The sequence below is a fragment of the Panthera leo genome, chromosome A2 (assembly GCF_018350215.1).
Source record: "Panthera leo isolate Ple1 chromosome A2, P.leo_Ple1_pat1.1, whole genome shotgun sequence".
Taxonomy (NCBI): domain Eukaryota; kingdom Metazoa; phylum Chordata; class Mammalia; order Carnivora; family Felidae; genus Panthera; species Panthera leo.
The window spans coordinates 98,597,187-98,653,096 of NC_056680.1; the positions used below are offsets into that span (position 1 = coordinate 98,597,187).

The window sequence follows — 55,910 nt, forward strand, 5'->3', positions numbered from 1 at the left end:
CCTCATTTTAAAGATGAAGAAACTGAGGCACAGAGAGGTTATATAAGTTTACACAACCGGTAAATGGCAGGATTCAAACCCAGGCAGTCCAGTGCCAGATTCCATACTCTTAGCCCCTATTCTTTGCTACGTCTCTAAAGACATGTGAGATTTTTCTGGGAAATCCATAAAGCTCAATTGAAAGATACTCATACGTAATAAATCAATGACATATACATTTCTGGCTAGAAGGACCCCAAATCATTAAGGTATCAGTTCTCTCCAAAATCACTCTCTAAATTCAGTGCAATTTCAATCAAAATCTCAACATGTTACTTCTAGGAATTCAATAAAATAATGCTAAAATTTATATTGAAAGAGCAAATGGTCAATAATGCTAAGACATTCCTGGAGAAGAAGAATGGCTTGCCCACTAGACTTATGATATACTGTGCTAGAGTAATGTGGTGTTGGCACAGCAACAGATAAATTTGATCAAAGGAACTAAACCTAATTTCTGCTACTACCTTGCTGCTACCACCTATTCTAGCTATAAAGAGCTTTTCAACTTGTGGAACAGTTGCTCCCTCAAAACATAAAAAAAAATTTGCTGAATAATTTTCACCTTTCTCCTCACAGGTGGTCAGACATGAATTTCTGCAATTTGGATTAAGTCTATTGCTATAGTTATTGTAGCCAGTTCCAATTTAGAAGAATATGGAATTCCACGATCATGATACAGAGGGGGCCACATAATTTTGGGGGCTAAATCAGGACATCTTTGAGAATGAGGAGTCCTATTTAGAACTAAATTACACATGTAAAACCAGGATGAATAGCCACCTGGCTTTCACTCCATTCTGTGCTCTTTTAACAACCAGTTTCTTCTATCAGTTATGCCAACTATTTCTAGGCCGATTGATAGCTGTTAAAAAGTACTGGTCATAGAATTATTTAAGGACCATGATATATCTTTTTATGATGAGCCCACCTTGACCATGAAACCAGCCCAACACCCACAGTTGAGCAGTAGATACACAGTGGTACTTGAGACAATCATTTTGCAACCTCTTTAACTTGTTTTCAACCTGCTTCTGATTCAACCCAGTTCCCATTCAGTTCTCCCTCATTTACAAACCCACACCTACTCAGCACAGTCAGCATTTGCCTCTGGGCTCTCAGTTCTAAACTCTCAGTGCTCCTGCAGCCATCCGCTTCTAAACTTCCCACCTGCTGTCCCCACTATCTTCTACCCCAGAAAGGCATCTCTACTCTAGCCTCCCCCTAGAAGCCAGCCCATGACCCACCTTCAGGTCAGGCTGCCCCCTGGCCTGCCAAACCCCAGAGATAGGTTTTAGACATAACTTAGTTACAGACCCCCTCACCACCATCCAACAACCCCTACCACCCTCCAAAAAGTGGGGTCAGTGGGGAGGAATGTGTGTATGCTTGTGCGGTATGAAAGTAAGGGAGAGATAGACGATGATCTATTTTGAGGTATATACCTATCCTTAAGAACATGCCCTTGGTTACTCATTCTTGCTCATTGTCTAAATTAATAGTTAAACTGGAAACCCAATAAAATAAGGGAAATGTAGCAACTTTGAACATCTGTGTGAGTAAACATGGAAAGTTAGTTCTCTACTTATGAATAAGAAGATACCCTTTTATGGTTAAGATTTAGCCATAGTTACTTTCACTCAGGAATTTTGTCCATTCTTTTAGACTGAGAAATAAAACTACTTTTCACCTCAACAAGAGAAAAATATTATTATATTGGTGCCCAACCTTTGCTGTACTTCATAATTGTATAGGGAGCTTTGAAACAAAACACTGATATCTGGTCCCACGCCTAGAGATTCTGACTTCAGTGATCTGGAATGTATCTAGCCATCAGAGGTTGATAGCCCACCAGGTGCCTAAGTACAGCTGAGATTGAGGCCTGCTGACAACCTCTCACAGCTTACTCACAGGCTACTCGGGCTACTCACTGACTCTTCCCAACAATCCTGTGAGATGCCAGCCTTGCAGATGAAGAAACGAGGGCTCAGAGAGGTTAAGTAAGTTACCCCTGACCACACAGCTAGTAAGGGTCTGAAACAAGATTTGAAATCAAATCTGTATGACTTCAAAGACCATGTACTAAAGTACTAATAAGTGAGGAAGAGCTGTCATTATAGGGAAGAACAGTTAAATATGGATAAGGACCTGCATAGCAACTTTACTCTAAAGCCATTTCATTCCTACTTTGAAGACTCAGCCAAAGCCTAACCTCTAGGACCAATCTTGTTCTTAAAAGAAATATGAAGAGTTCACCCAGTACATCTGTCAGCCTTGCCCCTGGATCTGGTAGTTGGGTTCTTGCCTTATGGACCAATGTAGTGACATGTCCCCTATTTTCTTTTTATAAAAATGTTTTATTTATTTATTTGGAGAGAGAGAAAAAGAGAGAGAGAGAGGAGGGACAGAAAGAGGGAGAGAGAATCCCACACTGTCAGCAAGGAGCCTGACACAGGGCTTGATCTCACAAACCCTGAGATTATAACCTGCGCAGAACTCAAGAGTCGGTCGCTTAACCAACTGAGCCACCCATGCACCCCAACATGTCCCCTGTTTCTATTACGGATGAGTATAAAGCATGCGCAGGGGGATCAGAGTCTTGAGTTCAAATCTCTTCCCTCTCCCATGTATTCTTGTGACTTTGGGCAAGTCAATTAAATTCTCCAAGTTTCAATTTCTACCTTTATAAAATGTAAACAATAAAACCTATGTTTCAGGGGCACCTGAGTGGCTCAGTCAGTTGAGCATCTGACTTTGGCTCAAATCATGATTGCACAGTTCATGAGTTCAAGCCCCACATTGGGCTTGCTGCTGTCAGCACAGAGCCTACTTCAGATCTTTGGTTCCCCTATCTCTCCCCCTCCCCCACATGTGCTCTCCCCAAAATAAATAAATATTTAAAACAAACAAACATCTATATTTCAGGGCTATAGAGAGGAATGAACAGGATAACAAATATAAAAAGCTACCATAACACTCAACCCATAGTAGGTGCTCAATAAAGAGTTAGTATAGTTACTATTGATACAAATATAATGATCCCTATAATAATGGAGTAAGAGTGTTGTTTTACTCTTTCAAAAATAGCTTTAATATTGTCATTGAAACCCATTCTTTGAGCCTTAACCCAAAGATATATAGCCCAAACCCTATGATGCCTGAACCTTGCCCTCCAGAACATTAGCCTGGTACCCACGGTCAGAACTCACTTCTGCTATGCTCTGTCTTCTGGAGATACTGAAGGCATCTAAATGCAAAGACTATGCCCATTCAGATCCCTGCAGATCACCCACCTCAAGAACACTTTGTGGCCCCAAGAAGTAGGCTCTCTCAGTCTCCAAGTCAATCCTCTTCTCTCTGGCTCATCTTGCTGTATCCACAGCAACTCATCTTACAACTTCTGTCAAATAAAAAGCATAGTTTTAACACATTGATTTGTGCATCATAAACTCAACACAATTGGTTTAAAAATGTGGGCTTAAGGGTGAGGCAAACTTTCCCAGTTTCCTAAGAGGGACCCCAGTCTAACCCAAAGCCACAAACCTGGTGGGGCCAGAATCCTCATTTATTCCAATCATTGCATAATCAACATAAAGAGACATAATTCCCTTGAGAGATTTTTCAAGGTCCTCCTTAAAGTGTGTTTCCCTCACTATTGTGGTTCTAAACTATAGCCACGGCCTCAAGACCAAATTACAGCCTTTGGCGGCTGGTTTCAGTCTGGTGGTTACAGCAATGAATTTGGAGTCAGGAATCCTGGAGTCTCAGCCAACTATTCCCTGGGTAACCACAAGCAAGTTAGCTGCCCTTGTCTCAGTTTTTCTATCAGTCAAATGGGGTAATTTTTCTTTTCTTCCAGCTACTTCAAAGGCATATGTTATGACAATTAATTAACCCATAGTAAACTTGGAACTTTGCGTGCAGTAACAAAGCTATTGTCAGCTTTTTCCTTCAAAGTATAATAACTTAATCTTAGGATACTTTAGAATTGGGATGTCTGAACATTACAGCTGGAGGTCCATTCAGGGGTATTTTTCTCTAGGGTTACTAAGCCACATACCCAAATGCTTTAGTGCTGGCTGATAGAGGCAGTAGCATCTTCCAAAATATTAGACCAAAAAGCCTGGATTCAGCTCAAGAGAATAGCGCTGCTAAGTCACACTGGTAGCTCTCTTTAAAATGCCCAGGCTTCCCCATAATATAAAAATCTGGTACCATTTGAAAGATTTCCTAAAGAATATTTGTTTGATATTCACAAGTAAACAAAACCTAGTGAAAAGCTTCCCATCTCTGCTTCCAGTCCTAGTGTAATACCAATATATGTCTTTTTTCCCCGTGTTTCTATTACTTTTGGTCCTACAGGGATCTTATTTCCTACACTACATATTTTAGTGATCTTATAATGCTGAGAAATTCTACTAGCTCCTTGCATACAACCATTAACAGAGTTATGGAAGTAAGAATACACCTACAAATACTACTTTTAGAATAGCTTTGAGAAAGACATTACTTTAAGCTTGAGTTGTTATAGTTGATAAACGTGATGGCCATTGGGAAAAGAAAAATTATGTAGTTAGCAGATACATTATTACTAACAGAACTTAAATTATTATTTATATTACTGATTTTCCTTCTTTAATATTGTTTTGTATGCATGTCACTTTTGAATAAGGGTATAAACTTTGACAGGCTAGCAGAATATTAAAGTGTTACCACATAATGTAGGTTAAGAATACAATCTTTTCTGTTTTCTAGAATGGCTAGCTGACAACTGAAATAGAAAAAAAAAAAATCTCATAATACTCATCTCTCTTGGTATAAATAAATAAAACTTAAAATACTGTCAATTTTAGCCAATTACAGTCCACAACTTTAAATGGAGTGTTTCATTATTAATGCTTAAATATATATGTCCTAAAAGACTCAAAACCATTCTGTATTGCATATACATTAGATATGGGAGATTAATTCACTTTGAACCCATTATGGTATTTCAATTAGAAATTCAGCTTCCCAGGTTCTGGTTAAAGTCTATATGACTTTAAAGCCTTATCTTGGTTCTATCACTAATTGTCTTTGTGACTTTGGGTGAATCCCTTCACATTTTCAGGATCCAATTTCCCAATAGTTATGGCTTCAGTTGTGTACTTCTCAACCCTGTATAAGTGAGATATATTGAAATCCTAACCCTCACTACGTAAGAACATAATATTATTTGGAAGTAGGGTCCTTGAAAACGTATTTAGTTAAGTTGAGGTCATATTGGAGTAGGATGAGCATCTGAACCAATATAACTAGTGTCCTTTTATAAGAAGACAGTCATTGAAGACAAACACACAGGTGGGGTGCCTGGGTGGCTCAGTAGGTTAAGCATCTGACTTCAGCTCAGGTCATGATCTCATGGTTCATGAATTCGAGCCCCGCATCCGGCTCTGTGCTGACGGCTCAGAGCCTGGAGCCTGCTTTGGTTTCTGTGTCTCCCTTTCTCTCTGCCCCTCCCCCGCATGCTCTCTGTCTCTCTGTCTGTCTCTCTCTCAAAAGTAAATAAGTGTTAAAAAATTTTTTTAAATAATAAAAAATGAAGACAAACACAGGGAGAATACCATGTGACGATAAAGGCAGAGGTTGGACTTATGTAGTCTCAAGCCAAGAAATGTCAAAGATTGCCAGCAAACGACTAAGAGCTAGGGATAGGCAAGGAAGGATTTCCCTACAAGTTTCAGGGGAGCATGGCCCTGTCCACCTTGATCTGAGACTTCTAGCCACTAGAACTGTAAGACAATAAATTTCTGTTGCCTTGAGCTATCTAGTTTGTGATACTTTGTATGACAGCCCTAGGAAACTAAAACACAATCTTTAAAAAGAGAGGGCTGGACTCTGCAAGCCTCATCCATAAATATATTTTTATTATTTGAAGTCAAGGGTCAACAAACTTTTTCTGTAAAGGGCCAAATAATAAATATTTTAAGGTTTGCAGGTCATGTGGTTCCTGCCACAAATACTCAACTCTGTTGATCGAAAACATTATAAACAAAGAAAAGAAAAAAGAAAACATCATAGGCAATAAATAAATAAACAAGTGTGGCTGAGTTCCAATAAAACTTTATTTATTAGACGCTAAAATTTGAATTTCATATAATTTCCTTATGTAACAAAATTCTGTTCTCTAAAAGAAAATTTTCCTCACTATCTAGAAATATAATAACCATTCTTAGCTCCCAAGCCACACAAAAACAGGCAGGTGATTAGATTTGGTCTGCAGGCTGCAGTTTGCTAAACCCTGTTTCAAGTTGTTAACCTAAGTTCAGCTGACTTTGTAGACAGCATAATAGAAAATCAATATGCAGCCTTTTATCAAAGACACTTGAGCTATGCAACATGACTTTTCTGTGGATGCTGATAATTGTGTTCACTGAGGTATATTTCCCTGTAATAAGGTATTTTTTATAAAACTATCACCTTTTAAAATTCATAACAGTGTTTTTTTCAAGTTTTTATTTAAACTGCAGTTAACATGCAGTGTAATATTAGCTTCAGGTATAGAACTTAGTGATTCATCACTTACATACAACTCCCGGTGCTCATCACAAATGCCCTCCTTAATACCCATTACTTATTTGACATATCCCCATCTACCTCCCCTCCAGTAACCCTGTTTGTTCTATATAGTTAAGAGTCTGTTTCCTGGTTTGCCTCTTTTTTTTTTACCCCTATGTTCATCTGTTTTGTTTATTAAATCCCACATATGAGTGACATCATATGGTATTTGTCTTTCTCTGACTGACTTATTTTGCTTAGCATAAAACTCTCTAGCTCCATTCATGTCATTGCAAATGGCAAGATCTCATTCTTTTCTATGGCTGAGCCATATACATATATATATATATATATATATATATATATATATATATATATATATACCACTTCTTTATCCATTCATCAATTGATGGACATTTGGGCTCTTCCCATAATTTGTCTACATAATACGTTTTAAACTATATTTCATTACTGTATCTCTTTACTAATAAAAGTTACTTCAATAGAACAAATATTAATAATAACAAATATGACCATTTATTGAGCAATTACAGAGTGCCAACCACTCTGGTAAATGCTGTACACAATGATCTCATTAATCCTACAATAACCCCATTAAGTTACACAGTCTTTTATCCCCTTTACAGATGAGGCTTACAAAGATTAAGTAATGTGCCTGAGGCCACACAGTTATTGTATAATTGAGCCAGGAATAAGTCAGGTGATTCTGACTACAAGGTTTGTGATTTCAACCACTTTATATACTGTTGTTAATTACTTGTTAAGGTTAATTTTATATGTTTAACTTCCAAACATAATTTACTATAATAAATTATAATTTATTATTATAATTAATAACAGAACTCACAATTTTATTAATAACAAATAAATAATAACCAATAATAATCATATCTACATGGAGATTAAGGAGTGCACTTGTTGTGATGAGCACTGGGTATTGAATAGAAGTGTTGAATCACTATATTGTACACCTGAAACTAATATTACACTCTATATTAACCAACTGGAATTTAAATAAAAACTTTAAAAAGTAATCAAATCTACAAATCACAACAACAACAAAGAATGGAAGAAGTGTACTTCATTCTACTCATTAAATTAAATCAAATAAAACATTTTATTTCTCTGCCTCAAATACTGGAATTACATGGGAGCAAATGGCCCAGGCTTGGTCTTAAACTACTTATTTTAAACTACTCATTTTGGGGGAAAACAGAATATAGATGTAAAACTAGATACTACTTTATAATATAGTCTTTTCTTACCACCCAATGAAAGAACAGTTGAGAGGAAAAAACCAAAACCACCTAACTTGTTAATACCGTATGCGATTAAGTTCCTCACTCAAGTACACTGACAGATGGCAGAAAAGAGAAAGAAGAATAGAGATGCCAGGGAAATGGAGGATGGTGTAATCAAATACAAAACCATCTGGATCCTGTCCCTCTGTGACCTAGTGTTTGTGTTTAAGTTAAACCTTTTGTATCATCACCTGACAGATCACAGACCAAAGTTCTAACCTGAAGCATTCTTTCAGCAAGCACAGAGCAGCAAAATATTCTTGGAGGAAATTATACACTTCATCTATATAAAGATTAAGTCAATGAAATTATTAAAGTGGTAGAACAGGATTCAAAGCTTAACCTCCAAGGATGCCACCATGCTTGGCACACAGAGAGCATATGATATGCCCAATATAAAATGTCTGCAGAGTGCAAACCCAGCAATGTGCTTTGTGTTACTTTCTAATAAACGTCAGCAAGAAAAGTGTTTATAACTTGAAATTGGGAAGGGGAAGCAGATCTAGTAGCTTGCCACATGACAACACGTCCTCCTTGTCGATTCCAGGAAAATGTTAAATCAGTACAACTGACCCAAGACTCTTGGTCTTCACTTCTGTATTGATGAAGCTGTATGGGCTATGTTTTGGGCAATATTCAGAGCTAGTTTGTAGTTGTGCAAATTAAGATACATGGAATAAACAACTTGTCTCAAAACAATTTAGAATTAAAGTCAGCAATAGGATTCAAATCCAACTTTAGCGTCTTCTATTTACCTTCTCTGGGATGTCTAGATTGTGGGGCTTAATTTTAGTTCCATTGTTTCAATGATTGCTATATAGAATCAGTTCTCACTTCCAAAGCCACAATAGAATTATGGAACTTTCACTGCATCTTATTGAAAACCAGATTTACTCATTTAATATGGCTCAACTGTTGCTTATTAAGGACCTTGCTAGATCTAGAAGTGAAAAGGCTAAATTAAGACAGACCCTACCCATGAGAAGTTGAGATTCTAATGAAGGTGAAGGTAATATCCTCAAAGCAGATAATTTCATTTAAATGAAGCTGAAGAATGAGATAAAGGCACTGAATGGCCATGGGAAGGTGGAGGAGAGGTACTGAACACAACCTGGGAGTCCAAATAAGGCTTCCAGGAGGGGATGACACCTAAAATGAGTCCTAAAGGGTAATGAGTATTTGGCCAATTGAAGAAAGGAGAAAAGGGTATCCCAGCGTGGGGAAACTGCAGGAGTGAAGTGAAGAGGTGGGAAACACCAAAGAATGCTGATGTGCTTCAAGTAGAGGAACCAGAACTACTGACCTGAAAACTCCAATTCTTGGCCTTCCTAAACACAAAAAATTATGTGTCTGGACAATATTATTTATAAGCTTTTAAATTCACAGTGTAAACTGTCACTAGGAAACTATTGCTACTATATTATGCCCACATCAGGATGAAGAATTTGGTCTTGGAACTTCTAAAATAATTGATTTATTTTTAGAAAACCAAAATACTCCTTTTGTCTCCTAGTTGGTCTGCTCTCAGGTCAGTGCCCTGATTGGGTGAAAGCTTGCTGTGACACCAGGCAAGACAAATAGAAAGTCAAGGGTGGGCCTCTCAAGTGTAATTCCCTGAAAATTATTTACTGAAGAACATTCTGCACACCCAGTATTTCTTCCCAGGCTTCTGTGTGGTACTTTGTACTTCTATCCCAGAGTAACAAAGAACAACAGTGGGTAAGACACCAAGAAGAGTGCCCTTTCTGCCCCAAGGTCACTGTTGGGTGTTAAGCTGTGGAATTTGGCAAGCAGTCACCCAAAAGTTTGAAGGAAACAAATTCCATTATTAATATAAATTCAGACCCACCTAGGTTTTAGCCCTGAGGGAAGCCACTCCAGGTAGGAAAAGGCAGTTACCCAAGAACCTCTAGCTTTATCCCCATTGATTTTTTGTCCCCTCATTTCTATGCTTTGATGATGGGTAGAACCATCCTCTGGATGGTGTCTTCTGACTTGGGCACTAGAATGATACAAGGTACCTTTTTTCCTCTAACTTCAATAGGCTGAGACTTCCAAAAACACTTAATGTAGAAGAACAAAACCAACAACACTGGCAGAACAACCTGTCGTTAAACTGACAGTAGTTAAGTTAATCAGCCAGTTAAGTACTGGCTTCTCACCATCCAAAACTTGATTCTTAGGATAAACACTAACTCCAAAAGGCAATAGAAATTCATTAGTACCCTACACTCATTCTTTTCTCCTGTCCTCTGTTCTGACCCTGTGAGATGCAATAACACTTTCTATTCTACAGGATCAGGCATCTGGTCACCAAGGCCCTTCCTGGCCCAGACAAAGAAAACATTCTCAATCTGCACTAGAGTGTGCTGGTTAAAGAGGCCCTGAGTCAGACTTCCTGCGTTTGAACATCAACTCCATCACTTACCAGTTGTGTGAGCGTAAGTAAAGTACGTACCTTCTTTGTGTCTGTTTCCTCACCTATAGAATGGGAATAGTAATAGTACTTAGAATATAATGAGACAATGTATGTGCTATATTTATCACATACAGTTTATGATTAATAATTATTAATAGTTATCTGTTTCCCACCTAGGACTCCAAAATTTGGAAGCCATATTCTGTTTCTGTTTTTTTAATTAAATTTTTTTTAATTCCAATATAATTAACACACAGTGTTTCATCAGTTTCAGGTGTACAATATACTGATTCAACAATCCTGCATATTACTCAGTGCTCATCATGATAACTGTACTCTTAATCCCTTTCACCTATTTCACCCAACCTTCCACCAACCGCCCTTCTGGTAACCACCAGGTTGTGTGCAATATTTAAGAGTCTACATTTGGGTTCCTGGGTGGCTCAGTGGATAAGCATCCAACTTCGGCTCAGGTCATGATCTCATGTCTGTGAGTTCAAGCCCCGCATTGGGCTCTGTGCTGACAGCTCAGAACCTGAAGTCTCCTTCAGATTCTATGTCTCTTTCTCTTTCTGCCCCTCCCCTGCTCATGCTCTGTCTCTCTCTCTCTCAAAAATAAACATTAAAAAAATTTTTTTAAAGAGTCTTTTTTATTTGTTTTGTTCATTTGTTTTCTTTCTTAAATTCCATGAGTGAAATCATATGCCATTTGTCTTCCTATGACTTATTTAACTTAGCATCATACTCTCTAGATTGATCTATGTTGTTGAAAATGGCAAGATTTCATTCTTTTTTTATGGCTGAGTAATATTCCAGTGTGTGTGTGTGTGTGTGTGTGTGTGCATTTATACCACATCTTCTTTATCTATTCATCTATGGATGGACACTTGGGTTGCTTCCATATCTTAGCTATTGTAAACAATGCTGCATTATACATCAGAGCACATCTATTTTTTGAATTAGCATTTTCTTATTCTTTGGGTAAATACCTAGTAGTGGAATTACTGGATCATATGGTAATTTTTATTTTTAGGTTATTGAGGAACCACCATGCTGTTTTCCAGGGTAGCTGCAAATGTTTGCATTCCCACCAACAGTGCACAAGGGTTCCTTTTTCTCCACATCCTCACCAACACTTGCTGTTTCTTGTGTTTTTGATTTTAGTCATTCTGACGGGTTTGAGGTGACATCTCATTGTGATTTTGATTTGCAGTTCTGTGATGATGAGTGATGTATGGCATCTTTTCATTTGTCTTTTGGCCATCTGTATGTCTTCTTTGGAGAAATATCTGTTCATGTGTTCTACCCATTTTTAATTGGATTATTTGCTTTTTTGGTGTTGAGTTGTATAAGTTTGTTATATATTTTGGATAATAACTCCTTTTTGGATTATCATTTGCAAATATCTTGCCCATTCAGTAGTTGTCTTTTTGTTTTGCTGATCATTTCTTTTGCTGTGCAGAAGGTATTTATTTTGATGTATTCCCAATAGTTTATTTTGGCTTTTCTTTCCCTTGCTTCAGGAAACACATCTAGAAAAATGTTGTATGGCCAGTGTCAGAGAAATTACTGGCTGTGCTCTCTTCTAGGATTTTTATGATTTCAGGTCTCACATTTAGGTCTTTAATCCATTTGAGTTTATTTTTGTGTGTGGTGTAAGAAAGTGATCCAGTTTTATTCTTTTGCATGTTGCTGTCCAGCTTTCACAACACCATTTGTTGAAACTGCCTTATTTCTGGGTTCTCTATTCTATTTCATTGGTCTATGTGTCTATTTTTGTGCAGTACCATACAGTTTTGATTACTACAGCTTTGTAGTATATCTTGAAAGCTGGGATTGTGGTACCTCCAGTTTTGTTCTTGTTTTTCAACATTGCTTTGGTTATTTGGGGTCTTTTGCATTTCTATACAAATTTCAGGATTATTTATTTATTCCCAGGCATTTTATTATTTTTCATGCAATTATAAACGGGATTGTTCTCTTAATTTCCCTTTTTGCTCCTTATTTGTGCATAGAAATGCAACAAACTTCTGTATATTAATTTTGTATCCTGCAATCTTATGTGTTCATTTATCAATTCTGGTAGTTTTTTGGTGGAGTCTTTGGAGTTTTCTGTATATAGAGTCATGTCATCTCCAAATAGTGAAGGTTTTACTTCTTCCTTGCCAATTTGGATGCTTTTATTTCTTTTTCTTTTCTCGATGCTATTGCTAGGACTTCCAGAACTATATTCAATAAGAGCGGTGGGAGTGGGCATCCTTGTTTTGTTCCTAATCTTAGGGGAAAATCTCTCAGTTTCTCCCCATTGGGTATGATGTTAACTGTGGGTTTTTCATATATAGTCTTAATTATGCTGAGATATGTTCCTTCTAATCCTACTTTGTTGGAGGTTTTTACATGAATTGACGTTGCACTTTGTCAAATGCTTTTTTCTGCATTGATTGAAATGATCAATATGGTTTTTAACCTTTCTCTTTTTGTTGTGATGTATCATGTTGATTAATTGTGAATATTGAGTCTAACTTGTATTCCAAGAATAAATCTCACTTGATTATGGTGAATGATTTTTTAAATGCATTTCTGGATTAAGTTCACTAATGTTTTGTTGAGGATTTTGCATCTATGTTCATCAGAGATATTGGCCAGTAGTTCATGTTTTTTGTATGTTTATCTGGTTTTGGTATCAGGGTAATGCTGGACTCATAGAATGAATTTGAAAACTTACCTTCCTCTTCTATTTTTTAGGAATAATTTGAGAATAGGTATTAACCCTTCTTTAAATATTTGGTGGAATTTACCTGTGAAGTGGTCTGGTACAGGATGTTTTGGGGGATGTTTGGTAGAATCTACCTGTGAAGCCATGTGGTTCTGGATTTTTGTTTGTTGGGGGTTTTTTGATTACTGATTCAATTTCATTGCTGGTAATTTATCTGTACAAATTTTCTATTTCTTCCTGTTTCAGTTTTGTAAAGTTATATGTTTCCAGGAATCTATCCATTTCTTCTAAGTTGTCCGATTTTTGACATATAATTTTTCATAATGTTTTGTTATAGTCCTTATATTTCTGTGGTGTTCATTGTTATTTCTCTTCTTTCATTTCTTATTTTGTTTATTTGAGTCCTCTCTCTCTTGTTTTTGTTTTGGTGAGTCTAGGTAAAGGCTTATCAATTTTATTGATCATTTCAAAGAACCAACTCCTGGTTTCATTGATCTTCTCTATTGTGTTTTTTTGGTTTTTATTTCTTTTATTTCTGCTCCAATCTTTTATTTCCTGCCATCTTCTTGTTTGGGGTTTTGTTTGTTGTTGTTTTTCTAGCTCCTTTAGGTGTAGATTAGGTTGTTCGAGATTTTTCTTGCTTCTTTAGATAGGCCTATATTGCTATAATCTTCCCTCTTAGAAGAGCTTTTGCTGCATCTCCAAAGTTTTAGACCATTGTGTTTTCATTTGCATTGGTCTTCATGTATTTTTTTGTTGTTGTTTCCTCTTTAATTTCTTGGATGACCATTCATTGTTTAGTATAATGTTATTTAACTTCCATATATCTGTGTTCTTTCCAGACTTTTTTCTTGTGATTGATTTCTAGTTTCATAGCATTATGGTCAGAAAAGGTGCATGGTATGACTTCAATCTTTTTCAATCTGTTTTGTGGCCTAATATGTGATCTATTTTGGAGAATGTCCCATGTGACCTTGAAAGAATATGTATTCTGCTATTTAGGATGAAATATTCTGAATATATCTGTTAGATCCATCTGGTCCAAGGTAACATTGAAAGCCACACTGTTTCCTTGTTGATTTTCTCTTTGGATGATCTATCCATTGATCTGGGTGGGGTTTAAAGTCCCCTACTACTATTATATAGTATAGATTACTTCCTTTATGTTTGTTATAAACCGTTTTATGTATCTGGGTGCTCTCTCATGTTGGGCGCATAAATATTTACAACTGTTATAACTTCCTTTTGGATTGTTCTCTTTATGATTATATAGTGTCTTTCTTTGTCTTTTGTTAAAGTTCATTTTGTATAATGTAAGTATTTCTACCCCAGGTTTATTTTCACTTCCACTTGCATGAGAAATGCTTTCCCATCCCTTCACTTTGAATCTGCAGTGTCTTTAGGTTGGAAATGAATCTCTTGTAGGCAGCATATAGTTAGGTCTTACTTTTTTATTCATTTAGTCATCCTATGTCTTTTGATTGCATTTAGTCCATTGCATTCAATTATAGTTAGGTGTATACTTACTGCCATTTTGTTATTTGTTTTATGATTTTCTTTTTGTAGTTCTCGGTTTCTTTCTTCTCTTGCTTTCTTCTTGCACAGTTTGTTGGCTTTCCTTGGTGATATACTTGGATTCCTTTCTCTTTATTTTTTTGCATTTCTATTACCAATTTTTGATTTGTGATTATCACTAGGTTTATATATAACATCTTATGGATATAGCAGCCTATGTTAAGTTGATGGTTGCTTAAGTTTGAATCCATTCTAAAAGTACTAAATTTTTACTTCTTTGCCCCTCCCCATGTGTTAAATATATGGTGTCATACATTATTCTTTTATTTTGTGAGCCCCTTGACTGATTTTTATAGATATACTTCATTTAATTGCTTTTGTGCTTGCTATTTTTCTTACTCCTGCTTATGGTCTCTCCTTTCCACTCAGAGTCCCTTTTAACATTTCATATAATGCTGGTTTAGTGGTGATGAATTCCTTTAACTTTTGTTTGTCTGAGAAACTCTTTATCTTTCCTATTCTGAATGATAGCCCTGCTAGATAGAGTATTCTTGGTTGCAGGTTTTTTTTTTTTTCTTTGAGTTTCAGCACTTTATCATGCCACTCCCTTCTTGTCTGCAAAGTTTCTGCTGAAAAATCAGCTAATCGTCCTATGGTGTTTCCCTTGTAATTGTTTTCTTTTCTCTTGCTACTTTTAAATTTCTCTGTTTATCACTACTTTTTGCCATTTTAATTACTATGTGTCTTGGTGTGGACTTCCTTGGGTTGATTTTGTTGGGAGCTCTCTGTGCCTTCTGCATCTGGATCTCTGTTTTCCCCCCAGATTAGGAAAGTTTTCAACTATTATTTCTTCAAATAAATTTTCTGCCCCCTTTTATTCTCTTCTCCTTCTGTAATCCCTATAATGCAAATGTTGTTACATTTGATGGTGTTGCTGAGTTCCCTTAATCTATTTTCATTTTTTATTATTCTTTTTCTGTCTCCTGTTCAGCTTCTTTGTTTTCCATTACTCTATCTTCCTAGGTTACTCATCTGTTCTTCCACATCCTCTTGTTTACTATTTATTTCATTAGGTGTATTTTTAATTTCAGTTATTGAGTTCTTTATCTCTGATTGGCTCTCTTTTATGTTTTCTATCTCTTTGTTGGGAGTCTCACTGAGATCTTTCACTCTTTTCTCAAGTACAGTGAGTATATTTATGACCATTACTTTAAGTTCTATATTAGGCATATTATTTATCTCCATTTCATTTAACTCTCTTGTGATTTTATCCTGTTTTTATTCACTTGGGGCATATTCCTTGGTCTCCTCATTTTGTCTCTCTGGGTCTGATCCTATGTGTTAGGTAAATCAGCTCTGTCTCCTGCTCTTGAAAATAGTGGCTTTATGAAATAGAGGTCCTGTAGTTCCCTGCAGTGCAATATCCCCTGTTCACCAGAATCTCACACTTCAAGGTGTCTCCTGTGTGTGTTACATGTGCCCTATTGCTGTGGCTGAGCTGCGTTTGCCTTCAGTTCAATAATCTACAATGGCTCTTTTTATCTGTTGTGACCAGGGTTTGGTTTCTGTGCTGTTAGTGGGACAGTCTGGGGCTGCCTTGGGCTTGAGTTGGGTCAGAACAGGCATTGGCCAGAACTGACATCGCACTGAACTGCTCTCCCTGTGTTGTACCTTGAAAAGCTTTTGTGAGTGGGCGGGGCCTGCAGTCAGACCAGATGTCTGCTCCAGCCCATTGTTGGGGCCACAATACAGTCAAAACGGGGTGTGTGGTTATCCTCTCTTTCCCCCAGGACAGGAGTCATATTGGAATGGTGCTGGCCCCTGTTGTAACTGCTTGCACACTGCCAGGCTTGAGGAACCACTTTTTATTGGGTGTGTTGGAACTCTCTTGTGCTTTTGGGTGTGTCCGGCCAAGGGTGTGTTGGAGGGGGCAAGTCCACAGAAGAACACACTGATGGAAGTCACCATCCGTTAACAAGATTTGAGCAGGTCTGTTGTAGGAAGGGAACTGTAGCTGCTTTGGAGAACTCTTTCTGAGGTTAGGTTGGAGAGGATGGGTACATAGAACAGCGCAGGGGCAGGGCATGCTGTTAGCAAGCAAGGTAGAAAGTTTTTGCACTGTGCTGTTCCCACAGATGTCCATGTATCTAGCCTGGGGATGGAAGAGGGAAATGGAACCCTCCTTTGTTTTTGGAGAAGTCTCCCAATGATCCCTGCCCCTCCAACACATAGTCTAAGATGAGTAAACAAATCTCCCTCCTGTATACTGCTGCCTCTATGCTGTATCTCAGTGGGGCTGTTTGTTTTGCTGTCTCTCTAAAGGCAGGATTCAGCTTCCTAAAGGCCTTCCCAGAACCAAGCTTGCTAATTTTTAAAGTTCTAGGTGTTAAGTCCCACTGATTGTAAGAACTTGTGATGTGAAGCCCCTCTGTCTTTTAATCCCTGGACGTTACGGGGATTCATCTTCCCAATACAGGTATTCCTGGAGTGGGGTCCCAGTGTGGTGTCTGTTCATCTTCTTTCTCTGTGCCTGTGGTGTCCCTCCTCCCTTGTATATTCTCACAGTCCAGCTTGGTTCCCAACCACTATCTCCACCCTTTTTACTCTTCTTAATATGGCTTCTTCTCTACATTTAGCTGTCAAGTCTGTTCTTCCAGTTTTGAGGTCATTTTCTGGGTTATTTACACTGATGTGGGTGTTATCTAGGTGTATCTGTGGGCAAAGTAAGTGTAGGATCCTTCTACTCTGACATCTTCCCCAGAAGTCCTGGAAGCCATATGTTTCTATGAAAGACATGACTTTCCACTGAACTCCAGTAACGGGAACAATAAATGGTGTCACTCAAGTGTGCATCTTCTACATGGCTACGGAAGGTGGCATAATCTCTTACAACCCAAAGTACTGCAGTATGCTAATAATAATCCTACCTCCAGACCTTCCTCCAGGCTTTTCTCTCTGCCTGGAATGCTTTAGCTCCCCTTTCACTCCCACACTCCTCGAGGAAGGCATAACTAGTGCTCAACAATATACAGCTTTCCATTCCTTCCTCAGTATCCCAGCTCATTGCAGTTAGAAAGGGCTGTGAACTCATTCAGGTCAATGGTCTGTTAATAGTGGAGAAAAGCACTGCATAACATTCCCCTTTGCTCTTTCCTTTTGGTGGAGAATATGGCAGTCATGTGTGGAGATAGGGGCCATGTGATGGACTTGAGTCACCAAAAGAGTATAGTTGCTCCAGAGAAAAGACTTTGTATAAGCAAGAAATGCTTTAAATGTTAAGCCATTATGATTTGGGGGCTGCTTGTTACCACAGCTTAAGCCTTGCCCATCCTGAGTAATATACACCATTTACACCCAACCCCACCCTAAATCTACTTCCTACATCCTTGACCTCCACCTCCCCACCCATCTGTCTGACAGGTTTCTTGTCAATCTTCAGATCATGACTCATCTGTTCCTCAGAGTAGCCTAATAGTCATCCCTTCTTAAGTAGGTGTCACCCTTGCTACCCTCTGTTTTTTCTTTAAAATGATTCTCTCTCATAATTTATAATTACATATTTACAAACATGTCCATTTGGTTTTTTCCTTGTCTCCACCACTTGTCTGTAACACACAAGGAATCTATAAGATCATCTAAGTTTCACTTACCAAAAAAAAAAAAAAAAGATAAACTAGGGCTTAGAACATCACTAGGTCTTAAAATAGTGTATTATTTCTTTAATGAACGAACATTGATCCATCAAAAGAACTACATATAAGTAGAAGGAAGTTTATTGTTCCATAATATAGACAATAGCATTAGGAGAAAGACAAATTCCACTGGACTAATTGCTAGGCTAGAAATCTGCACAGACTTGACTACAAAAGTTTTGTACACAGAAGAAACTCAAGGGCATAAAAAATTCACATCTAAGGAAAATCAGCAAAGTCTTGGACAAGAACTGAAAACCAGAATTACTATTATACTCTGCCATTCTGGTAATCCTGTCCAGAAGCACCAGTGATCCTTCACAGCAGGAAGGAGTGGGGACAGGGTCATGTAGAAGGCTCTTGATCTGATAGGAACTAGGACTAGACAATACATTAAGTAAAAACAGCAAATATAAATACCTAAGTCCTATACCAGATATTTAACATTTTCTATTTATCCTGCACCCAACTGTCTACACACACACCTTCCTCATAGCATCTCCTCTTGCAGATTCAAGTGGTGTGTAGTCTTAGTGGGAGGGTATCAAGTGCCACCTCTCACTACCATTTCCAATTTCAGAAGGGGGAGCATTTTCCTTCCTTCATTCCTTCCTTCACTAGCTCCCTGGTATACCCTAACACCAGGCAAGCAAACAGCACCCCTAGGACTGTAAATCCCAGTGGGTGAGGAATACAAAGGAAGAGGGCACAAGCAGAGGCCAAACTCACTGCAGCAGCACTCAGGGCCCAAGAACCAGGCAGCTCCTGAGTTGAAACCTTGGTTAACTAAGGTCCTGATGCCGGAGATGCCCCACATCTTGTCATTTTCTCATATTCTTACAGCTCCAGATATCCTGCCAGTGAATTCTTCTTTGGCTTAAGGTATTTAGGGTTGGTCTTTGTTGCAGGCAACCAAGAACTCAGACCAAGGCAGCTATATGCAGTTGAGTTGTACATTGTAAAAGAGAACCCAGCAAAAGAAACTATGGTGGCTGAAATCTAGCCTGTGCTTCACTTGTCAAACTTGTGGGGCTACACTCTGCTGAAGAAAGGGGTGGCATTTTCCAATTTCCATAGTGACATTTATAGGTGGGCAGTGGCCCTGCCCCTGACTGATAAAACCCCATTTTTCAGTTGTAAAACAGAGGTCTAGAGATTAAGTCATTGACATATACACTATGATTATAATAATGCACTGATACTACATTGAGCTATTCTGGCTTTCTCTCTACCTATAGATTTTACCACGTATTTATTCCTTCAGGAAAAAAATGTGAAAGAACAAGGAATGTTAGTGTACAGTCCATCCTTCTATAATTGCACCAACCTATTTGCATTCAAGTATTAAAAGGTTGGAATTTTAACTTAAAATATATTTAGGGGTGCCTGGGTTACTCATTTGGTTGAATGTCCAACTCTTGATTTCAGCTCAGGTCATAATTGCAGGGTCATGAAAGAGTGGAGCCTGCTTAAGATTCTCTCTCTCCCTCTTCCTCTGCCCCTCCCTCCCACATGCGCTCTCTCTCTAATATGTAAATTAATTAATTTAAAAATATCTAACATTCTGTGCAATAATTTTTAAATTAACCCTTCATATTCACCACTGGCAGAAAATCTCAAAGAAGTCAAGAACTTTCCAAGTATCTTTAATTTCCTATAAACTAAACATTCCCAACTTGAAAGACAGATATCGTGGAAAGGGAAAAATCTCAAATTGCACTGTCCAAAGCTCTAATTCTAATCTCTTCAATTTTCCCATGAGTTTTTACATTTCCCACATGTCTTTTTCCCCCAACTTAGATTAAAAATCTATCTGGAGGGTATGTGGGCTAATATGTATACTGAGCCTGGTATGTAAATGGAATTTATTGTTAACAAGGAAATCAGAGCATCACCAGTTCTTCCATTAGGAACCTAACAGTTATGTGTCCTTTCCTTTTACCATCTTAAATCCTGCAGTCTTCTTTTCATGTTACTTTAAGATGCTGATCAAACCTTTTGGTCTTACTTCTCCTCCCCATAAAAGAAAATTAGATTTGTTTTCAGTTTTAATCCTGATAAGAGAAAGTGAATGAGCTCTGTTTTCATTACTGTATAGTCATTTCATCAACCACTGAAAGGAATCACTAAAAGTAATCAGCGAGTAAAGTCACTAGCACTCCACAGAGGGCCAGTGCAATGGTACTTCAGCAGATCAAAATGAAGACTGGGAAAAAGATGGCAGTGCTTCACAGTTCTAAGAGGTCCAGCGTGGCTTCTTAGGAAGTTGCCTCTAAGCAAGAAGGGAGAAGATGATCGAAGGAAGGAAATTATCTTTATTATGTAACAGGTCTCCTGATACCAAGCTTGTTAAAAGAGCTAAAAGTTTTGTTTAGGCGTTAGGGTCACATTCTCTCAATGAAGTGACTCATGTTTTGGACTTTTGAGACAAAAAGCCTAAACTTTCATGGGTCCTGTTCTTCTCTAGCAATTTGTGTTGTCATATTCAATAAAGAATTGCAGAATCTTTCACAGACATAGATACCAGTTGGGATTAACTGGTTGTAAATGACAGAAATCAACTTTGCTTAAGTGAAAAGGGACTTTAACGGAAGTAAGTTAAGAGAATCCAAGATGATGCTTAAGTGCCAAGCTTGAAAAAGAATCCAAGATGCTCTGGGAGGGGAGATGGTCTGAGAAGCAGAAATGAATTCTGACAGTTTTCCCCATCTTTTTATCTCTCTGCTTGAGACAGCAAGTCCCAGAGAAAACAGTTGGACTTAAAATTGGCCATATGCTTTCATCCTTTTGGTTAGGGCTGAACAGGGAACCTTAACTTTTGGCCTCATGAAGACTGCAGAAAAATGAAAGTGGATGGGGGTGGTGCGGAGGTGGTGGTGTTCATTACCCATAAGGATATCTGGATATTGTTATCAACATAAGGGGCAATGTATTGTGGGTGGCTGAGTTGCAACCAATGTCCACTATGGTGTTAAAACAGAAATTGTTTTAATCCTAAAGGCCAGGAACCATCTATTCAACTTACATTAACACTGTATAGGGCACATACAGATTTTGTATGTAAGCTAACAGCTTACTTTCAATAAATATACAGTACCTGATATATGGTGGCTGCTCAATGTTTTTTAGAATAAATGAATTTCTTCTTCAATGTTATTTGTTCTTATCCTTTCCTTTATGCCATTTATATTTCCTACTATTTAACAAATATTCCTTGTTCTAGATTGATGAAGTAGAACCCCCAAAAGAGAAAGTTAAAAGCAGTAGAAAGAGTACTGGAATAGAATCTTCTTGCTTTTGCCCTATGTGACCTTGGGGGCAGGTCAAAACTGCTTTGGGTTTATTTCTTCAACTGCAAAATGAAGTGGTAGAGGTAGATGCTCTTTAAGAATATATCCACTTCTATAAATCTAACATCATGATCACAAATATATAGATGACAAAGACTCAGCAAATTTAGAAAAAAAAATGTTTATAATTTTCACGGTATGTAGTGGTTTTACCCTGAATCTGGACAAAAAGCAAAACCTAACTTACCTGGTAGTACTTAGGAGAAATTGCCAATATCATAGAAAATCTAGATCACTGTTATCAAACTTTAAAGAAAGGCAGCCACATCGATTTTTTCAAATGAAATCTTACATTGAATCCCAATTTCTAACACAAATAAAGGTCAAAAAGCTTCAAATGAAACAAAGAGGGATGTATGGACGCCATCTTTGCACATTCATCCACAAGCTCCCTAGGAATACTATTAGACATTACTCATCAAATTCCCAAATATTTTGACTTTTCTGTACCTTGAGATTACCAATTTCATTCAGACAAGAAAAATTAAGGAATAAACTTTACATGGAAAAGTACATAAACTCTCTTTCGATGGCTTTAAAAAAAGAGACAATTTTTAGTCTATCAACAATTTTAACTTGAAAAACAAAATAAAATCTAACAGCAGTTAATCCCCTATGCTACTGTCAATTAGTAATATATAGACTGAGACTATTGTATCAGTGAAAACTTAGCCACCAAAAGTTTTACTAAGCTTATTTAACAAACTAAACTGAAAGTATGAAGAAACCTCTCATATATAAATCAATAGCACTTAAAACTTAGCTTATAATTTTTACACATTTTAGCAAGACACCTTTGTAAGATTTTTTTTCCTACAGTCCTGCTTCAGAGGAAAGATACATGTCTCCAAAGCCAAATTTAGTGTATCTATATGCTCTGTTCTTAATCACCAAAGGGGAAATTACTGAAAAATATTTAATGACATAAACACAAATTGTCAACTTTGTGGTTAATGATAGTGACCTTCTTAGCCCTAGCAAAAAGAAGCTATCCCTCTTCTCATAAAATCTGTCCATTCCTCTACTTGGAGATATCACCGTCAAAATCATGAAGACCTATCCTATTAACTTGGAACACACGTTTCTATACATACAATGCCATGAGTCTTTGAGTATGAGATGTGCAAAGTTCAAACATCCTAATTTATCCTTACTTATTTATACTAATGTATACAAAAGCAAATCATTTTACCTTAAGGATAACTCTTGAAAATACAAACAAGATTCACGTGATTGGTTTATTGAATAGCTATTGAACAATGGTGCCATATTTTGGTCAAATCAAGAGTTATGAAGATTTTTTTGCAAGACATTCACTGCAGGCAACAACAAAAAAAGTGTATTTCACAATCACTGGTGACCCTACTGACCTCTTCTGGCAGGATACAAGGTTTGAATTGTCCAGGTACAACCAATGAGATGACATGACTTATTACATGGATTTGTGCCTTATAACCAAGAAGGCAGAAGTCCTCATTGGTTTTTGTTTTTTTGTTTGCTTTAAAAAAACAAACAAACAAAAACAGTCTCTACTCTATTTCCTGGTCTATACTGGCTCTGCCAATCCTTCTGAAGCCCAGACCTGTGAGGAGATGAGGGCAAACATTCCAAGGACCAACCTGTGGAAAGACCACTGGTGTGTTCAAGCATTTGAGTATAATGCTTTCTGCTTAGTGATTTCGCTTTAATTTACTCTTCAGAAGTCACCAAAATAAGACATTACTGAAAACCAAGTGATGTACCTGAAATAGGCAGAAGCCAATCACACTGGGCTTTATAAGCAGTTTTAGGCTGCCTTAAGGAGCACCTGAGAGCAGCATTTCAAGAAAGGGGTGACGTGACCTAAACTTTAACAAGATCCCTGTTTTTTACAGAAAAAAACCTGTAGGGTAGAAAAAAATAAAAGTAGGAAACTAGTTAGGTGACCACTGCAGTAAATCCTAGTGCATGATGGCGAGGGTTCAGATTAAGATGCTAGTAAGTAGTAGTAGATACTGAATTTATCAGTTGTTTCTGGATACAAGTAACCAAATACCCAACCTAAGATTTCTGACATACGGACAATTGTATGCTTATTTTACAGGAAGCTTAGGGCCAGAGCAGCTTCAATGATATTATCAAAGAAGTGTATTCTTCCAGACTTTCTAATCATCTTAAGCCTTAGAGTGGAATAGTTGTTAGATGACTGCTACTAACAATTGAGACTATATGCTCCTTATTTATACCTAGAGGGAGACGCTTACTTTATGTGGCTATTTCAAAAGCCAGGATTCGTCCTTGCCAGATGCCCCTAGCCCTGTTCATTGACCCATATTTCTTTAAGCCTACCCATCCCTCATCCATTCATTTGTATGAGAGATGGAGTTAAAACGGACTAAAGATCAAGCAGAGCCCTCCCTAACTGGGAATGGGGTTGACTTGCCTTGAGTCACATGGCTTATGTGAAAAGAGGATGGATACTTAAGGGAAAAAATGATTATTTGTTAGAAAAGAGGAAGGGGGGAACAGATGGTGGGTAAACAACAAGCAGTGATATCAACGACATGGGATATGCTTTGAAGGTGGAGTTGACAAGGCTTGCCAATAAATTAAATACTAAGAAGATTCAAGAGCAGTTCTTATAGTGTTGGATTCAGCAACTGGGAAGGAGGTGGGGTATTTACTGAAATGGGAGAGACTGGAGGAAAGATCCCGTTTGAGAATAAGTCTTCTGTTTTCACTCACTGAACTTTAAGATATCCATTGGATACTGGGGAGGTGATCAAGTTGTTAGTGGATATAAAAGTTTGCAATTTCAAGGAGAGGGCAAGACTGAAAATAGAGAATTAAATCACACATATAGAGCTTTTTTTTTTTTTTATGCAACTGGGACTGAATGAAATTACTAAAGAGATTGTAGTACGGATAGAGCAAGAAGTAGACGCAGGACAGAATCTAGATGCATGCCAAGATTTAGAGGCGGAATACAACCAGAGTCATTAAGGTAGCTAGACAACTCAAGTCTAACTCCCCAGCACAGTATGTGTGGGTAGCCAGAGAATAGTGCAAATTTTGGCTCTCTGCCAAAAGGTACAGGGCAGATCACGGTATTTCATAAAAAGGCATTATTAACACCTTACAGTCTTTCAAAAGACTGTTGTTGGCTCACTATCATCGTTCTCTTAAACATTTAGTGGAAATAGGCTAAAGAGACATGGCATCCAATGGCAACAATTCTGATCCAAGGCCTGATGAAAAATGCTGACCATTATTATTACATCTACAATTTGAATTCAAAACTATCTCAAATGGAATTAAGTGATTATGGAACATGAGGAAGGAAAAATGAAAACCCTGGATTCTCGTATTTATCTGACACCTATTCACTTCCTTATTTTCTCTGAGGCTGTTTTCTATTTGACAAAATGTTTACAATCAACAGGCCCTTCCTGCCTGCTTTGGCAGGGCTACTGTGACTACTGTGAAGACCAAAAGTTCAAGAAGTCTATTAACTGTAAAATCCCATAAAAACAATTTTCTTCAGCTGCTTGACTAGTCCCACTTTTTGCATTGATGGCTTCATCATCCTGATACCAAACACCAATTTCCAGGCACTCAATCCTTAACAGAAGAAAATGCCTGAATTTTGAAATTTCATTAAGGACAAAACACTACATAACTAGTGACAATCCATTAAAGCCTCTCTCCAATTCCTGTAAGTTTTCAAAATCGTACCTTGCACCAATTTCAAGTCATGAGGTGGTCATCCCTCGGGGTAATTATCTGACACTGTCAAGGTGACCACTGATATGGGGTCTAAAGATAGTCACCTACTAGAGTACTGAGAATATACACATTGAAGTATTCATGCACATGCCTCAATAATAGCATGATTTCCTGTGCTACACTACAGGATTACAAAAATATAAGATGCCTTTACACTTTCCAAAGTTCTTTTTACTCTTTATCCGACCACCTGTAAGGTAGGCAAGGCAGAATTATGCTTGTCTTAGGAGAATAAAACTTACTTAGGTTCAAAATCATCTTGAGGCATATTTCAGGCACCCAACTCTATTTTGGTGTCAATACTACATCAGGTTACAGAAATTTTACACTTTAAATTACTCAACAGTTCTGAAAATTCTCCTTCTAAATAAGTAACACATACGAGTTTGAAAATATTACTAATAAAAATTGTACATTAGCTTCATTCTAAGTCTTAACAGAATCTTTTACCAACTAAATTGTATCTCCCACTCACAAAAGTAGATGTGGCAACAACAATCATCTTGTAGAAACTTAATTATATTCAATGGATCTACTATGTAGTACCTGAGAATATGCCTGTTAACAAAGTATCTTGATCCTACTTCCCCAATTTTTAAAAGAAATTGTTTTAATGTTTTATTTATTTTTAAGACAGAGAGACAGAGCATGAGTGGGGATGGGGCAGAGAGAGAGGGAGACACAGAATCTGAAGCAGGCACCAGGCTCTGAGCTGTCAGCACAGAGCCCAACGTGGGGCTCAAACTCACGAACTGTGAGATCATGACCTGAGCCGAAGTCAGACACTCAAGTGACTGAGCCACCCAGGTGCCCCTATACTTCCCCAATTTTGACACAGGACACTGTTCTTAGAACTGTGATCAAGCCGCTTGATTTTTAAGTACTAATAATACTCTATCAACTTTTAATACTATTATTAATGGCTCAGGAGCTAATTATAGCAATTGAAAATGATTAATATTTTTAAAACATAGGTTTTGAAGGGTCACCTTAGAGATGTCAGCAAATGTTTCCTAAGCTTTCAAAATACAGATGAGATTAAGGTTAAATGTAACTTAAAAGAAGTAACCTTATAAATAAGATCGACATTAAATTGATGTGGTTAAATAAAAGTACTCAATTGGGGATCAGATGAATTTACTGTCTCTCTATAATAAAGTCTTAGAAAATCATAAAGAGGATGAGAAAATTAATGACTAGAAGCAAAAGATCAAGACTTCTGAACCAAATCAAGATTAGATCAAAACATTTATTTTGTGTGTTACAAAAACAAAAATAAATCCAAGCTGCTAATGAAATAAACATATTTCTTTTTTAAGTGTCCCATCCTGGGTTCTCCATCCTAGAATTTAATAAACAGTTCAAGTTTAGGTTGCTTCAATACTTCTGGATGCTATGAAGTCTCCATCTTATAACCATGTTTCTCTAGTTCAGCTCTATAAGAAAACACAAAACAACAAAATCACTAGACATTCTTTATGATAAAGAAACAAAGTTTTTACAAATAATACAATTAATAAAAACAATGAGCTAAGCCTAGGCACCAATTTAAAATACTACCAAATAGCTTTACTTTACTCCCTTAAAAGAAATCTGTATTAAGAAAATTGAATGTGAATCAACATAATGCTAATAAAATTCTGCTTTCCCATTAGTAAACTTATATTTTAAATTCCTTAGTTTTCTGATAGAAAAATATGAGAGATTTGCTACTATTTTCCAAATTGTCTTCAAAATACCATACAGATATCCTATCCATAATAAATCTTTAAACAAATTTTAAGAATAATCAGCCATATGGCTAACATAAGACATTTGGTACCAAACTTTTAGGAATTTTATAATCATAATAGGTATCACTGTTATTTACACCTAAAGAATAAACAGACTGCTTCCCATATTGACATGTATCCATTGTGCTAACCAAGACAAATATTATCAATCAAATTTAAAGGTACATGGGAATTTTATGCATTAACTATATGTAGGCAAAATATATATAACAAATAAGTTATAAAATATTAAGTAACACTTTACTTTTTAAATTTTAAATGTGGATAAAAACCTCAAAAATTTATATTACAAATATACATACTTCAAAAAGATACTTTTTATAATTTTAAGTAATTTATTCAATCACAAGTTTCAGTCATATTTCGAAAATATCAACTGCAAAAAAGTTTAGCCCTGTAATCAATTTCAGCTACTTAAACTACCACTCCAAATATCACCAATAATGTCTCTGCCACAATTCAATTTTATAGAAGTTCACAACAAAATTATTTCAGGGCCAAAATATGACCAAACATTGTATAAATGTACAGTTATTAACGATACAAATACTGATCTAAAGTCTATGAATAATATTAAAGCCAGAGATTACTAATATAAGACATTTTTGTCTTCTGCTCAGGTATAGAGGCTGGTGGTAAAATACCTGTTGAGGAGTCAAAAGATTAGCATAAAATGCTTCCCTTGCCCTCTGCCCCTTTTCAGGAAATTGAAGATTATATGTTTTCTACTGAAAATGGAAATAACTTTAAAAGTTTCTTAAACAATAGTTTTCTGCTGCCTTTAACAGAATCGATGTAGATTATTCACTTTCTCTTAAAAACAACAAAACATCCCTGAAATTCAGCTTACAATTTAGTTAACAAGTATACCAAGTCTGTCCAGGTTTGTACCTGCCTTCCTGTCAGGAGATAGTGACTAACTACACATTTATAAACTGTTTACAAACACAAAGGAGATTATGATACGTTTCTCTATTAGCTGAATTTTTAGAGAAGAAGAAAAGTTTTTGCGAGAACTTAGGACATAAAAAAATGAAATGAAAGTAAGTTGAGGCCACCAAGTACAAAACACAAAATAACACAAACACACTAGCAACATCAGCCTGTTGAGTAAAAAAATCCAACAAGGAGATGAAAGAGGAAAGAAGTCCAGCACAACTGGAACATCATCACAGAACCCACATAGCGAATGTACACTATTTTTTTTTTTTTTTTTGAGAGAGACAGAGAGTGAACACAGCTGAGGAGGGGCAGAGAAAGGGGGAGACACAGAATCTAAAGCAGGCTCCAGGTTCTGAGCTGTCAGCACAGAGCCTGATGCGGGGCTCGAAATCGTGAACCACAAGATCATGAGCTGAGTCGAAGTTGGACACTCAACCAACTGAGTCACCCAGGCACTCCTATGAATGTACACTATTTGAAACAAAAACGGCAGCATACCTTTTTCAACAAAACAAGAACAAGACAAGTAGCCACTGGTAGGTTTGAGAACTCCTCTTATTATCCCAGAAATGACTCTGCTATAGGAGGGTAGCTATATGTCACACAGCAAATCAAGAACGATACTGGCTTCTTGGATTTCTCATGCAACATGTGATGCAAGATTAGGAAAATCTCATAATCCTGCCTATTTCTACTAAATATGTCTCCAAGTAACTCCAAGAGGTAATTCTGTTTTGTGTTTCTGATACCTTTGTTTCTCTATAATGACTTTTGGTTACTTGGAGACACAGGTAACCTTTTTCTCTCTACTTCTACTTCTTAGTTGTAATTAGACTGAAGAGAAAAACATGGAAAGTGGAAAGCTAAATCCTTGCTAAAGCATGCAGCTAACAAAAGGCAGATCTGGAGTTGAAACCCAGGGAACCAGAAAGACTCTAGAAAATGTACTGCCTTTCCAAAGTTAAAGGGATTAAGACCTATATACAATATCAGAACACAGTAAAATATTTTCTTTGCCATCGTTTATAATATCACATTAAACATCTATATGTTTAACAAAGACTGAGAAGACCATCTCTGCAGGAAACTTGTTAACCATGACAATTCTTTTAAAGCAAAGATAAAAATATCTGAGGCTCCAATGTCCAATACAGTAGTCCCATGTGTATTAAACTAAAAACTCAGTTCACCAGCTGTGCTACATTTCATGTGCTCAATAGCCATATGTGGCTAGTGGCTTTTATATTGGATAGGGCAGCTTATAGAACATTTTTACCAGTACAGAAAGTTTTATTTTTTGGCACTGGTGATGTATCAATACCCATGCAGAAAAAACTCATGACTCAAACAGAAAAATAAAAAGAAAAATCTTATTTACTAATAAAAGTATCAGGATTTATACTCTTAAGGAAATCCACAAACCTAAAGGCAGAACACAAGAGAACATAAGAGCACTGTGAAGGTGTATTATACAAACAACAAGCCACAAATAATATAGGAATAAAGTTCTATTTCCAAACCAGTAAAAAGGCAAGAAGGAGTAATGACAAAAATTCCAATTACCAATATATTTACTGCTAAAAGTCTCCTGATGATTGTATTTAATAATATCTTGATTTAATTTTTAAGAGAAAAGTGCTATGGTCTGACTTTGAAAGACAAAAAAGAAAAAAAATTTGGAGAAATTTGACTTTTTTGTGAATAACAAAGGAATAAAACTCATTTAGCTTCAACTTGAAAAATTTCTAGGTAACAGAAAAGAAAAAAACTGATATATGACTAAGAACTCAGAACGGGGATCAACAGAGGTGGGAAGCCTGAAAATATTCTAACAGCATAATATGATTCTAATGAGGTAAGAAAGGAGGGAATGTGCTTTTTTTTTTTTTTAAAGGTAGCAGAGTGTTCTCTGATATTGCTTAGTTTTAAAACAATATAAACCAAGAATACATGCAAATAGAAAAGTGGCAAGAATTTGTACACACAGAATTTAATTGCAGAATGGATCAAGAGCTATACAAAGAACAAAAAGTGCCTTGAAATCCATACATGAATAAACAAGAATGAGGACAGATCCATCCAATGCTTGGAATAGAATGCAATATTAACAGATTTAGAGAAAAAGCAGAATTATTGTTCAACAGCTATTGTTCCTACCTTGCTCATAAAACTGCAACAGGAAAAACATCATTAACACAAAACTGAAAACTAAGACAGGTGAGATAACTCTAAACTGCATTAAAGTAGTTTAAAATTTCTAGGCTCTGCATAATTACATCTCAGGGTACTGAAAAAACAAAAAGTATAGTCAAAAAAACAGTCAGCCATTTTGAGAAATCATGGGGAACTGTAAAAGTATCAGAATAACAGTGAAAGGTAAATTGTGCTATTTCCAAAAAGAGGAGAAAGGTGATAGATACAATTGTTATTTAGTCTCCAGCAAAATACTAAAACATCTTCAGAATGTAGGGTTTTTGAGGCCATAAAAGGCAGTATAGAACACAAGGTACTGCATCATTACTAAAATTTTTAATTTATTATAAATCATCTTTCTTTTTGAACAAATATAGTAGACTAGAAAATTAGAAGACTGCAGAACTGCAAGACCTTGATTTGAGCAAAGTATGTGACAGTTCACTTAGATAACTTTGTGGCCAAGAGAGATACATATGGGTTGAATCAGAATAAAATTAGGGAGGAAAGAATGGTCTCTACAACAAATGGTACTGGTATTTATTACTGGATATTCACACGCAAAAGAATTAAGTTGGACCCTTATTTCAAGCCATCTACAAAAATTAATTCAAAATGGATCTTAAACCTAAATGTAAGATCTAAAATTCTAAAACTGTTAGAAGAAAACATAGGGATAAATTTTCCTTGAATTTGGCAATAAATTCATAAAAAGTAGATAAACTGGACTTCATTAGAATTAAAAACTTTTTGGGGCACCTGGATGGCTCAGTAGGTTAAGCACCCAACTTCAGCTCAGGTCATGATCTCATGGTTTGTGAGTTTGAGCCCTGGAGCCTGCTTCAGATTCTCTCTCTCTCTCTCTCTCTCTCTCTCTCTGCCCCTCCCCTGCTCATTTTTTGTCTCTGTCTCTCAATAATAAGTAAATGCTAAAAAAACAAACAAACAAAATAATTAAAAACTTTTGTGCAAAGAACATGATGAGGAAACTCAAAAGACAAATAGAATAGGAGAAAGTATCTGTAAATAATATGTCTGATAAGGGCTTAGTCCTCAGAATATATAAAGAACTCTGACAACTCAACAACAAAAAGACAACCCAATTTAAAAACGGGCAAAGGACTTAGATTATTTCTCCAAAGAAGATATACAAATCGTCAACAAATATATGGAAAAAGGCTCATCATTAGTCATTAGGGAAATGCAAATCAAAACTACAAGAAAAAGCCAGTCCACACCCACTAGGATAGCTATAATAAAAAAGATAAAAAAGTTTCAATGAGGACATGGACAATTTAGAACCTTTCTGCACTGCTGGTAATAATGTAAAATTGTGCAGCTGCAGTGGAAAACAGTTTGGCAGGTCCTCAAAAAGTTAAACAGAATTATATGACCCAGAGATTCCACTTCTAGGATTACATCCCAAAAACTGAAAATAGGTATTCAAACAAAAACCTGTACATGAATGCTCACAGTAGCGATTTACAGTAGTCAAAAGCTGGAAACCCAAATGTCCATCAACTGATGAATGGATAAACAAACTATGGCATATCCATACAATGGAACATTATTTAGCCATTAAAAGGAATGAAGTACTGATACATGCTACAGCATGGATGAAATGTGAGAATATTATGCTAACTCTAAGAAGTTAGACACACAAGATCACATATTATATGATTCCATTTTTATGACATATCTAAAATAGACACATCTATAGGCAGAAAACAAATCAGCAGTCACCAGGAGCTGGGGGAAGAGAGGAACACAAAGTGATTGTTTAATAAGTATGGTGTTTCAGGGCACCTGAGTGGCTTAGTCAGTTGAGCATGACTCTTGATTTCATCTCAGGTCATGATCTCACGGTTCACGGGACTGAGCCTCATGCTGAGCCTGCTTGGGATTCTCTCTCTCTCTCTGTCCCTCCCCTGTTCATGTGCATGCCTGCTCTCTCTCTCTCTCTGTCTCAAAATAAATCAACAAACTTAAAATAGGTATGATGTTTTCTTCTGGGGTGATGGAAATGCTTCAGAATTACACACAGATGATGGCTGTACAACACTGTGAATATACAAAATGCCACTGAAATGTACACTTTAAAATGATTAATGATATATGAATTTTACTTCAATCAATCATATTAGGTAAATTTGTACATGAATATGAAAAAGTACACTCACATCACCCCAATCTCCACTCCAGTTTGAGAATTACCAATCTATTAGGTCCTAACACTGTGATTCTAATTTCTGCTGAGTTATTCAATATTGGTGGAATATTAACGTTGACAGAATTAAACCTACAGAAATTAAAAATAGCAAATATGCTTCTATTTAACTACCTTTGTAAAGCAACTAGAAAGAATAAAAATTCTGCACAATTACACAAAGTATTCATGTTTAGAAACATAGAAGATGAAGGTAATAGGTTTTCCTTTTCATAATTCAAAAACATATTTCAAAGATTATCTTTTTTTAAAGAGGTCAGCTATCATATGTAAGCTACATATTCCGTCCTTATAATTAATACTAAGTTATGTAAAAACTGGCTTAAAACTTACCGTAACTGATTGGAGAAGTCATCCTCTACATTGTCATCATCCCAATTATCCTCCCAGACATGTGCATCTTCATCCTCATCCAAACCAGCCCAGTCTAAAAACAGAAACAGACACTGTCTAAATACTTCTCATATGTTATTTCCATATACAAAAACTTCAGCAAGTTGTCCACTGAAGATTCTCACAATCCAAAACATCTAATATTTATAAAAACATCTAAATATAAATATATATTCAGAAAGTTGTCCACTGAAGACTCTCACAATCCGAAACATCTAATATTTATAAAAACATCTAAATATAAAAATATAAAAAAATATATAAATATATAAATAATATAAATAGAAAATAAATATTTATATTTATAAAATAATGGTAATCTTCCTCTTTAAATCTCAATTTATACTTACTGTCTTGTTCTCAATTCTTATATTGGCTGATAATCTAAAACAGAAGTTAATATAATACATTCTATTTGCCATGACAATTTAATATAATTTCAGGAGGATGTTTACTTTCCTGATTTTTCCTTGGGCTGATTTTTATAAGGTCTATTTTACAATCTTTCAAAACAGCACCAACACTGCTAAAGCAAGTTGAGTAGCAGGAAGATACCAGCCTGGAATTCAAAACTGCTAAACATAAAAAAAAGGATAACTCATACATAAATGAAAAGTAAAAGAAATTGTTAAGTATCACTAACATGTAAGTATCACTAACATTTGCCTACTAATATAAAATCTTTATTTTTAAAGGAAGCACAAATATAAATATGCTCAAAGAGTAATGCTGTAGCTTTTAGTTTTTCTCAATTTCCTTTTTTCTTCCTTCCCTTCTGGTTACAGGGGGATGGATTAGATTTTAGCTTTTATTTAGTATACTCAGAAAACACAGAAAACATGTATGTAAACTAACATCTCCTTCCCTATTACTTCAGACCTTCCCATTATCATTTCTTACCTATACAATGGCAATATTCTTCTATCAGGTCTTCTTCCTTCTACTCTCTTGGTCCTGATAAAAATCTAGTCTCCAGGGTAATAATATCATTATATACTTTTTTTTTTTTTTAATACATCAAACCATCCCAGAAGCAAGAGAGTTTATGCATACTCTGCTTTCTTACTTAAGATAGACCACCTACTATAATCTTGACATAGCTTTCGGTTTTATCACAAAAAAATTATGATTTTATATAACATATTTGATTTAAAATATGTATTTTTAATTATCTAATTTTTTAAATTATCTAAATTTAAAACCACTGGACAATTCACTCGTGTTAGTACTCACTCACACACATTTCCTCAATGTGAAACTAACAGTGAAGAACAATCCACAAGCTCTTCATTTTTATTCAGGCCTAACTTTACTTCATGTTTTGAAATGGCTTAAAATTTCTATTCATCAAACATGCTGTTCCTCATCTCTTCGTCTTTTTGCCATCTTTCAAACCTACCACTCGCACTGACTTGTACTTAGTTAAAACACCTTAATTAGTTAAAATACCATTGCCCATTAAAAGGACTGATCTCAGATCTGGAATAAGGCAATTAATAGGTAAGTATGAGATTCCTTTTTATAATGCCTGAAAACATGTCAAAAGGTGCAAAAACTGGCTTAAAGGTGTTTCCACTGGCCAAATCTGGAATAACTTGATAATCACAAAGAATGACACACTGAATTAAATTTAAAAATACTTGCATTCATAGCAATATGTTGGGAGATGGACACTGGGGAGGAGATCCTCTTTACAATTCTCAGGTGTATAAATGCAGAAAGAATGACAGAATTAGAAAATCACCATTTTGCAACCCTCAGCACAATTTAGGCAAGGGTCAACAATGGATACTAAAACTGGTAAGTAAAAAATAGTTGGGACTACAGGATAGATTACATACTTCTTACGAGAGGAAAATGGAGAGATCTGGTAATCACAATGTTAACCAATGATGAAACTTAACATCACCAATAAATTGTGACAACTTGACATGTATCTCTTGATGTGATGCAGTGAGAAATAAACATCACCCATTCAGTACAGTACTCTCACTAAAAATGTTGACCCTTAATCTAATCATGAGGGATAATAAAAATAAACACAATAAAATGTTAGCAACTGACAAAACTCAGGTATTTGTTGTTGTTTTAATTTCTATGTTTATTTATTTTTGAAAGAGAGAGAGACAGAACACAAGTGGGGAAGGGGCAGAGAGACAGAGGGAGACACAGTATCTGAAGCAGGCTCCAGGTACCGAGCCGTCAGCACAGACCTGATGCGGGGCTCGAACTCACAAACCGTGAGATCATGACCTGAGCCAAAGTCAGACACTTAATCAACTGAGCCACCCAGGCACCCCATGTTGCTTTTTTTTTTTTTTAATTGAAGCACAACTGGCATATTATAGCAGTTTGAGGTATGCAATATAATAATTCAATTGTACATTTTGTTGCAAAAGGATAACCACGATAAGTTTAGTATACATGTATCACCATACATAGTTACAAAATCTTATCTTGTGATAAGAACTTTTAAGCTCTACTCTCTTAGCAACTTTTAAATATGCAATACAGTATTATTAACTGTAGGCACCATGCTAAACATTACATCCTATGACTTATTTATTTTATAACTGGAAGTCTACACCTTTGACCCCTCACCCACTTTGTTCATCCCCCACCTTGTCCTCTTTTTTTATACTTTTCTGTAGGTTGAAAGTTTCAAAATTAAAAGGTGTGAAAGATAGTTTTTTAAAAAAATCAGTTTGGAATCATCTCTGGAAGCTTTCCCTATTCCCATTTCTCCTCCTTACCTTCAGACATTAGGTTCCCTCTTCTGTGTCTATTTCTATTATAGCCCTTACATACTGTACAATCATAATGATCAATTTGTATGTCTTTGTCCATTACTAGTGTCTGAGCTCAAGACTAACAGCTATTTTATTTACCTTTGTATTCTTAAAAACAGTACCTAGCATTTGCACAACAAAAGGCTATGAAAGATGAAACAAAACTCTAAATCAGGCCTTGTGTATTTTTGTATGACCCCCCCCTTTCAAAAACAGTAATTATGAGTTACACTCTCTCTTAAGTATGTCCTAGCCATAAGCTTCACCATAGTAATTGCTTATTAGAAACATGGCTAAGAACATTTCAACTTGAAAAGAAAAGTAACTAAGTAACAAAAGGTATAATTTAGGCTTTCTTATATAATGTACATATAAATTTAAATCTATTCAACAATGGTTCATAATATGGGCATGGTATTATGTTGTGTCACTGACAAAAATTTTTAAATGCAGTATACGTCATCATCATGATTTAAGAATAGAAGTACATTTATTTACCTGGTCCCCCAAACCAGAAACTTAGGCGGCATCTTAGCTACTTTCTCCTCATTATGTCCCTTCCATTTCAACTCCCAATTATCTCCAGAGTTAAGTCTCCCCTTCCCTATTCTTACTGCCACTTGTTAGTTTAGAATTATTCTCCTTGTAAATATTACTGTAGTCTTCTTTCTGTCCCCTCCTCCCCAGTCTTACATAGTTTATACCCATCCTCCACTGATGTCTAAAATACCACCACCATTCTTGTCCATTACTATTCAAAACCTTCAGGTAGGAACCACATTTTTTTAAATCTGCAACTCTGATGCCCCGCACTGAGTTCTGAGGTCATAGTAGACACTCAACACCGGGTAAATGGAACTACATTTCTCAAGTGCCCTCCAAGTGGCCAATGTTGGCCAGTGTAGTTTCAGTGAAGCCGAAAGTATATATTTCAAGATAGAAGAGATAAACGATATCACGTATTGTGAATGGGTCATGTAGAATTCTCATTTATTATAAATTCTTTTGAGAATAGCGATCACCTCATTCAATGCTCCTCAAAAAGAGATCATGGGAAATTTAAGATCCCAGTACCTGAAAAGATGAAAAAGTTTCTCTTAGGCAATTTATTTCAGGTTGCTAGGAAGCTCAAATATATACCAAACTTTAGGGGCACCTGGCTGGCTCAGTTGGTAGAGCATGCGATTCTTGATCTTGGAGTCATGAGTTCAAGCTCCACGTTGCACAGAGCTTACTTAAAACACACACACACACACACACACACACACACACACACACACACACACACAATGTATACCCAACTTTAATCACTGGATATAAATCAGTGAATGTATATTCATTAATAAAAACTCTCAATAATCAGAAGTATTTTTACCCACGTAAATCTTCTTATATCCCTTAGCAATATTATTCTGAAACAGAGAATACTGTAATTACCTAAATTCAAATCCTACACTATTCTCTGAGGTCGTTAACAACAGTAATATTTAATAGTAGTATTAATTACATCTCAATTTTGACTGGGCTAGAGACAGCCTTACATTTTCTCCTTTCTTATGGTAACTTGAAGCTCATGCTGAAAATTTTTATTCTGTTTGTGAAACTAGCTATACTTTATAATGAGAGTAAAGATAGTTAAAAAAAAAATAAGGAATCACATTAAGGATTTCCCTTAGTCTATAGAAGTGTAATCAGAAAGCTACTGCAACCCATTTTTATATATCTATATACTCCCAAAGTTAAAAGAAACTGAAAGAATAACATTTTTGTACCTTCATAGACTAGACAAGTGACTTAGTTAAGTCAAGAGTTGATCATTAGCTATTTGGATAAAACAGTACTGTTAACTCTCATATTGCCATCTCAATCAATAATGAACTATTTACTATATACATTATAATAAGAGAAATTTCAGAAAGAATAAGCTATTCTAAGGAACAAATAAGGGGACAGAAATGGCAATGTTAAGTACATGAGAGAAACAGTAAGTAAAGGTGGTACTGGGTGCAGCTAAGATCAAACTGTAAATTAAGGAGCTTCATTTCAAACAGTAGATCTATTTCTCTCAGATACTGAATGGTTTTAATGTTTAAGATTAAAGCTGAATAAAGCACTTCAAATAATCTCAAATTTAACTTTCCCAAAATGTGTATTCTTGTATATTGAACTTGTATGGGGACAACTAAATCCACAATCCCTTTTATAGCAAGTAAACAATGACTATAATGCTATTTCCTCCACATTCCCTCCAGTCTTACTGTAACCTATAGCTCTGTAGCTATCTAATAGTATTAGCTATTAGAGCTGTGGACAGCTCAGGATTTTATGCTTCTTGTTTTGTGCTAATTACTAAGGCTTTCCAGTATAAAAAAAATCACATACAACTATATTATTAAACTGCAATGTAGCAAGGACAGGAAAAGGAAGGTAGAAATAAAGTCCCAAGAGAAAGAAAGGTGCTCATGAGGGTGCAGTGGGACAGTACTGTGAGCAAAATTTTACAGAGAACACACAAAAAGGTTCATAATGATAACTCTGTATTTCTTTAGTAGTATTATACAGCACTTTATAATTGACACTTTTGAGTATACAAGGATAGAAAAAGTGGGAAAGCTGTTTAAATTCTTCACTAATCATCATATGAATTTCAATGTATTACTCTTTAACCTTAATGCCTTATCCTGGGAGTGAAATGCCCTGAACATACTAGCCTTCTGACTATCACAGGTAAAGAATCTAAGACAATAAATAACCTCTTGAATTACAACTTATTACTAAGCATTTTAAATTATTAACAAGAGCACCATTAAGAAGTATGTGTTCATTCACATTGACAAACCAGAATCCATAATTTATTTGAGATTCTTTAAAATCTTTAAAATATTTTATTAACAAAGAATGTACTGAACATATTATATAAAAAGTTTAGGGGTGCCTTGAACTGTTCGTGAGTTCAAGTCCCACACTGGGCTTTGTGCTGATGGTGCAAAGCCTGCTTGGGATTCTCTCTCCCTCTCTCTTTCTGCCCCTCCCCTACTTGTGCATGCTCTGTAAGTGAATAAACTTAAAAAATATTATTTAAAAATTTTAAGTGATAAGGTGTAATGCGCCCAAATATTATTTCCAACACTTATAAATTCCCTATACTGTACATATGTTACAATATATGTAAATTACAATATATGCAAGCTCATACTAAATGAATGTGTAAATTAAAAAGCCATGATTGTTATAATCTATGGTATTTGACATTTCGTGTAATATATCCCTGATTTGTGTTTTAATTTTCAATTATAACTCTACATTGATAACTATGCAATTTTATTCAATCACTCCTTTTTAAAGACTTAACTCCAAAACACCATTTTTGAAAAGGGCAAAATAATAAAATCAAAGGATACCTGATTCATATCTAATGCTTTCCTTCAATATGTAGATGACTTTATAAAGTATACACACTTTATCTTCAACATGAAATGCATTTCCAGGATTGTGATTAATTGTTTAAATAACCACAGCTGTGTTTACTTCAGTGTGCAGGCCTCCAGATGTGTAATGGTAAAAAAAAAAATTACCATATTTTAAGAAGTCAGAATTGGAAATAACCAATAACAGATGCCTAATACATAAGTTTCTAGGAATTCTACATTATTTAAGACTTTGCCCCCAAATTTGGCTTTGTTCACATTTGCCAGTGAGAATTACATCTGTGACTAGCTTTAAATTTCACAAATCTGAACTATCAAAGATCCCACATACTTAGTCTAAGTATCACCTTGACATGGAAAAGGGTTTTCTCTCAATTATTTTTGAAATTACTCTCCCTACTCTTCAATAAACATTCTAAAATTTCTTAAAAGTATGAAATATACTTCCTTGAAGAAAAGTAAAGAAGAAATTACATTCACAGCAAATAGTGTCGCAAATGCCCTATTCTTCCTTTTTAAGTTTATTTATTTGTTTTGGGAGACAAAGAGAGGACAAGCAAGGGGGTGGGGGGAGAGAGAGAGAGAGAGAGAGAGAGAGAGAGAGAAAGAGAATCCCAAGCAGGCTCTATGCTTATAGCCCCACGTGGGCTCGATTTCATGAACTGTAAGATCACGACTTGAGCCAAAACCAAGAGTCAGGAGCTCAACCTGGCTGAGCCACCCAGGGTCCCTGCAAATGCCCTATTAACGATTTTCAGGAAGATCAAATTCTCATTCATTCCTTAATAGTAAAACTCCTCTGATTATAAACAAACTAATCTTCAATAAAGTTTCTTCAAATAAAAAATGTGCATCTATATACAGAACATTACATGAAGAAAAATATTTTAAAAAACAGATGAAAGTTTGAAAAATTCTTAATTGTATACTCACCATCATAGGTTAAGTGTAAATGACAACAGTAACATCATTAGGTTTATGAATATGAGAATGAAGCTACACTAAATCTAGTCATTTTGAAATACATGTGTTCCTGCTTAAACTGTATAAAATAGATTAAAACTTAAAAAAAGTTCTATAGGTTATCATGATACAAAAACAACTATACCCTACAGATCTAATGTCTATTCAGTGGCTAAAAATTCAGTGTCTATTCAGTTCTCTCTCTAGGAGAGAACCATAATACTACTGTATTTTCTCCAACAAGGACCAAAAATGTCAGTGAGGAACTTCAGACCAAACAGTGAAAAGCAAGTCATAAATGATGCTGCTACCAGATTACTCATGAGCTTTCAGTTATCTGTGGTCAGCAGTTATTTGAGCTCAAAGAGAGGCTCAAAATAACTTACATAACCATTTATAATTTTTCTTACATTTATTTATTTATTTATTTTTCTTAATTATTTTTGAGAGAGAGACAGTGAGACAAAGTGTGATCAGGAAAGGAACAGAGTGAGGGAGACAGAGAATCCAAAGCAGGCTCCAGGCTCTGAGCTGTCAGCACAGAGCCCGATGCGGGGCTGGAACTCACGAACCATGAGTTAATGACCTGAGCCAAAGTGGGACGCTCTACCAACTGAGCCACCCAGGCACCTCTATAATTTTTCTTACATTAAAAAAAAAAAAAAGGAAATTCAGACACAATTCTTTTCATCGGTTAATCTGAAAATACACACCTCTGGGAGAATGATTCCACTACAAAGTCATGCTGACTCTGTTTCTTTGTTAGTGCTTAGTGTTTGTCTCTTACGTTTACAGAATTCTCAAAAGCCATTATTCTCATTTTTTGCAAGCCCTCATGCCCACCACGTCTCAATTCCCTCATTCTAATCCTCCATATTATTAAGATGTGAACCCCACCACCTGTCTTCCACTAGACACACAAATGCAAAATCACAATCTCCGATTTCTTCCTATTCCCAACAGTCCTTGTCAAACCAGTTGCCAAAAAGCTCACTTGCTATTCTTGCATCACTCTCTTCACTTCTTTCCTAATAACAACCTATTTCAGGCCCTTAGTCCTCAGCTAAGCTATTTTAACAACTTGCTAATCAGCTTCCTTGACTCTTTTCTATCTTTTCAAATTAATTCTGCTGGGTTGATTTTTCCTAAACTGCCTACTGCGTAAAGGAAGTTCACATACATCAAACCAAAAAAAAAACCCCCAAAAAACAAAAAAACTGTCTTTTCATGTATCTAAGGATAAAGTCCAAACTGGCCATTTGGCTTAAAGCCTTCCAGTATTAGGCCCCAAACTACCTGCAATTGCAATCACTATTTCACAGACAAATTAAAAACACATACACATTATTTTTCTACCTCCAAGTATCTACTCTTTTCCCCTTCTTTTGGAAACCACTGTTCTACATTTCTATCTTTGGAAACCCTTTTTCTACATTTCTATTTTTTGAAAACTCTGTTCAAATGTCGCTATCTCACGTTGTACAGAACTGGAAATAATTTTCCCTTCTTTTTAGCTGCTATTACACTTTACTACCACATTGTCTAATTCCCTGCCCCACCACTGGAAGGAAACTCAATAAAATCTCACCCAGAAGAAGCCCAAAAGATAATGATAGGCAAAAGTAAAGTTGCTCTGGTTTAACTGGAGATGGAGAAGGAAAAGCTTGGAGCCCCACCTCCCAGGATAAGCACCTCTACAATACTAAAAAGCTCAAGCTGACTATGAAAATCACTGTGCCCTATCTCCCTGGGCATTGATATTTCTAAGTTCAAAGACATGTATCTAACTAAGGAGTCAAATTTGCCTCAGTGCAGCCTCTAGTTAACTGTGACCTGGTAAGCTACTGAATTTTGCTGAGCCCCAAGCATAAAACCTTCAAAAGGCTTCTATGAGGATTAAATAAAACTATGTATATACAGCACTTACCACTGATAAATGGCAGCTAACATCATTCTTTCTGCACCATTCAGTGCCAGATTTATAGGAAGCACTCAACAAGCATATATTGAATGAATAAATCATTTATTGGGTGCTAATCACTTCACATCAACTTGAGGGGTAAAGAAAGTAAGAAAAATATGTTCCATAATAAAGACAATACCATTTCTACCAAATAGTTACATATACAACACAACACAAAACAGGAAAAAAAAATATTTGGTGAATTTTTAATACTTCAGAAAAAGAGTGTAAATATAGCTTTCAAAACTTTTATTTTCCCCTCAGTGTTTTCAACAATTCATCACATCTTTCAATGAGAAATATTTAACAACAAACCAGTAATAAGGTTAAATACCGAAGTCGCAATTGCTTATTGCTTGTTCATTCTATAAAATCAGTGAAACAGCTAATCAGATAGCTTTCAAAGTAAGTTTTACTGTTTAATATCCCTGAGGCACACCTCTCACTATCCCGTGCGAAACACTAGTATTTTGATTTGGGGGTTTTTCACTCCCCTGTGTTTCTTTATACCTCTTATACATCTGTATGCATCCTTAAACAATATATGCTATTGTTTTATAAATATTTTTATATTCTATATGAATAATAAAACTATTTTTAACATACTTTTGGAAAGAAAATTAGCAATATTATAAGTTTTTAATACTGAACAATAAATCAATTTTTAAATAATAAACAAGCTTAATTTTGGATATACCTAAAATTACAAATAAAATGTCAAAAACAATTCAAATTCTAAGTAAATACCAAATATTCAATCCAATTCCCCAAGAAGATCTGAGGGAAGAAAAGAAAGAGGACTAATGTTTATTGAATAAGTACCACTTTGTGCCAAACTCTGTCCTATGCATTCTACATTTATCACTGGTATGAACTGAATGTTTGTGTCTCCTTTCCCCATCTTCAGAATACTTATGTTGAAGCCCTAACCTCCAATGTAATGGTATTTGGAGATGGGATCTTTGGAAGGTAATTAGGGTTGTATGAGGTCACGAAGGTGTAGTCCTCATAATGTGATTAGTGCCATTACAGGGAGAGACACTACAGAGCTTCCTTTCTCTCTCTCCACCTTGTGAAGACACAATGAGAAGCCAGCAGTCTGCAAGCCAAAATGAAAGTCCTCACCAGTAACTGAATCAGCCATCACCTTGACCTTGGACTTCCCAGAATCCAGAACTGTGAGAAAATAGATTTCCATTGTTTAAGCCACCTAGTCTACAATATTTTGCTATGGTAGTTTGAATAGATTAACATATTCATGCAGTACTTATATGACTCTATTATCCACAAATTACATATAAAGAAATTTAGGATTAAGATGGTAACAGTTTAAGGAAAAACATAATGGTCAATCTCACTCAAATGAATACAAATCAAAATGATGAGATTTCATTTTTCATCCATTTTCATTTCATGTTCACAATGACTAAAACGCTTAATGTGGAGTGTAGGCAACCTTACAAGGGAAAAGGGAAACTGTAGATAGAAATATTAATTGGTATATCCATTCTAAAAGGCAATGTGAAGATGTATGTCAAAATTTGAAATGCACCTCATCTCAGGTAAGGTGTCAGTGCCCAAAGGAGAGCCAAGAGGGCATTCCTATAGAGAGGCAGCACAACGTGACTGGTGTGTCAGACCTGAACAGGGTGAAGAAGTCATACAGTGCTGAAGTTAGGAGGGAAGTGGGTGGCCTGGCAAAAAATGCTGAAGCCCAAGTGACAAAAGGAAGGTATCTGTGGGCAGAGAAGGCAACAAAAATTGGCTAGGGAAGAGGATAACAAATACAAGATATATTTAAGATAAGAAAGCCAGGTTTCTCACTGTTTGGGAAGGGAGTTACAAATATGGAAATCAATGAGAATGAACTCCGTAGTGTTGAAATGTAAATGGAGATACCGTGTGAACTCATGATTTTATATACACACATACACAAATGTAAAAGTGTATATATGTATACACACATTTGTGTATTTCCTAGTTCCTTCCATTCCCCAAAGCAATGACCACAACTGGAGTTAAGATCTTGCCTTCTGAATATCATTCTCCACTAAAAGAAATGAGCCTTGGAGAAATGGCTAATTCCAGGATTAGAGGAGGGGAACCTTTTTGTGTCAGAATGCTTGAAAACACACAAAGAATGATGGTGATATGTCAAAAGGTCACAGAAGACAGTATGAAGGGGTTTTCCATGTTCAAAGATAGGACAATTTGAGGATTGAAATAGACAATAGCAAAAAATCATAACCCATTAAATGAGAATCCATGAGTTTGTACGGATATACATAACCAAGTGAATAAATTGAAAGTTTGCTAATGAATACTGTATTTCTGTAGTTTCACAAAATGTCTATTAATTACAAAGGGAAAATGAGCCATGTTGGAAAAGTCTCACAGACACTACCTTAGAAAAGTGATCAAAGTGAACATCATTAGTAATGGAACAAATGTGAATCATGTTCCACCTGATAGGATGCAATGAGAACACAGAATCACAACTATGATATCCCTGCCAAGGTGTAGAACCTGAATCTAATCAAGTGGAAACATGAGACAAACCCAAGTTGAGGAACATCCTACAAAATAACTGGCCTGTAAACTTCAAAAGTGTCAAAATCATGAAAGTCAAAGACCAACTGAGAATGAGAACTGCTCTAGAATGAAAAATAGTATATATAATATAGTCCTCTGTATTTTTAAAATATATAAAAACACACAATATATACATAATTTCTGGAAGGATACTAAAAAAAAAAAAACATTTAACAGTGGCTACCCTGGAGCATAACAAATGTTTTGGGGGAAAGGCAGGGAGAAACAGTGCTTTTATTTTTTAATTTATGCCCTTTTATGCTATATATTATACTATAAAAGTATTTTAAAGAAGTTAAGTAACCAGCATGAGTTGACAAGCTAAAAAAAGTTGATGAAAGACGGATTCTGAACCTAGGTCTGATCTTAGATTCATTGTGCTTTTTCCATCTCAGGATTCAAAAACTTTCTTCTTGCATATGATTACCATGAATGGACACTCAACAGGCTCTCCGCCATTCATTGTATTTATCTTTTTTCTTAATTTTTAATAAAAATTATATCTCTATTTTAATTTTTTTTACTATGTTTAATTTTGAGAGAGAGACACACACACAGAGTGAGAGTGGGGGAGGGGCAGAGAGAGAGGGAGACCCAGAATCTGAAGGAAGGCTCCAGGCTCTGAGCTGTCAGCACAGAGCCCAACGCGGCGCTTGAACCCATGAGTGTGAGATCGGGACCTGAGTCGAAGTTGGACGCTTAACCGACTGAGCCACCCAGGCGCCCCTTTTTAAAAATTTTTTTTATTATTATGTTTATTTATTTTTGAGAGAGAGAGAGAGAGAGAGACAGAGACAGAGACAGAGACAGAGTGCGAGTCGGGGGAAGGGCACAGAGAGAGGGAGTGATTTCTCTATTTCTTGCTACCACCATGTAAATAATTTAAATGTGTGATGGTATTATTTACAGGTCCATTATATTACATTTAATAACTGAAAATAGCAGAGCCCCTTTGGCACTAGTTAACTGACTAGTGTATTATCTGACATAGTATCAGTTCTATCTACCTTTACATTTAAGATTCTAAGGGGGCACCTGGGTGGCTCAGTCAGTTGAGCATCCAACTTCAGCTCAGGTCATGATCCAATGGCTCGTGAGGCAGCACATAGCCTGGAGCCTGCTTCGGATTCTGTGTCTCCATCTCTCTCTGCCCTTCTGGGTTCTCTCTCTCTCTCTCTCTCTCTCTCTTTCAAAAATAAATGAACATTAAAAAATTTTTTTAAAGATTCTAAGGAATCCTATCGCTGGTTTAGTCCAGTTGGTATCCAATGTTCATGTAAATATTTTTCAGTGGCATTATTAACATTTATTTATTTTTGACAGACAGAGCATGAGCAGGGGAGTGGTAGAGAGAGAGGGAGACAGAATCCAAAGCAGGCTCCAGGCTCTGAGCTGTCAGTGCAGAGCCTGATGCCGGGCTCAAACTCGCAAACTGTAAGATCATGACCCAGGCAGAAGTTGGACACTTAACCGACTGAGCCACCCAGGTGCCCCTCACTGGCATTATTCATAGGACAATTCTTCTTGTGCAGGACTGGTCTATGCACAACAAGCATTTTAAAATCCTTCATCTCTACCCCTAAATTCTGGTCATGATCATGATTTCACATTTGCATCTGTCAAGTGAATGTGACATCCAAAAATATTTCCCTGGATAAGAACCACTATAAGATGTTCTACTTTGTTAGGTGAAGTACCTCAGTTATTCCAGAGGGGACCATCATCAATAACAGTCTCTTCGTCAGCAATTTCTCAAGGAGGGTAGGAAGTTAGGTAGTATACTGCTCTTGATTTTTTCAAATAATAGAGCAGTTTCACTGATTGTAGAAAAATTACAGAATACTTAGTATTTAACAGAATTTTCTTGTAAATATCATTGCTTCTGGAGGAAACTCAGTTTCCTTTTAAATATTCTAAAAAGTTATTTCCTCAAAAAAAGAAAAAAAAAACCCTCTCAATTCTGGCACAGAAAGAAGAGAATAAAAGAGCCTAAAGGCCCACTTGTTCTTCCCACTTTTACTCTCACCCACTTCAAATTGTCAGAGGAAGGAGATTAATGAAAATATTTTTAATACCCTTTCAATATCTGGTATGAAAAATTGTTTGAAGTTTCAAATAAATTATAAAGTATTTCAGTTTTAGATCCTGCTCTACTACCACCAACCTAGCTGTATAAGGTTGACAAGTTTTATCTTCTCTAGACTTTAAGTTGTTTTCCAGTTCTAAAATTCTAACCATGCCAAAGCCTTCAAAATTAATTATAATCAATCACACCCAGTATGTTGAAATTCTTAATATATGCCTATTCTCGGTTTAAACAGTCCAAAAGTTGCAGAATGCATTTCACAAAGATCCTAAACAAGATTAAAAAAAATTTTTTTTAACATTTATTTTTTGAGAAAGAGAGAGAGTGAGAGAGGGAGAGGGAGGGAGAGAGGGGCAGACAGAGAGGGAGTGACAGATTCCAAAGCAGGCTCCAGGCTCTGAGCTGTCAGCACAGAGCCGGATATGGGGCTCAAACTCACAAACCTTGAGATTTTGACCTGAGCAGAAGTCAGAGGCTTAACAGACCCAGCTACCAGGGGCCCCCTAAACAGGATTTTTAAACGGTTTTTGCTTAAGGACCAGATTACACACCCATCAATTAGAATAACTGTGAACTGCCAATGTAACACAGATCTACAGACTAAAAAGTAAAAAGTTTAAAAAAAAAAAAAAAAAAAGCAATTGTTCCTTTGTACCTTCAGAGAACCACCCCTACCCTCCTCCTCCCACAGCTATACCTCACACTGAAAAACTGTTCAGAAGAAACAAAGAGCCCTCCATGAAAACATATTATCTTAGTTTCCTTTTTAAAATAGAAATTCCCCTTTCTTAAAATGACTGAATGGCACTCTACCAAACAAGTTCTTATCCAGGATGAGATGTAGCCAACAACACTCCCCAAAAAGATGGACAATCCATTAGTCAAACCAGTCAAATATCAGTAATGGCTTTCATGTAACAGTCTCTGCCCTAGACAATGGTTATCATCCACTTTCTGGATCAGACAGGAAACGAGGCCCCTGAAAATCAGACCTCCTATACATAGAAAAGATGATTACAGGCCATTTTAAGTTGTATCTGTTAGTGAGTTTGTCAATGGTACATTTACTGTAAGGACAATCACAAGAAAGACAATTTCCAAAAAAAGGCAGAGAACTTGAGAAGTGGACTATTATAATAGTTGAACTGAAAACTTAAATACTAAAATATTCAAAATAGGCCATTTGGGTGTTTCTCCAACTTTAAATGCATACACAAATCTTTTAGGAAGATTTAGACTGTAAAAGTCTAAACCAATTCAGTAGTTCTAGACTGAGATGCTGCACTTCTTTTTTTTCTTTTTTTAACATTTATTTATTTTTGAGAGACAGAGAGTGAGTGGGGGAGGGGCAGAAAGAGAGGGAGACACAGAATCTGAAACAGGCTCCAGGCTCTGAGCTGTCAGCACAGAGCCAGATGCAGGGCTCCAACCCACAAGCAGTGAGATCATGACCAGAGCTGAAGTTGGACACTTAACTGACTGAGCCACCCAGGTGCCCGGAGATGCTGCATTTCTAATAAGCTGCCAGGTAATGCCAAAACTGCATGGATCACACTAAGCAGCAATGGAGATTAAACCATGGCTAAGTGCCCCCTTCCCCCCCGCCACACACACACATAGTTTCAAAAGAGAAATAATTCTTTGATGATATTTCTCCAAGTTTTTCTTTCTTTTAGTTTTGTTTTTTAAAGGGCAGTTTTTATTAGTAAATATTGATTGATTTCACCTAGTGGGGTAATTTTGTATCCAGCAAAATCTCAACTCAAATTAACATGAAAAGAAAACCTGTCTAAATTATAAACAAGAGAAACATAGAAAACTGAACAGAACAATGGCATTGCAATGTTATTTCTCATTCTAAATGGAAAAATTCCTAAATGAATTAGGTTCTACACATTCAAACCTGAAGACAGCAAATATTCTATAAGGTGACCAATAAATGGTGAGTTACTTAATGCTAATAAATTAGTCTGTTGTGAGAGGCCTTCCTCTTCAAAAACAAAAACATTTTCTGCTTTTCCTCTCAATGAGACTTTTTACTATGTAACTACCAAACTGAACAAATTGCTGCTCACACAACATAAACTTAGAATAAGAAAAAACTACATATTCTGCAAAATTGATGAAAGTTGCTGAGAAAAATCATGTGTATCATTAGGTACACAGTTATCTCTAGAGCTTGCGATGTAGTAAATTCTCAACTTCATTCATTCAAGAAATATTTATTAACCACCTACTATGTGACACGTACTTTGCTAAAGGTAAAAATAAAAGCTTGTGTTAGGGAGTCACTTAGACCTTTCAGATTCTGGCTTGGCTACTTAATGGAAACTTTTTAAATCTAAGCCACAGTTTCCTCCCAGATATGGTGATAATTAGACTATAAAATGTAAATAAAATGCCTAACATTCTACCTTGTATGTGATAAACAATGGATAAATACTATTTGAAATATGAAGTTTGAGTAAAAAGTGGATCCTGTCCTCAATAAGTGAGTTTTTTGTTACTGTATGGCTCTATGTTAGATTATGAACCAACATTAAAGTGAGGTACAGAAAACATGTCTGGACAGATAAATCCACTATCAAAACAAAAACAAAACAATCCCCTCAATATATAATGAATCCCATAATTGAAATGTGACTTGGGTTAGTTTATGTCCTATGCACACTAATGTCTTCTTCTGTAAGGAAAATAATAGAGTACATCATAAATAAAAAGAACAAATGTTCGAGCTATGCGGTTTTATGCACAATAGAATCACGATGGGGTACAATTAAACACAACTTTAGTGAAGCAGTAACTGCTTAACAGATTTGTACACCATTAACCAATTCTCTTCCCATCACCTTCAGAAAGGCTACCCAACAGTAGTCTTTTCTTACAAGCATTTATCCTATACATAACCAGCCGATTAAGCAAATAATTCTGAAAACCCACCTGGTAACAACGATCTACTAAATAAACAGAAGCAGTACATCAAAAGATTTAAGAGCGCTGGAGTCAACTGGGCCAGGTGTCCATCATTTCTAGCCAGCTACGGCATTGGACAAGTTTCTTTAAATAGTTCCAAACTTCAATTTCTTTATCTGAAAAATGGTAGCACCAGTACCTAATAATTGCCAGAACTATGAAAATGAACTAATACAAGCAAAGCACTTAGACAAGTAACCACCCAATAAATGTTAGCTATTTGCTATTATTTACAATGAAAAACCTACAGTTTGTCTTAGTAACCATTAAACTAATAAAAACGTACACGTTTTAGGGTCTTACAGACCCTTCAACTTGTTAGCTTGAAGTGATCCAAAATCAGGAACAAGGATAAGGCAATAACGTGTATTACCCAACACGTGATCCTCCCATCCTTCTTCGCAGCCTTCATTTCTAAAGTCCTAAAAGTAAGCAAAATTGGCCTAACCGGGAACAACAATTTAATTCTGGCTTGTCTAAGGACAAAGGCAGGCTGCTACACTGCGAGAAAATAAAGAACAAAGAGGTTTATACAGACAGGAACGAGGTGGCGGGTCACCCGACTGAAGAGCAGAAGGACCAACCATCCCAGACACGGCGCTAACCCAGGTCACCGTGGCTCCTCCCAAAGAGGAAGCAGAAGGCATTCAGCCTCACCGGTGACGCTCACCGGTGAGGCCCACCGTGACACTCCGAACCCGAAGCAGCTCTCACGGAGCGTAGCGCGTGCACAGCTTCTACAGAGCCGGCCGCAGGGGTCCAGACTTCCCGTGGGCGCCTCGAGGCCGAGCCCAAGCGCCCGGCGCGCCCAGCGCGCCGACTCTACCCGGAGGCCTGAGTCACCGTCCGCGCGGCCCAGAGGCCCGGGCCCAGCCAGTTACCTTCCGCAGGGAACTCCTCGAACTCGTCGTCCTCCTCCAAGAGACCCAAATCTACTGGCTGCTTTTTCTCTGACATGACAACGCTCCGCGCCAAAACCCTCCCGGGCCAAGAGCAAAGTTGGAACTCTCACTTTTCCTCACCGAAGTCGCCAACACCACTGCCGCCTCTGAGACCGGCTCTACCATAGAGACGGGATAGAAGAGTAACGGGAGCGGCGCGCGGAATGCTGGGATAGTGGAAGTCCGCCCAGCGCTACCTGCGGGTTTAGCAGTCCGTCAGAGTTAGAGGCGGATTATTTTGAGCATTTACCGTTTTATCTGGACTCTCTGAATTGACAAATTTGGCGTCCGGGTAGGTTTTCCTCACTGGAAGAGAGACTCGTGTTAAAAAATTAAACACCTTTACTTAGTTCACGTCTGAGGGATAAAGTGGCCGCTAAAATTCCTGAAGGGCTAAAGGTCAGGCCCTTAATATGGATTAGCTCCATCCTTAAACCAATTCCCTAAGAGGTTTGATATTAGATATTTCCAGTCACAGAAAATTCAGGTTCAGAAAGAAATAGGCAAAATCAGTAAGGCAGTGCTAGACAATCCAAATACAGGTTTGTTTACCTGACTTTAATCTCCACAAACTTTTACATTATTCAGTGCCTCCATCTTAAAATTACGCAGTGAATACTGTGTTAAACAGTGTGTTCCTGTGTGTGTAATAACTAGTTTACAGGTTATTATAACATAATACTATGTAAAATTCGATACATGTAACATTTTATGGTGTTCAAAATGTATCATTTTGAATTTTTCAAATATTAAAAACTTTTTAATGTAGCTGTGAACTATATAGATCTGTTACATGGGTATGTAATATTCTAGATGGACATTATGTAATATAACATGTAATTGAGTGTTATAAATTTTGATACAATGTTTGTATATTTAAATCCTATTCCTTCATTCAACAACAATAGTTTATGTCATGCACCAGGCATTATACTGGAAATCAAAGGTGTATAGACAAAGTCCTTACCCTCCAGGAGTTCAGAGACATGTAAACAGATAAATCACAGTGGAACATAGCAATACGTTTGAATGTCTACCTTAAAAGGAAATTATCTGAGAAATGAACAGAGTGTATGGGTGTACAGATCAACTAAATATAGCACAAATTTGGACTAGAATTTGGGATCCTACAATTAGATATAAATTAAAGGAAAAATAAGATGAGTATTATAATACTATTTTGATTTCTATTCATTACTAAAAACATTAGCAGTCCTCAAGTTCAAAGTGTATGTAATTTGACATATTATATAAATAGATGCCATAAGAAGAGAAAGAAGAGAAAAGATGAGGAAAATCTAAAATTGGAAGTAAATTGGAAGTAAACTAAAACTGTAAGTAAATGTAGACAGTGGAAATGTAGAAAGAATGTAGTATATTTCTTCATACTAAAATCCATACTGGGACGCCTGGGTGGCTCAGCCGGTTAAGCATTCAATTCTTGATACTGGCTCAGGTCATGATCTCACAGTTCATGGGTTTGAGCCCTGGGTCAGGCTCTGCTGACAGCATGCAGCCTGCTTGGGATTCTCTCTCTCTCTCTCTCTCTCTCTCTCTCACTGCCCCCCCCCTGCTCGCTCGCTCTCTCTCTCTCTCTCTCTCTCTCTGCCTCCATCTCTCTCTCTCTCTCAAAAATAAATAAATGAAATAAAATAAAATCCATGCATATGGCAGCATTTGCTAACCTTGATGAGCTATCTTAGAATTTCACACTCTCATGCCTTCTATCATATATATTACATATGCCACTGGGAACAACATACCAAGGTAAAGCTTTGGGCAGGCAGTTTGATTTAGGCAGCAAGGAATAAAAAATCACAGGTCTGAGATTGCCATTTTTGTGCAGAGATAAAAGATTTGCCTTAGGACATATTCATAGAGACAGAAAGATTAACAGCTACCTGGAGATGGGGAAGGGCGGAATTTGGGACAAACTGCTAATAGATATAGGGTTTGTGGGGTAATAAAATATTCTGAAACTAGATAGTGATGATGGTTGCAAAACATAGTGAATGTACTAAAAACTACTGAGTGTACACTTCAAAATGATAAAGTTTATGGTATGTGAAGTATATCTGAATTTTTGTAAATGTTATTAAAAATTTGGCCAAGAAGTCAGGGGTCCCAAATTCTAACTCCTATGTGTATTATTTAATTTATTTGATATATAATTGATGTTTGTATGAATTCTTAGAAAAAGAAAAAATCAATAGCAATATAGTGATTTCCCCCCTAAAGCTGAATATATTTAATGTAAAGGAATAATTTACAAATAACAATTTTATGTTAAATTTTCAATTTTTGAGGGGCGCCTGGGTGGCTCAGTCGGTTAGGCGTCCGACTTCGGCTCAGGTCATGATCTCGCGGTCCGTGAGTTCGAGCCCCGCGTCATGCTCTGTGCTGACAGCTCAGAGCCTGGAGCCTGTTTCAGATTCTGTGTCTCCCTCTCTCTGTGACCCTCCCCCATTCATGCTGTCTCTCCCTGTCTCAAAAATAAATAAACGTTAAAAAAAATTAAAAAAATTTTTTTTCAATTTTTGATCTGTTAAGTCCAGAATGTTGGAACCACTGAGAAAACTTATTTTAATCATGTGGCACATTCCACAATGAGCAACTTCTCACTTAAATGGTCATGGCACATGGAAAAACTCTGGAAAATGATAGCTATTAAAGTGTAAGAGACATTATTGCTTTGCTAACTTAAGTGCATAAGAATACATATTTGATGAACCAGCATATAAATCTAGGCTCATTTCCTACTAAATAGGGGGTTTAGGCAAATTGCTTAATTTCTCCAAAATATATTTTAGTGATTTGAAGAGATAACAAAGATTAAATGACTGTATCTATCTCTATATAGATATACATGTACATTATAGATATATATAATGGGCATAGCACAATACCTGGCATGTGATAATTGATAAATACATGTTAGCTCTTATTAAATAAGGGACTTAAATTTTAAATATCTCAGACCCTCTATACCAACCGTAAAAGTCTATAAATGTGGGTTCTGTTTCCTTCCCTTCCTTCCAAGGAAGAAGTCAGTTCCTCCACAAGTTAACAATAGCTAACATGTATTTAGTGTTTACTTTGTATCAGTCACCGTGCCAAGCCTTTTCTGTGTATTGAGTACGAATGAAATACATTTAATACTTGAGGGAACTGAGGCACAGAGAAGTTGTAATATGGCCAAAGTCACAGTGCTAAGAAGTGACGGAGCTATTGTATTCTAAGGGCTTTTTATTTTATTTTTGAATATAATTTACTGTCAAATTGGCTAACATATAGTGTGTAAAGTGTGCTCTTGGTTTTTGGGGTAGATTCCTATAGTTCATCGCTTACATGCAACACCCAGTGCTCATCCCACCAAGTGCCTTCCTCAAGGCCCATCACCCATTTTCCCCTCTCTCCTACCTCCCCCCATTAATCCTTAGTTTGTTCTCTGTGTTTAAGAGTCTCTTATGGTTTGCCTCCCTCCCTCCTTGCTTGTAACTTTTTTTTTTTCTCCTTCCCTTCCCCCATGGTCTTCTGTTAAGTTTCTCAAGATCCACATAGAGTGAAAACATATGATAGCTGTCCTTCTCTGACTTATTTCACTCAGCGTAATACCTTCCAGTTCCATCCACATTGCTGCAAATGCATGATTTCATTCTTATTGCCAAGTAGTATTCCATTGTATATATATATTGTATATATATATATATATATATATATATATATATATATATACCATGTCTTCTTTATCCATTCATCAGTTGGTGGACATTTAGGCTTTTTCCATAATTTGGCTATTGTTGAAAGTGCTGCTGTAAACATTGGGGTACACGTGCCCCTATGAATCAACACTCCTGTATCCTTTGGATAAATTCCTAGTAGTGCTATTGCTGGGTCATAGGGTAGGTCTATTTTTAATTTTTTGAGGAACCTCCACACGTTTTCCAGAGCGGCTGCACCAGTTTGCATTCCCACCAACAGTTTGCATTTGTTTCTCCACATCCTCGCCAGCATCAGTTGTTCCCTGAGTTGTTAATTTTAGCCACCCTCACTGGTGTAAGGTGGTAGCTCAGTGTGGTTTTGATTTGTATTTCCTAAGGGCTTTTAAAAGGATAAGAAAAAAAGCATCTCAGTGTGTAGAGAGGCAGACAGTTGACACAGGAACCCCTGGAACCATTTCTACACTGCTGAACATACACATATATAGGAAAATAACAAAGATGTAAATGTAGACAGAAGTGCAGAAGGCAAAGAGGTAGAATGAAGAAATAAAATAAAATCTTAATGTTGACTTAGCTGTATATGGCTAGGAAACCCGCCACAATGTTAGAGAGAAGCATTGTTTATAGTCAAAACTATGCCTTTACATATCATATCTGTAATTGGTTGATTATATTTGACTTCAGAAGAAATCAAGCTAGCAGCAGATTTTTTAGTAGATGATTCCATTTGTCTCTGGCAAATCCTCCCCCCCCCCCCCAAAGTTCCGTTTGGGATCTACATAGTTTTAGTTATACCACAAATACCTGAATCCTTAAGTTTGCTATAGAGTGACCATTTAGTTAATGAGGCAGAATGGATTCTGCAAGATTGACCTTTCTGTATCTGTCTCTATCCAGGAAGAAATGGTGAGTACTAAGTGAGTGATAGCTGGAGGAAGGAATGATTTCAAATGCACCTTCATTTTTTCTTCAGGGGGTCACAGCTAATTAGCCAGCCATGAAGACCGAAGAGGCACGTCTACATATCAAGTTTGTAAGACATCCTTTCAGGGTATGTAAAAAGCTTTGGTTCTAGAGTCACTCTACCCGACTCACACTCTGCTACTTACCAGCTGAGGGGCCCTAGAAAATTACTTTCCCTCTTGGACCTCAATTTTTTAGATTTGAAATGGGAGGAATAATTACTTTCCCTGTGAGGTTGTTACAAGGATTAAATGAACTATTTCATGTAAAACACTCAGAAGGCATGTGGTAAATAGGCAGTAAATAGTAATAGTTTGAAGTAGAAAAGAGAATGATAATGCTGATTTCTGCCCTCTAGCAATGCATAAAACTCCTCAAGAGTTTATTTCCAACAGCATCCATGCTTGTCATCAAGAAGTACTGAACTTTTCTATGTCTTATCTATCTTTTTATCTGCCCTTTCTAACATCCAGAACACAATTATTTGTTTCAGCTTTTCTCTCAGTCTCCCAGGGACAGGTCCTAGATGAAATTAAATCTGTAAGCACACTTTTAGGACCCTTCTCTACACACCAGGTCACAACATT

At 36.5% G+C, this 55,910-nt stretch overlaps 1 protein-coding gene across 3 annotated transcripts; it reads right to left on the reverse strand.

The window, feature by feature from the left end:
- Window positions 1-26,621: 26,621 nt before the first annotated feature.
- On the reverse strand, window positions 26,622-50,765 carry SEM1 (SEM1 26S proteasome subunit). 3 transcript variants are annotated; one of them, XM_042918287.1, is made up of 3 exons: window positions 50,579-50,765; window positions 32,844-32,937; window positions 26,622-26,791 (listed from the first exon to the last, which is right to left on the reverse strand). In XM_042918287.1, the coding sequence occupies exons 1-3, from the start codon at window positions 50,652-50,654 to the stop codon at window positions 26,749-26,751; spliced, it is 213 nt and encodes a 70-aa protein (XP_042774221.1). In that variant the 5' UTR covers window positions 50,655-50,765; the 3' UTR covers window positions 26,622-26,748. The 3 variants fall into 3 exon arrangements, with proteins under 3 accessions (XP_042774221.1, XP_042774211.1, XP_042774203.1); XM_042918277.1 differs by lacking the exons at window positions 26,622-26,791; window positions 50,579-50,765 and adding exons at window positions 33,363-33,475; window positions 50,236-50,566 and having other exon boundaries at window positions 32,855-32,937; XM_042918269.1 differs by lacking the exons at window positions 26,622-26,791; window positions 50,579-50,765 and adding exons at window positions 33,363-33,478; window positions 50,236-50,566 and having other exon boundaries at window positions 32,855-32,937.
- Between the last annotated feature and the right edge of the window lie 5,145 nt (window positions 50,766-55,910).

Excerpts from the sequence above, each read along its gene's own strand:
- SEM1 (XM_042918269.1), bottom strand. The coding sequence starts at position 50,344 with ATGCCTTCTGCTTCCTCTTTGGGAGGAGCCACGGTGACCTGGGTTAGC. Across the intron at positions 33,479-50,235 it reads TGACCCGCCACCTCGTTCCT|CAGTTTTGAATTCCAGGCTG; the intron begins GTCTGTATAAAC and ends TTTTATGTTTAG. Across the intron at positions 32,938-33,362 it reads TCAGCCCAAGGAAAAATCAG|ACTGGGCTGGTTTGGATGAG; the intron begins GAAAGTAAACAT and ends TTCTGTTTTTAG.